General features: G+C 48.4%; 2 protein-coding genes across 2 annotated transcripts in view; one reads left to right on the top strand and one right to left on the bottom strand.

Moving 5' to 3' along the window:
• Nucleotides 1-18,750: 18,750 nt before the first annotated feature.
• Nucleotides 18,751-54,057, bottom strand: C11H1orf94 (chromosome 11 C1orf94 homolog). The gene is made up of 7 exons (XM_026406865.2): nt 53,729-54,057; nt 35,899-36,581; nt 32,481-32,729; nt 31,274-31,449; nt 26,962-27,039; nt 23,399-23,607; nt 18,751-18,826 (listed from the first exon to the last, which is right to left on the bottom strand). Exons 1-7 carry the CDS (start codon nt 54,055-54,057, stop codon nt 18,751-18,753), a joined length of 1,800 nt encoding a protein of 599 aa, XP_026262650.2.
• A 16,569-nt stretch (nt 54,058-70,626) lies between these two features.
• The window catches only part of Csmd2 (CUB and Sushi multiple domains 2), a 540,652-nt gene continuing 539,916 nt past the window's right edge, over nt 70,627-71,362 (top strand). The window contains exon 1 of the mRNA XM_026406835.2: nt 70,627-70,813. Within this exon, the coding sequence (XP_026262620.2) occupies nt 70,627-70,813 (187 nt within the window). The remainder of the gene's footprint in view (nt 70,814-71,362) is intronic.

The following is a 71,362-nucleotide window of genomic DNA, read 5'->3' as shown; positions in this document are numbered from 1 at the left end:
AAATGCATGGCTGCTATCAAGGGTTCGCATTCAGAGAGGTGTCTAGCAACATTTGTGATAGGCGGGAGGCGGAGGGTGATGATCTTAATTGAAGTCTTTTCTCTATGGCCATGAGGAAAATGAAACAGTTTTAAGAAGGATCAGGACATTATCATGTTTCTGTTTTGGAAAGGTCACATTGGCCACGAGGGAGCAAGATGGATTACAAAAGGGAAACCCCACCAGAGAAAGAGCTACCAGTCTGGGACTCCTGTGGTGACGGAAAGAGGTGGGTAGCCTGAGTTGGCAGGGGGCGGTGAAGACAGCAGAGAGAGGTATATACCCAGGAGGTAGAGTTGGTGGAACTTAGTGGACAGTTGCAGAGGTCGGTCATCCAGGCTTTCTGCATTACTTCCTGTTACCCTCACCCTGGGAGCTGCCCCATTCTAGAGATGGCCTGGACCTTGACACTGGGAAATGACTAAGCTCTGCATTGAAAACAAACAGGTTTGAAGCCTAAAGAGGCAAAAGAATGAAGTCACAAAGTGTAGCTACTGAAGAATTCTTCAGGGGAGCAGGGGCTGAGCGACAGGTGCCTCCATACTAGTGAGTCCTATTCATCTGGATCACTCGGAGCCTGGAAGTCACAAGCTTGCCTGTCAACGACTCTCATTTGCTCATGGAGTGATACACTGCTGGAGGGTGACAAGGAGGATAATTTTGAAGCTATGGCTTAATTAAATCAGTTGCACAAGGTTTAACAGCTGGTAAATGATAGGGGGGCAAAAATCAAATAATAATAAAACCTAGCATTTACAGAGCAAAAACATTCTCGGTTCATAACTCATATGAATTTATTTAATAAACCTCCTAGCTCCACACAGTAATAGAATTATCACTCCCATTTTACAGATGAGAAAACAGAGGCCCACAAAGATTAAATGATCTATTCAAGAGAGCACACATGGTACAGTGAAGACACTAGGAATTGGACCCCAGTAACTTGCCACCACTCAATACCCCAGGTCCATCTGCCTAACTCTAGAGACTGTGCTTACCTACTGAGCCACACTACCCTGACACAGGTGAGAAGCCAGGTATGAAGGGAGAGGGTGAAAACAGTTCCAGCCAAGGTAGTGGGGGATGGGGAGCTTCCTTTGTTCAGTGAGGTGGGTCTGGTGGGCCTCTGGGTCCCGGGGTCCTGGGCTGGGGAGCAGCAGGATTGAGGGTTCCAGCCTGCTCAGATCAGAGGCAGGTGAGGATCAGAAAGACTGCAATATTCCGCTGGGGCCGAAGTCAAGGCACAGCAGTGGGAGGGGCTAGGAGACTGGGGGCACGAAGCTTGTTGGGATTCTACGGGGGCCCTTTACAAGAAGAGCCAGGCTTTTCTGGGTCTTGTGAAATTGATTTTATTTTTATGTCTTAAGTTTGTGCCGGGATGTTATTTCTCAGTTGAATTCCTTTGACTACTTCTATCTTCAAATTACACTCTCATCTTCCTCCTGTAGCCGCGCATTCATTCCCACTTGCCAACAGGAACTGCAAGCAGACCAGCCTTGTTTCCTGTAGGCTGAACACGGTGCCTGCCTGTTGGCCATGACCCAGAAAAGGAGCAACGTTCTTCCGACTTCAGCAACCTGTGTTAAGTCAAACTTTCCCCTTAACTACTCACCGCTCTGACTTTTTTCTTTAATTTCCATTTGCCTCATTAACTCTTCACTCCAGAGTCCTGGCTTTTTTTTTTTTTTTAACCATAGAAATTCAGTGATACCAGAGCATAAAAAGTTCTGGGAGCTCTCCCCTCTGCTCCCGGCCTCCGCCCCCAGCTAGCAGGCCCTAGCTGAACTTCAGGGCCTGGGGCAAGGCTCCGTCCTACTTAAGCCTACTTTCCCTGAGGCTCTGAGAAGCTGCTTCAGAGGGCAGCAGCCTTGGAACCTGCCGAGGGGAAGGGGGAGGGCGATGCACATTTATTGAGGTCTAAGGATGTATCCCGCAAATACCGGGCATTCGCCAAGTTAAGACTCACATTTCCTAGGTGCCAAACTCCATGCAAACTGATTCATCTACCAAAATGACTTAAAAAAATACTAATCTGGGCATGTCCTAGTAGAAAAATTCAACTTGGCTCCTGCTCCTAGGATGGGGTTCCAACTGGAGTTCTTACCGTGGTCTACAAGGCCCTGGGTGGTCAGGCCCCTGAGGACATCGGAGCCTCGGGGTGACACCCCGGCCTCTTCCTTAATTCTCACATTCACCCTTCGGATCACAGTCCAAAGCCACAGTAGAAGGGAGGCTTGAGCGAGCGGGGTTTCCTGCGTGGCCTCCAAGCCGGAACTGGGTTCAAACCCCCGGCTCTGGACCTGATTGGCCCCCATTTGGATCAGGTGTCCATGCATCAGCCAATCACTGGCCAAAAATAATGGAACATGCTGATTGGTTGAGCCAGAGTCCCAGTGCTGCCCCCTAGAGCTCAGGAAGGAAGTCGACTTTGTGGCGGAGCGCGTTTGGGCAGAGAGAATTTCACGAAAGCAAATCAGAAAGTGTTTCTCCAAGAAGGGAGCTCACCTCCCGGGATCCTCTTCCCTGATACTCACCTCGTTCATGTACCAGGTGTCTGTTATTTAATCAGCATTTGTCAAGTCTCCCTTTTTGTACTTAGATCTTCATTTTTAAATACATTTATTTGTAATACAACCGCAAATGAGAAACCAATATTACTTGCCACAAATAGAAGGTAATCTTAATTGTTTTTTTTTTTTACCAGTGAAAACAAAACCCTGTTATTAAATTTCTGCTGGAGAGGGTGGCCTGCTAAAAACATCCTGAGACTGTGGCCTTGTTCTCTCTTTGTTAAAAAGAGACATTATCAAGTGTTCGAGAGGTGTAAAGACATACTAACACCAAACTGAGCCTTTCTCCCTGATGTAATCAGAAGGCCTAAGGAAGAATTGAAAAGGAAATTACTTTCTCACTGTGTGATTCAATGTGATGTGAGGCCATATCCATACAGCATCGAGAAGCCGTTTTTCCATGCCACTCCCATGCCTCTGGTGCTACCTGCTCAGAGCTCTAAAGAACACTATCTGACCAAGGCTTTGAACTTGGTCAAAATTATTGAATGAATGAACAAAGATGGGCGATGGAGGACCATTTTGGTTATTAGAGAGGATGGGGCAATACAGCCAGTACATTTTATTAATAGGAAATTCCCTCTTTGTCTAAATCACCCTTTAAGTGAAGGAAAGCGGCTGAACTTATCTGATTTCTCTCCCTGCCTGCCTTCAGAGCTGGCCACCCCTGGGTCAGATACTGTTCTCAGATGGCACCTTCACCGGCTTCCAGGAGAATGAGCCCTCCTTCTACCCATCGAGAAACCCGAACTCTACCCTTGATGCTTCCTTTTCATTCATCTTCTTCACCAGAGTGATTTTTTTCTGGCATATTCAGCCATTTCTACCTCCTAAATGCTTTCTCTAATCTGTCCATTTCTGTTCCTCTCCCCTGCAATCACCATTACCTCCCTCCAGGGCTACTACAACTGCCTCCTAACTGTCATTCTGCTTCCCCTTTGCCCTAATTTCCCAGTCCACTTTCCACCTATCATCCAAAGTAACCTTTTCAGAAAGTGAGTGGGAGCTCGCTCTCCTCTGCATTAAGACTTCAGTGGGTCGGTAAGATTAGAATAAAAGCTGTAGCCAGGCCTGCCAGCCTGGGTCCTCCAGACCTACCTGGGGCTCACAGCTAAGCCCGTGTCACTCACCTCCTTCATTCCCGAGTAGGAGAAGGAGAAGGTCCTCTCTTTGTCTCTGGGGTTCTCTCTGCACACTCTGATCCCCCGCCCCTCATCTGGCCCTTTCCTTCTCATTCTTATTCCAAATGTCACTCTTTCGATAATGTCTTCCCTGTCCCCCAATGCAAAGCATGTCCATTCCTCACGGGAACCCCCACTCTTTGCCTTTGTATATTTTAACTATATATTTGTATGTGTGGTTGTTTAATGCCATTCTTCCACATCAGACAAAAAGCTCCTTGGGAGGAGGAAAAATGTCTTTCTTATTCACTGATAGATCCCCAACCGTTAGCCCAGACCTGGCATTCATTTGTGTTTGTTAAAAGGCGTAAACAAATACTTTCCATAAAGCAAATAATGTCCTTAATGTCTAAGTTGGATAAAAGGAAATATGTTGCTTTAGAAGAGAATTTGTAGGCTAAACATTAAGTGTATTTTGTAAGAAGTTTGGTAGTGGATAAGGTTTAATCATGTGGCTTAAATATGTTTAGGGATGATTAGTATTTTATGCTTAGTCAGTGGAAATAAAAAATCTTTTAAGTTGGGAAATTCAAGAAAACAAAGAGTTCATTCAGACATTGGAAGGAACAGGTAAAGTAACTCAAGGATGCTTTGTGTTCATCTTTTTGAAACCATAGGATTAAGGTGAACAATGGCCATGGCTGGATTTCAGTACATAAAAGGAGGACGCCATAAAGGCCGAATCACATGACCACCACTCCACCTGCTTTGCTTCGCCTGATAATTACGCCGGAAATGGCAAACTCACCTACCAGTAAGGCTGATGCAAAGTGGACTAAAGCTAGCTCCAACCCAGACAGGGTTGGGTGGACAGAGGAGGAGTTTGGAAAGACATTACACTGTGACATCATATGCAGAGGACACCGAGAGTGACGAATAGAAGAATAAACTGAGCCTGTGTGCTCTCAAGCAAGTTACCTAACTGCACATCTCTCCTGCAGGCACGTGCAGCCAGTGTTCATCAATTAAGGGTTCATGGGCCAGGTGTGGTGGCACATGCCTGTAATCCCAGCAGCTCAGAGGCTGAGGCAGGAAGATTTCGAGTTCAAAGTCATCCTCAGCCACAGTGAGGCACTAAGCAAGTCAAGTGAGACCCTGTCTCTAAATAAAATACAAAAAAAAAAAATAGTGCTGGGGATGTGGCTCAGTGGTGAGTGCCATGGAGTTCAATCCCCAGCATCACCCTGCCAAAAAAAAAAAAAAAAAAGAGTTTATGAATCCTTATTTCGCTCCCTGTTCTGCTTACTATTATGGCTGCCCATGAAAAACCCCTCAGGGAATAGGATAAGGAAAAGCCCAGGTAGTCTCACCTGATTTTTATAACTCAGGTATCTTCTCTGCATTACGTTGATATAGCCAATAAGGCCTGGGGATGTGATGGAGGATGAGTGAGCTCCTTTGGGACCATTACATACACACGATTGTGTGTGGTGAGTAAACAGTCCTTCTAAGTAAGGTAACTCTTCAACAGTGGATCGGTTAAACGTGTCAGGTGGAGATAAGTTTGGGCCATCAGCACAAAGCCCCGACTAGATAAACCCTCAGTAGGCTGGAGCCAGCTTATCATGGCTTGCAAGAGTCCATTCTTAAATTTTCCAGAACTTTGTGAACTGTTTATTAAACACAGACATTGTTAGATGTTAAGTTTTCTAAACCCATAATTAAATAAATGTTATTAAAAACAAAGATAATAAGTACTCAGAACTCATCCTATTTATTTTACAGTTCGCTGCCGTCTAGGCTCTCGAGATTAGTTACACCTATTAGATTTGTGTGGTGAAATTCTGCATCGTGGCAGGCTGCTGCCCATCTCCTCCCAACTCAGTGTGCAGTGACATCACCTTGATGGCTTGAAATCAGCCACAGTGGGAGTGCACACACCACAGAAATCCAAAAAAATGCTACGAACCAGCATTTGCTTCATTATTTTGTGGATTGTTAAGAAAGTGATGGAGAAAATATTAATAATGCAGATTAAACTTAAAAGCCTGTCATGACTGTAAATGCTACATGGTTAATGACACAAAAATTGAGGGAACATTCTTGCATTATTTGGGAAGAATTATCCAGTTCAGTGGAGTAGACACTTGCATCAGTGATGAACCCAATAGAGTCCCAGCTTCGATATCATCTTATTCATTGATGTAACCAGAAGATCTCAGCTGCCAATCATGTCAAAACTGTACTTATTCCCCAAGTGTTCCATAGGTTGAATATAGATATAAGAGTTCAGCAAAAATCAATGGAAGTGTTCTTTGAGAACCAACACACTGTATAGAACTGACAATAAACAGTGATATTTTATGATTTGTGATTATTGTGCTACGGGTTCGATCAGTGACATTTTAACAAACTTGGATACATAGGTGCAGAATATACATATCTTTTTGAGAGCTGATATTTTTGAGAGTACACAACTGGGTACCTCCCAGAACAGAGCAGGGGATCTGAAGCATCGCTGGGTTCTAATCAAAGACATTGGTAGTTTTGCAGAAAAAAAAAAAATGTCAACAGGGAAACTGTACTTCATAAAGCCCTAGGAGGATCCAGGAAAGGGAAATTGCACTGTTTCTCCAAATGACAGACACAGTGAGACAAAGAGTAATAAGAATTTAAGGAGTTGCTGTTTATTGGGGAGAACGGAGTTTTCATTGAGTTTTGCTATTGTCTAGATCACGGTTTCTCAGTCTTAGCTCTATTTTGGACCAGACCATTCTTTGTTGAGAGAAGATGCCCTGTGCCTTTCAGGATGTTTAATAGCATCACTGGTCTTCACCCACCAGATGCTGGTAACACCAACGAGTTTTAGCAACCAAAAATGTCCAAAGATATGGCCCCAGATGAACAAAATTGCTGCTAGCCCAGATGCCACAGGACTTCACTTATCTCAACAGATGTTATCACCTATGTGTGGAGGCACCCTTTCAGGTGATCAGAATGTACCTCAGTAAGCAAAACTGACAGAGGCCTGTTCTCAAGAGCTTCCATCTTGGATTGACCACTGAGTTGATTTTTCTACCAGAATGTAAGCTTCTGTTTTTCTTTTTTTTTTTTTTTGGGGGGGGGGGTTGGGGGGCATGAAGAGAGAGGGTACTGGGCATTGAACTCAGGGGCATTCAACCACTGAGCCACACCCCCAGCCCTATTTTGTATTTTATTTAGAGACAGGGTCTCACTGAGTTGCTTAGCGCCTCGCATTTGCTGTAAGGCTGGCTTTGAACTCGCAATCCTCCTGCCTCAGCCTCCCCAGTTGCTAGGATTACAGGTGTGCGCCACCATGCCCAGCAGAATGTGAGCTTCTTGAGAGCAGAAACTGGGTCTTATTCATCTCTGGGACTCCAGCCTCTCAGGGCACCAAGCCTTACACCAAGGTCCTCAGTGAACCTGTAGCACAGAACAGATCCAAACTCCATGCCCAGGTGAGGACACTGCCCGCCTCTGGCTGCGTTTCCCTCTTTCTTCTGCTCCTCTCTTTCCCTGTGAGGCCTTTTTTACTGCCATTCTCTGGGTGTGTCTGCTTTCTTTTGATGCATATCAAAGTACTGTAAACCTAGCCCCTTAAAAACATAACTTGATCATCTCACGATTTCTCTAGGATCAGAAGTCCAGGCGCCTGCTGCCAGGGGTCTCTTCTCAGTGTTCACGATTCTGAAATCAAGGTGTCAGCTCGCCCCATTGACACCCAGAGCTCAGGGTCTTCTTCTGTACTCGCTCACATGGTTGGTAGGATTTGGTTTCTGGCTGGCTTTCCCAGGGAACCACTTCCCCTCCTAGAGACCACCCTCCTGTCCTTGTCACTTGGACACCAGAGGGCGGCCCATCCATCTCATCACCTTCATGCTTCATATCTCTCTGACTTAGAATCTCATTCTCTAGGAAAGACCTTGTCCATTTTATGGGCCCCTGGGATTAGGCTGTTTAAAATGCAGTGATGCTCTTCCTATCCATAGATTCCTCCCCACTCGAGGTAGAGGGAGTTACTCAAAGGGGTGGGTCCTTGGAGACCATCTTACAATTCGGTCTGCCACCCTTGGACTCCCCCATCCTTCTTCCGCCTCACTATCCTGGTTCTCCTGCCTTTTAAATCTCAGATGTTCCAACCTAATAAGTATTTAGTAATAGTTTACTTTTAGAGGACTGGGGTTGTGGCTCAGTGGAAGAGCGCTTGCCTGGCATGTGTGGGGCCCTGGGTTTGATCCTCAGTACCACAATAAATAAACAAATAAAGTAAAAAAGTATTGACAACTAAAAAAAATATTTAAAAAAATAATGATAATAGTTTACTTTTATTATTTCCAAAAGCCAAGCACCATGCTTTATATATAATAGTGCATTTATTTTTCTTAATAACCATATAAAGTAGATATAATTTTTAGTCTTTGCACTTAGAGTTCCTCTGCCTAGAACTCCTCCCCCCGTTAATCTCACGTGACCTCCCTCACTCTCTTTTGGTCTCCACTCAAACGTCACCTTCTCAGAAAAGCCTTCCCAGATGACCCTACCTAAAAAAAAAAAAAAAAAAAAAAAAGACTCATAGTAGAATGCCCACCAATAAATTCAGAAGGGATAAGCATGAAATTTAGAAATCACTATTGGGCAACTATTGTATTAGTAATTGATTCACAGACAAAAAAAAAAGTCATCAATGGATTCTAGAATGAGTGGGTAAAAGTTTGATGAAAGGGAAAAAAAATAGTGCCTCTGTGCTTAAGAGCTGATGAACACCACCTTAACCAAAAGCTTCAGAGTTAATGTCACCCATAAGGGGAGAAAACCATCTCATGTGCATCCTGATACGATGTGTTGAGTGAGAAGAACATAATTACTTCTGTGGTTTTCCTGTCACATAAGATATAACCAAATGGAGAGGTCACTCTGAAAAACAGGTAGACTGTACTTTTCAAAAATTTCAAAGTTATGAAAGGTAAAGAAAAGCTAAGCAACTGTTTCAGATTAAAGAGAGATGACAGCAAGTGGAACTTGGGTAGTTCCTGGACTAGGAGGGAGAGGGACATTTTTTTTTTAAGGATTTTATTGGTACAATTGTTAAAATTTTAATGAGGTTTGTAGATTAGGTAATAGCATCAAGGTTAACTTTCTGGTTTTTATGATTATACTCTGACTATGTAAAGAAAATGTCTTTGCTCTTAGGAAACACATATTAAAGTACTTAGGGGTTAAGGAGCATGAAATCAGCAACTTACTGTCAAACAGTTCAGAAACTAATAATATTTTTAAAAGAAGGATAAAGCATATACAGCAAAATGATAAATTAGAAAACTTTGATTGAAAGCTACACAGGAGCTCCTTCTTGCAACTTTTCTATGTATTTGAAATTATTTCAGAATGAAATTTACCCCAAGAAAAGAAACTCTCATAAGGAGAGCTCTCCATTCTGTCCTTTCTCCCTCTCTCTGCTCTACTTTTCTGCAAGGTCCTTATCACCCCTGGTTATAGGATTTATTTTATTTAACTGTCATAACCACCAGGGGAAGTAGGTACTGTTATTATTCCTTGCATTTATAATTCCTGCCTGGAACATGCTTCTCCTCCAGGTACCTGCGTGTTAATCCATCACATCTTTCTGCTCTTCAGAAAGATACCACTGATAAGAGCAGCAGTGTTAATTTCTTCCTTACTAGATGGCAAACTCCATGAGGGCAGGAACTTTGTTCATTGCTGATTCCTCAGCACTTTCCATGGCACCTACCAAATCAATAGTAGGTACTCAACAAATGTGTGTTGGATGAAGCACCTCCACTGCAGAGGACAGAAAAACTGTAGGTTGTAGAACCAGGCTTTGAATACAGCCAAAATGATTCCGGAACCACTAATTACTGTGCTCTGTTTTCCCAGGAAGCCTCCGGGCTTGCCATCATTCATAACAAGACAACTATAGCAGACGACTTTGACCCCAGTAATCTCCACCTCCTGGAAATTATGTGTTTGGATACTCCCCTCCCCCGAGGGTGGGCTAGACCTTGTAACTCACATCTAACAAATAGAATGTGGCAAAAGCGATGAACACCACTTCATGGTTAGGTTCGTTCTGAAATGCTGTGACTTCCCCCTTCTAGAAGATGTTAGCTTTATCTTGCCTTCTTGTTTGATTGCTGCCAGGTTGTGAGTTGTTCTGTGGAGAGTCCCACATGGCAAAGAACCAAAGGAGGCTACCAGCCAGTGGCATGCAAGGAATCGAATCGTGCTAACAAACATTCCAGTACTCACCTTGGAAGCCCATCTTACCCAGTCAAGCCTTCTGATAAGACCATGGCCTTAGCAGACATGGGATTGCAGCCTGCAAGAGAGCCTAATGCAAGAAGGCATACCCAAGTTTCTGATCCACAGAAACTGTGAGATAATAAACATGGCTGATTTAAGCCTCTGCATCTTGAAATCATTTGCTATGCAACACTGGACACCTGATACTAAAACCCTCTGCACCCCTGCAGCCCCTGCACTTCCCTCCATTAGTAGAAACCCTTTATATATATATATATATTTACCTGTGTTTCTCACCCTCCCTGTCACCCTGTGGGCATAGACTGTGATTTTCTTACCATTTTATCAGAGCACATTTGCAGTCTCATGCTTGAAATTCAATAAATGCTTGTTGAAACCAATTGAGGAGTCCCTCATTAAAAATAAATTTGCAGTTGGATTTATACATTAACCTATGAATTTAAGGACCTGGTAAAGTTCTTGAGTCTTCAGGGCTTAGAAGCAAAACATGAACTGTGGGCACTTCACCATGGCTCTGCTCAACGTGAAGCCCCATCTGGGTGGCCAGCTGGTCCCCTAGACAATATCTCTATCTCTGCATCTTCAACATCATAATTCTTGGAAATAGTGTTTGTAATGCCCAACCACATGAGAGGACAAAGTGACCTGCCCATCCGCCGGTTCTAATTAATATACTTTTAAACCTTTCAAGGAAAACCATTTCTCCTCCTTCCTTTACACCACACAAAGATTTAGCTGTAAAATTTCAGCTTAGAGTAATCACATCCTGAATCAATGGCTTCTTTTTTGGAGTTTTTTTTTAAATCCCTCTAACATGTTCATTTTAATTTAAAAAATGCTATTTTAAATGGTAGGGAGCCTTTTAATTCTCCACTCTGGGTTATAAAAAAAATAATAGATAGGCAGAAATGTGTTATTAAAGCTATTTTTCTTGGCGTTCTGGTAATTTAATAAACTGCTGAAGCTAAGCCTTAAGACTTTATGATGCAGCAAGAAGAAGACTTGTCTGTTGATTAATAGTTTCTGATCGTCCCTCACCCAACAGCCCCCTCCATTTCCTGGGGTGATTCCTGAAGGACAACAGGCAATTTCTGAAGAGGGAAGATTTGGGGAAACGGTGTATAATAATATCACATCGGAGGGAGTTTTGTCTCCTTCTCTAAGACCTGAGGTCTACAGAGCTGGCTGAGGTGAGTTCCAGAAGATCACATGGAGTGGTCACTCCCCCACTGGACCACTCCAGAGCACTTCACCAGCCTTAAGAGGTCTCTGTGTCCAGGTCACTGAAGGCCTTCTTTCTCTGCTCAGGCGGCCATAATAAAATACCATGGACTCGATCTTAAACAACAGAACTTTATTCCTCACTGTTCTGAAGGCTGAGAAGACCAAGGTCAAGGTGCCAGCAAGCAGGTTTCATCCCTAGCTGATAGGTGTCCACCATCTCATCCCATACCCACGTGAGCTCTATGGGAAAGAGGGCCAAGCCCTCCAGTGTCTATTCTTATAAAGACATTGATCCCAGAACAGGAGCCACACTTCTAAGACCTCATTCGACCTAAATATTCCCACTGGTAATTAGGCCCCACCTCCAAATACCATCATACTTCACCCTGTTAATTTGGGCAGAATACAAACATCCAATCCATAACAGGGGTTGTTCCAGTGACTAGACCAGTTACTTGGCTCCAAATGATCCCGAAACTCTACAAACCATCTCTGCTTTGCCTGCTGGGTCTCTGTTAGTCTCCACCAATAAGGAGCACTAGAGGGGGAGACCCAGGGCTGGAGGATGAAGAGGAATTCTTTATTCCTGTTCTGTTCTGACTATTCAGGTCAATTTTTCCCCAATTGTTACCCTCATTTGGCCATTTTCCAAACACTTGCAACACCAGCCTTCCTGCCTCCTTTGAACACCATCACCCCTAAGCAGGCATCTCCTACTCACAGGGATGGGCCCCTACCCCATGGAGCCCTCTGAGATAGGACACTAAGACCCACCCCCCAAACCGCCCATTCCAAGATCCGGGTATCTCATTTCCAGCTCTAATGGCTCCTCCTCCAGCCCTCTAGGTTTGCATAGTTCTACCCCTTTCCCTTTGAGTGACAGCTGCTTCCAGCCATTGTTCCTTCTGAGTCACCTTTGGGATTCTTTTTCTAACTTTTCAGTTTTTCAATACTGACTTCACGATTATTTATATTATCTTCTGTTAAAATAGCTGAAGTCACTTCTGTCCCCTGCCTGGGCTCTGACTGATTGTGAAAACCTGGCTGCATTCATTTGAAAGGAAGCCATAATCCCAGGAAATAAAGATAGGCCACCCTCACATTCTCTAAGGCTGCTTTTCTTTTGGTAAAGTGAAGCAAACAGTAAATACATTTCATTTATGAGACTGACCCCACAAAGCCATTTTTTCTCCTTCTCATTTTGGTAATGTCTGGGCAGTAGAGTTGTAGTAAATAAAGTATTCCTTGTTGAAAAGTCTTCTTTCAGCTAGTTAGCTCTGGAAGAGCAGAATATATGATTGTCCGTTGTGCAACTGAGCACCTAGCACAATGTTGGGTATAAGGGAGGAATTCAATAAATATCTACTAAGTAATTGATTGAGTATATGAAAAGATGGAATGATGGATGGATGGATGGAAGGACGGATGAATGGATGGATAGATGGAAAGATGTATGTATGTATGGATGGATGGATGGTTATAACCCGATCTCAAGAATATCAGATAGTGGAAAGAAGAAACCTTTCTTGAAAATTTACATTACTTCATTTTAAATACATCAATTAGGATTGGGATTGGTGACGTGTGAAAAAAAACCCAAATAACAGTGGTTTTAAAAGAGTTCACTGGCTTTTCTGTAAACAAAGCCCAGGGATGAGCACCCAAGGGTTGTCTGGCAACTCCAGAATCATAAAGGTTCTAAGAGGGTCAGCTACTTCCACCTCATTGCTCTGCCCATCTCCTAATGTATCTTCTACCTCCACAACTCACATGCCACACTCTTCCTACATCCTATTTGGCTATAATTAAGTCCTATATTCTGGATGGTCATGTGTCAGTTTGAAAACAGGATTGCATTACTAAGGAGAAATTACGAAATGCATAGTTGGTACCAACCGGCAAACCCTATCATTCTGAGGCACAAAAAATACAACAGAGTTTGCCCTCCCAAAGAGGAGAATCTGAGAGGAGAATTTGAAGTTCTGGAGGAAGAGTTCAAAGGTTGAATTGGCTTCCTTCCTCTGGGAAGTGTTCCCTCCAGTCTTCAGCCCTGCCCTCCACACTTAGGGCTTAAAAGTAGGGAATGATTTAGAAGTATTAGTTGTCTGAAAACTTAATAGCCATTAACCAGATGATGTATGTTCCAACAAAGATCTGTGCTATGTTACTGGAAAGAGGGAGGCAGGAGGAAAAGCCAGTGAGAATATTGATTTTGAGTCACCAGGTGATCTTAAATAGGATAACTTAATCACCCTGAACCTTAGTTTCTGCATACTCAATGTATATTTCACAGTTTATTACAAACATTAGATAATAAAGGTGATGTATGCAGTACTGGGCCTGCACCACTGTAAGTGCTCCATGATTAGTAGCTGTTCCTATTTAATGAAGAGTTTCTGAGAGTCACAAAAACACACCATTTCTCAGCTTTCTTGCTTGAACCACATAGGGTTAGCATTCATTTTAAGATTTGCAAATAGAATTGTGTTAAGGAAGGAGACTGTAGAACTATGACTCGAAAACAGACCATAGGAGAGAGAATTAGATGCAGGGTTCAGGAATGTTAAAAGAGTAGATGTCACTTGTCTGACTCTCTGAACAGGGTTGCTGGCCCTCATAGGTGTTCTCAGAGCTCCTAGGTATGTTCCCTTGAAAACCTCATCACCTTGCACAGTAACTATAATTGAATGGCCATACGTAGGAAGTCATGGGGACACCGTATCTGTCTTGCCCTTATGTATCCCAGAAAATAAGTATTCAGGAATATATGCTGAATGGATGAGATAGGGAACAGGGATAGGTTGGTAGGAACACAGAGGAGATTGGAGTTTGCAACCTCACCCAAATCTCATGATCCTGAATCAGGAAAAGTGCTCAGGGTGCCTCTTCCCGCTACTTCCCAGCTCTTTCTGAGATTCCTTGAGAGGTGAACAGAGTTGGAGAGTACAGTGTGTTGGAAAGGTGTTGGGCATTGACACTAGGCCCCCCCTCTTAATGATTCCCTTCTAGAATTTCTTAAGAAAAGAAAAATACCATAGCAGTTTTAGAGAATCCAGTTCTTAGCCAGTCTGGGAGAAGGGCTGGCTGGGCCCTGGGCTCTGGCTGTGTCGGGGAAGCTCAATCCAATCCAACAAGCATTTTTGACACCCACCATGTGCCAAGCATTATGCTAGATATGTTCCACAGGCAATTTTTCTTTTTAAAATAAATGCTTATTTTTATTAAAGTAATACAGGCACATGGTTTAAAAGCCAAATAGTGGCAGAAGACTCAAAAAGGAGGCAGCAAGCCCTGGACCATCATCCCCCCACAAACCCATCCTGCTTCTCATAGGCAAACCCTTCAGCCCTCTTAGCTCTCTATTCTGGGGTTCACCTCCAGATTTCTAGATGATTATGCAAATTCCATTGTCTCTTGAATCATTCATTTCAGATTATTGCCTCCTGGCCTCCGGTGATAAATGAGGACTTCGGCTCCATTCTCACCCTTCTTTCCACCTCCCTCTTCCCACCACGGTTATATCACCAATCTTGTTTAAGTCCACATTTGAGCTTTTCGTTATTATGGCTTGTAAATATTGTTCACTGCCGAGTTAATAACAATTGTTTCGTTTTTTATTTGAATGTATAGCTAAATCTTTCCACTCCCACCAACCGCTAGCTAAATGGACTCGCAATACAATTTTCCAGAATCAACTCTGAAAAATCTACCATTTTCCTTTTCTCCAGCCCCACACCAACATGCCTCCTTTCTAGAGGTGGTTAACTCCCTATTTCAATAAGTACTGGTGGTGGTGCTTGTCCCAAAAAGCTCTGCTTCATGTCCCTTAAGCTAAGACCTTCCTTTTTCCTCCTTCTTACTCAGGAGTCTCCTGGTTTTCTCTTGCTTTGGATACCTTTGTCTTTTTTCTTGGTTTACCCCCTAGTCTTCGTAGAGCACACACTTCCTTAGCTTTCTGACAAAGGCACAAGAAGATACTTGTTTTGAGACTTTACATATCTGAAAACATTTTCATTTTGCCTTTATCATTAAGAGTTTGGGTTTAGTGGCTGATAATCAATGTGATCCTGCAATCTGTACACGTGGGAATAATAAGAATTCATACCCCATTTGAAACAAATGTATGATATATGATATGTCAAGATCAATGAAATGTTTTGAGCAACTAATAAATTTCTGATGTTTAAAAAATAAATATTAAAATTAAAAAAAGAAGCTCTTCACTTTTCTTACAAGTCTCAATGCTGGTTTCCTGATTTAACACTCTAGATCCTCTAAGAATTTTTTTTTAAAAAAACACCATCATCAGGCCTTAAACTTGAAGAATTATCTTGTGGTTATTATTCACTAGAAAAAAAGTTGGGGTTTAGAATTCTAGGTTGATGCCAAGCGTAGTGGCACCCTCCTGTAATTCCAGTGACTCTGGAGGTTGAGGATTGCAAGTTGTGGCCACCCTTAACAACTTAGTGAGCCCCTGTCTGAAAATAAAAAGGGCTGGAAATGAGGCTCAGTGGTAGAGCACTCTCAGGTTCAATTCCCAGTATTAAAAAAAAATGAAATCATTTCCACTCAAATTTTTAAAGTTCTGACATGTTCATCCCAAGATCTTCTAGGTTCCAAAGTTACTGTTGATAGATCTGATACCATTCTAACTCTTGGGCATTTGCATGTTCAAGGTCTTTATGAAAATTGTAGAATCATGTCTTTGTCTCTGATATTCTGGAAGTTCTTATGATCTTCTTCATTAATTTTGTTGAGCACTAGATTGGACCATTCAACTTGGGAACTTTCCTAGAAATTTTAATCAATATCCCCTTCTCTGTTTTCACTCTGGAGCCTAGAACTCCTATTAGATGTTGGATCTTCTTGATTTATTCTCCCTTTTTTGCTATCTTTTAGCTCCTATGATGCATCCTGTGTCATTTTTTATTCTTTTTTTTTTCACAAGTTTCTCCAATGTCAACTTTCAGCCCATTCCTGAAAAAATTAAATCAATTATCACTGTTTTGATTTCCAAAAACTCTTCCAAAAACTATTTTTAAACAATACACATGTAGAACATGGTACTTCTATTTTAAACACTCTGTCTTCTATTATGCTTTCCTTAGTTCCTTTCGAGTTTTGCTTTGATCTCTTTCTTTCTTGTTGGAGACTGACCATTCTTGTTAAGCATCAGGTCCTATAAAAGGTTGTTAGTTGTAGGTTAACTTCTGTTGGTCCCTTCAATGGCCTTTGGGGCAACTCAGTTTCTCCAGAGGATTCTCCAAACTCCTGCTCTTGATTAGAACATAGATGTTGCCATTGGAGTGTTTATATGCATGTTTCACTTAAACCCCATTTTTCACCTGGGCACTAATCTCCACAATCTTTATGCATAGTCTAAAAGTTTCTGTAGAAAAACTTCCTTCTGCTCTCTATGGAGCTTTCTGTGGCCCTTGACTTTGTGGGGTCAGGAGCTACTTATTACATCAACCCTTCCCTTTCATTGTCTCCAGCCCCACCTCCCAGGTCCAGCACCTGGCACCTCCAGATCCTGAGACCTTCAGAGCTCTGCCGGGAACCTTGGCTTGCTTCTTGTTGATATTTCCTTTGGCAGACATTTTCACTTTCACTTGACCTTCCTCTGTTCTGCTCAGGCACTTACCATCCCTCCATCCCATTTCTGCCTTTGTATATGGGACAGGATTGCTGGCTTCTTCCAGGTTGAAGATGGAGTTTATACAGGTTGTCTTGTTCTCCTTGTTATTTGGGAGTGAGTTTCAAGAGAAGAAGGACAGAGCCATCTTTCCTTTCTTAAACACAAATCTGAATGAAGTAGACATCCGGTCGACACAGAGTCTGCAGTATCTTTTCATCCTTGCAACTCTTGCATTGCCATGAACAGAAGTGAGGTTCAGAGGGGTTAAGTTCTCTCCAAGGTCAAAATTGGAAAGTGAAACCAGATCTTGCCAAGGGCAAACCCGTGTTCTCACACTCTCCTGCCTCCTGACATGCTGAGATCAAGGGAGGGTAGCAAACTAGAGCCAGCCTGGATCAATACCTGGACATAGAATTTGAGGACACCCTAAGGGGCAGACTGTTAATCAAGGATATATAGAAAGGATTTCTAGAAGTAGTGACTGGAGGGCTCATGAAGAATCCCAAACCTAGACCATGGAGAAAGGGAGAAGAATGTAGTCCTCGGGGACTTGGGAGAGAAATTTGTTCTCAGGGATCCAGAAAGAAAGGCCAGTGAAGACAATGGTACCACACCATGAGGTCAAGAGAAACACTGTGTGGACACTGGCTGAGCTCATCTCAAGAGACTGGTGTCTTCAGTTCCCCAGGCTCTCACTGGTATCAGGACAAGAGCTCAGAACTGTCTCTCATTGTGGGGCTCATTATCAGGGTTGTGCATCCTTACATCAACCCCTGTATCATTTCCTCTTATTAGAGTTTGTGGAAGCACAACACATAGGCTTTATTTCAAGTCTGGTGAGTGATGGCTGCCTGGAGCACCATGAGGGGAACGGATCTGTGGCTCTGTCCAGGCTCAGGGGAACAGAATGCCACCATTGATTAGTGATGCCTGCCACGGGTGTAGACTCAGAGAGTTAAAGAACATGTGCTATCATCGATTCATTTTGTCTCCTCTTCCTGGATTGGTGTCCTCTGCCAACATGATCAGGATGCCCTCAATATCATTTTTGAAGTCACGGATAAGAGCTGGATAAGGTAAACCCAAGTAGAGTGCCGTTAGATGTGGTGTTGAGATTAACCTGGAGGTTGGCACGGAAGTCCAATCATTGGATACAGTTTGTCATTTAGGACTTATTTCAACATTATTTTCCAGGACACATTTTCCCATCTTGTGTCCAAGAGAGACCATGAAGAAAGGGAGAGGCATTAGTTCTAAGGGAACTTGGAAGAGAAATTGGACATATTCCTTTTATGATGTCTATTCTTAAGATGCATAAACTGGGCTCTTGGGAAATGAATGAGTCACAGAGGAAAAGAGAGAAACCCTCAAACTTGCCATCCCTGAGAGAGCAGCACTGGGAAGACTCCAGCCCCTGGTCTCTTTTCAGGTCCTGAAGAAATGTTGAGTCTTATGAGGAAAATGAGGGGTGAAGATTATGCAAATTGTAACAAAAATAAAGAGACACACACATGCCAATTCATGCAGCTCATAGTTTTATCATAAAATACAAACTTTCTAAAATTAAGTATCTTACTTCTATTTTTTTACCAACAACAACAAAAACAAACAAAAAAAATCACTCATGTTACCTAAATACGGGTGCATGTGTGGTTGAACAGGTATGAACAAGAGGGTGTGTGCTATGTGTGAGTGCCGGTCAACAGATGCATCTGGTCTTGCTGTTTTCTGCCTGTGACCTGGTCGGAACCTTGGCTTTCCAAACTTCATACCAAGTGGTTGCAGAATCCAGAATTCCAGAGCCCTTAGCCCTGATCCAAGGGCTAAGCAGGGAAGAAGGAAAAGAGAAGGAAGTCTAAAAATTTATGCCATTCCCACTGGAGGAAAAATAGGGGCTGTTCATCAGGGGCCCACCAGACGTCGAGCCGAACCTGGAAGAGAGGAAGGATGGATTCCATGATGAGATTCCGGATGTGATTGGAGAGATTAGAAAAAAGAAAAGAACATATTAATTTTTTGGCTGTCAAAGACTGTGAAGACCGTGACAGACTTGCAGGCTGAAAGCTTTAGCATAATAATAATAAAAAAAGTATTGACTCTGGGGAAATAAAATATTAAAATGACATAATTAGAGGACAACGAAGAGCTTCTCCTGCCACTAACTTGGACCAGGAAGACCCTGGGAGCCTCTGAGGATTACTTCTATGGAGCCTCCACTCGTCCCATGCCAGGACCACAGAGCTGGGATCCCTCTCTGAGCACCTTACCTGTATGTCTGTGACCACTCCACTGCCTTACGGGGCTAGCTCTGCTTTCAGGAAGATCCGAGAACACAGGGCAGGTGCCTAGCATTAGATCGCAGAGTCCAGACAATCCCAGCACAACATCCCTGCTCACCTTCGCTGAGTTAGGCTGCTCCATTTCAAGACCAGTCTGAGAAGCAAGGCTTGCCAGTGCCTGGGTCTTTACTAAGCCCTCAAGGAAGAGCACAGAAGCTGTGAGCCTCACCTGGTAAGAGCTGCGACGCACACGCCTCTGCTTTCTCTCCAGACACACTCCTATTCGTACTTCAAAATAGGGCTCTAAAGCCCCCTCCTCTGGGAAGCTTGCTGGCCTCTCCAGATGGGAATGATGTACTCATGCTTCTGGGATCTGATGGCAATTTCTTTACCCATCTGCTAGGACACTTTGAATGATGGGAATAATGGGAACAGAGCTCACTGCAAATTGCAGCAGAGCAAATGGCTAGATTTAATCTAATCCAGGGATTCTCAACCACTTTCCAGTTGGGCAGATGCATATTTCAGACGAGATTCACGTTCAAGGCACCCCTCCCATGAATTGATGAAACAATCAAAGGGGAGGTGGGGAGGGGAGGGAAGAAGCGATGGTGACAGACCACTGCATTAATTTATAATGCCTCTGCGGTAAGGGTATCTGTTGCTCACTGTGAGCATCTGTGAACCAGCTAAGCTTTGTTTCATACAAACATAAGCTTTGTTTCTCACTCAAACAAGTTCCATGGAAGAGGAATCTGGGCTGATCACCTTGTATCCAGCCCCTGGCACAAGGTAGGTGCCTAATGCATAATTAATACCAGTGGTAATCATACCTCTTTTCCTTTCTTTCAAAAATCATATTGGAGCATAATTAATTAAAAATGATATTATTTTAAGAATACCTTGGATTCCACTCTGATTGATACAATGAAGGTTGTGACCCATAACGATGATCAGTAACTACGATTCCTGACACATGTATGTGGTCTCTGATTGCCACACCCCATGCATCTCACTTCTCCAGGTTCAGAACTTACAATCAGACAAACTGCCAAGGGCTTGGGCTGGACAGGATGGATGCATGCTAGAGGGTCAGGAGGAGGAGCAATGGTGTGGACTAGAACTATCAAGGAATGCTTCCTGGAGGAGGAGGAGGAGGAGGAGGAGGAGGAGGAGGAGGAGGAGGAGGAGAAGGAGGAGGAAGAGCAGCAGCAACAGCTGGCCTGGCTTCTCAAGTGTGGTTGATCCTGTGCCCTGGTTCGCCTGAGACAGCCTCTACAATGCTGTCCCCAGTGTGATTATTACTAATGCCCCTTTAACTCTTAAGTTCATTACTGCTTGGGAGACCAATTGTGCAGCTGTCCTGTCCTGATAAAAGTATGCAAACTCCTCCTCCCACACTCTCCTCCAGGAAATGCTTCCTGCTTTCTGGGACTCTTCCTGAGCCTCCTACTCTTTCTCCCACCTCACTAGAGGATCCTTCTTAAATCCTCTGCTGGTTCTTCCAATCTCCAGCCTTTCCTCCACCTGCTGGGTCCTCAGTCCTTGGACCTGAAGGGCTTCTCTACACACATACATTCCCTGGCCCTCTCATCCCACTCCCTTTCATTCCATTCCATCCCATTCTTGAAATATCATCAACATGCTAATGACTCCCACATTTATTCCCAGCCCCAACCTGTCCCCTGAGCTCTAGACTCCTATATCCACCTGTTCATCAATTATCTAACAAGCATCTCCAAGTTCACATGTCCAAGACCAAGCTCTGCAGTACTGGGATTGAACCTAGAATCTCACTCATGGCAGGCAAGTGACCTACCAATGAGCTCCATTCCTAATACCCCACCACCTACTACCTCACGCTTTTCTCTTTCTCTTTATAAAAATTTCAAGACAGGATCTTGCTAAGCTGACCCAGGCTGGCCTCAGACTTGAGATCCTCCTGCCTCAGCCTCCCCAGTAGCTGGGATCACAGGTGTGTGTCACAGCTCCCCGCTAAAGACCAAACAGATCCTTGCTTTAGTCATGTTGGCCTCCGCATCTTGCAGTGGCCACTCATCCATGCACACAAGTCCAGAACCTAGAGATCATGCCGGATTCCTCCCTTTCCATAGTCCACATCCAACCATCAAATCCCATCAACTTTGCCAAGAAGATGAACATCCCAGATCTTTTCAATCATCCTCTTTCCTGTGGTCATCCGCACAGCAGAAAAAGGCTCCTAACCTGATCCCCTGCACCACTTCTCACCCTCAGAGTCCGTACGTTGGCTAATGTGTTCTGTTGTATACAGAAATTTAGAACATGTCCTCACCTGTTTAAAAGTCTCCCTGGCTTCCCACTGTTGTTAGAACGGCCCATGCCCACCACATCCTGTCGGTCTGGCCCTGGCCTGCAGATTCCAATTCTACCCGCCCCCTTCCAGCTCTCACTGGGACCCAGCCACACGTTCCTTCTGGGAGCCTTTGCACTCTATTCTTTCTGCTCCCCATATTTATGCATGGCTCATTCTCTCATTTAGATCTCAGCTCAAGAGACCTCCCTTGATTCTCCGGCCCCTCCTCCCCGGCACCTGACTTCACAGGTGTGTTTATCTCCTTGTTGTCTCTCTCCTCCCCTAGAATGTGAGCTCCTTGAGAGAAGAACACCTTGCGTCTTGTTCACTGCGGTGCCAATTCACTCGGATGTGCACACATCTTCCATGGATCCTCAGGCCAAGCAGCCAAAAGCCTTTAATAATCCAACCCCAATCTCCCTTTTCTAATCCTGTTTTCCACCCTTTTCAGGAACAAATCTAATACTTCCACCAGCAGCAGCCTTTATCCTCAGGCCTTGGGCTTGCCCTGTTCCTTCCTGCCTGGGGGGGGCGGGGGGTCTCTCTCTTCCAGCCTGGAATGCACCGGAACCTCCCATCCTGCAGGGCTCCTGCCTCTGGCCTCAGGCCACCTTGATGGTCTTCCCAAGTTGCCCGGGCACTGACATCCTTGTGCTCAGGACTCTGTTCTCAACTCTCTCAAGTCTCTCCTATTCTTGTGCAGGTCCCCTGCAGGCTAAATTCAAATTAACTCCAGGAATTAACACAGCACAGGGGAGGTGTGTTGGGTGCAACCCACCAGGAGGTGCTCTACCAGAAGAAGGAAGGGAAGAGGGGAGGAAGGGAGGGAGGAAGAGAGAAAGAAAGAGATAAAAGGGGCTGTGGATATCACGTTCAAACCACACTATCGACCACCTTCTTGAACATTTCCCATGCACCCTAGGAAATTAAATGATCTGAGAATTCCAACAGTTAAGAAATCTGTTTATCTTTGTTTCTCACAGCTTTTCCCAAACAGATCTGACTGCAGAAACCTCTTTCTAACATTTATCCCTTTTAAGGAGACATTCAGGGGAAATGCAGATTGAAAGAGGGTGGGGGGGGGGGTTGGGGAATGTGGGAGGGACGCTACAGGGAAGGGTCTGCGAGGATGGGAATCAATGTCAGGTCACAGAGTCGGATTCTAATCCTATTAAGTGAATTTCTCAAACTGGGGCACAGATGCCCCATCGTGTGCCTGGGAGACCACGGGGATGACATGCGCCGCCTGTCTCTTGGAGCGTCAATATCAGTTGAAGATTTGGAGGCTTCGACGAGGGGCTAGTCATTATTATATTAAAACAAACACAAATGTGTTACTCAGCAGCATGTTAAGTTTGAATGGAATTGTCAGCTCAAACATGGAGTTAGTTAGTGTTGGCTGTTTTCTGCTAAGCCCTCAGATTATCCCAGGAAATGAGAGTCTCTCTGCTGTTGGGGGCTGTGGTGGAAAAGCGTGAGCAGCTCTGATAAGTAGGTGAAGGCCCTTCAGCAGGGCTGCCTGGAAGTCAATGGGATGTTCTGGGGGGATTAGGCTGGTGGGGGCTTAGGGTGTAGCCCGTGGAGGGACAGCCAGAGAATCACCTGGCCACATCCTGTTTTAAAACTCAGCAAGTGGGTAGGGAATGTGGTCCAGCTCTCCACCTGCCTTCTGTGGGGCAGGATGCCCATTGGCTTCTGCCTGGACAATTGCCACTGGACTGTAGGGCCACACTCCCAAAGAGAGGGGCCTCCCAGGATCTAGACTCTGCTCACCTCCCCACACCAGGTCCTCACATACCAAGAAAGGCTCTGTGGGGCCCTCCCCACTCGCCCGCATCCCAGCAGCTCCCTGGAAACAAGTCTGACCCCCAGGTGGGCTGAGGACTCACCCATATCCTTGGGGGAAGAGGTACTGCGGCCCATCTCCTGCCATGGGGGAAGGGTCTCGGGGGTTGGCGGACAGCTTTTGAGGTGTCCTCTGCGGGTATGGATAGTTGGGCTGGACGAAGGGGATGTAGCTTAACAGGGGGGTGTAGGACGAGCGGAAGATCTGCTGTCCCATCTGCTGTCCCATCTGTGGGGGGTTGTATGGTGTCACCTGCAGGTCAGAGAGGAGAGAGGGGCAGGGTCACCATTTCTCAGCCCTAACCCAAACTCCAGCGGACACCACTCCACGCCCCAGTTAAGTCACTGCGGGGTCCACAAATGACAGTATGGTGGGGTGGGACAAGCCCCAGCTCGACTTCTGCCGTGAGCTTGGCAAGTTTCCGAAGGTATCTGAGTCTTGGGTCCCGCTTCTGTCAGATGGGCAGACACTCTCTACCTTGTGTGGAAATGGAGTCAGTTGATGTAAGTGGAGACGGGCACAAAATAAATAGCCATTAAATAGCATTTCCATTCTTTTCCCTGCCTTCCTATCTCAGTAACTATTCCCAAAGGTTCTTGTTCATTTTTTAAGTTTTTATTCAAATCTTGGAATGTACACCATGCTGGCTTCTATCTTAGGATCTCAATAGACACCAAGTCCAAGAGAGCCCACCCACTGGATACACTGGTGATGGCAGGCATGCTCCCTCTCTGCGCTGACCACTGTGGCAATCACCAGCCACACACGGTTACTGAGCACTTGAAATCTGCCCGGTGTGAACAAGGAGGTGAATTCTGAATTTTTTTTCTTTTAATTCATTTAAGTTAGATTTTTTATTTAAATGTATTTAAGCTTAAATAGCTACACAAAGCTAGTGGCTACCATATTGGTCAGTGTGGGTAGAGGAGATAAGGCAAAAAATGGGCAATGGGCTCAGGTCAAATCCAAGGGAAAGACAGGAACCCAGTGGGGTTTCTGAGACTACATGGAACAAGCTCCCTCCATCCACCAGGGCTCCAGCTTTCCTGCTCCCAATAAGGGATCATCCGTCTTACTTGCTGATATTGCTAGGACTCCAAGACAGTGCCTGCCACTGTCCCATTTGGGGTGGGTTAGACGGTGGCTTCTCAGTAAATACACGCTAAACGAGCCAGGTGCAATGGCTCACGCCTGTAATCCCAGCTCCTCAGGAGACTGAGGCAGGAGAATCACAAGTTGGAGGCCAGCTTGGCAACTTAGTAAGACCCCGTCTCAAAATAAAAAATAAAAAGAGCTGGGATATAGCTCAGAAGCCGAGACCCTGGGCTCAGTTGATGTATCCTCCCCACAACAAAAATGTTAAATGAATGCAACAAACAGGGGACTGGGGAGGTGAGCATCTGCTCACCTAAAGTGGTGGGAACTCACCGCATCCTGAGCCCTCTGTTCTCTACTCACAGCTTCAAATGGGAGAGAACCTTTTTCTCCTCTGAAGCTGTGTGCTCATCTGACCCCTGTGTCAGGAAGGCCTGAGTCCCAGTGCCCCGGGACAGCCCTCTCTTGCCCTGCATGCCTTTGTCTGATAAACACCCACTAGGCTAATGCTCACGGAGTTCCTAGGATGTGTGGGCCCTGCATACAGCCCTGGGAGGCAGCCATGATCATTCCCATTTTGGAGATGAGGAAACTGCTGAGGTTCAGAGAAGTGAAGTGACTTGCTCAGTGAACGTCTCCAGTTCTGAGCTGGGGTCAGAAGCCCAGCAGGGAGAGCCCAGAGCCTGTGCCCTCCTCCAACATTGTTCTGCTATGTTCTCTCCAGAGGCAGAGCTCCTGCCCTGGTCCTTGCCATCATCCTCAGAGAAGAGATTCAGGGTCTGGTACAGACACAGGCACCAGAACCCCAAAGGACCAGCATGCCAGGAGCTTCCAGAAAGAGCTCAGGAGAGCACCTCCCAGGCAGACCCTGTGGGGCACACGGAAGGAGATACCTCTGGGTCTTCATGGCAGGGGAAGGCCCTGAGCCTGGAAGAGATGAAGGGATGAAGCTGGTCCCAGGGCACACGCATGCTGTGTGCAGAAATGTACCCAGGATCCCACAGAACCAATCAAAGCCATCAAACAGGGATTTGTATGTTTCTCTGGAACCATCTCTAAATATACCCCTCACTGACAAAAGCAACAGATCAGTGTGCCCTGAATGCCACATTTGTATAAAAATGTTTATATAAATAGATGCCACTGGAAAGACACATAAGCAAGGATTGCCTCTAGGTGTTTAAATTCTTTTTTACCATGTTTTATATTACTTTTCTCAAATATACACAGGCATATACACACATGCGTACAATTGTCCACAAGGACTGGAACCCCGTGGGAGATGTCACTGTTGCTAGGGTGGAGGTGATGGACCGGGAATTCCCCAAGGGGGTCTCTCTCATCCCCGCTTCATCTCAGGATGCAAAGGACTCCTACTGCTGACCAAGCAGTCCTGACCCAAGGAATAAAATGCCCTACACCCATGAATACTTCTCTACCTTCCGGAACATTCAAGCATATTCCAGGTCAGAGGTGCAGTTTGCAGAGAAAGTAGAGGGATCTTTGAGGAGGAAGGAGAGGCAGAAGAATCTGGAGTTGGGTGTGGAGTGCCCATCTGAGTGTGAGGTGCCAGGCCCTGTAGCAGGCTGGACTCTGGTGCCCTCTACACCCTCATCCTCAGCACCTTTCCTCACACTCCCACCCCTGCCCCAAGACCATCTGTGTGTGCACCTGCATGCACGTTCACTCAGGCAGCCTGGGGGCATATGTACACCTGTATCTGTAAGTATATGTGCTCTGCGTGTGTGTTTGCATTGCTGTCTCTGTCTCTGTGTATGTGTATACAAGAGGCGCTAAGGCAGGTGACTGGGTGCCTGGGACTGCAGAGGTCGAGCCCTAATTCTGCCACTCTGTGATTGTCCGACGGGTATTCATCCCAACCTACCTGTGGAAGTAACCTTGCCAGCTTTAGCCAATAAGACTGCAGGACACCCAGGGAAATCTGAATTTCAGGTAAACAATAAATAAGTTTTTAGCATAAGTATAGGACATGCCTAAACGTTTTCATTGCTTATCTGAAATTCAGATTTCACTGGGTGTCCTGTATCTTAACGGTCAAGCCTATACGGCAGGGATGGGACTCCCCCACCACTGATGCAGGGCAGACTGTGAGATTGGCTTTGGCCAGTGGAAGGTGGGTGGCAGTCACCACGCACCAGCTCTGCACCTCCTGTGCTCCTGCCACCTAACACAGGTTGAGCAACAAGTCCCGCAGCTTCCGTCCAGACCCAAAGGAGGAACGCAAGGAACAGGACGGAACCTGATCCACAGCCCAGTTCAGCCAACCCGTCAACTCCAGAATGAGAAATCAACATTCAGTATTGATGTCTAACTCCAGTGACTCTGGAGGCTGAGGCAGGAAGGTCGCAAGTTCAAGACCAGCTTGAGCACCTTAGCATGGCCCTAAGCAACTTAGTGAGAAGCTGTCTCAAAATTAAAAAAAAAAAAGAGGGCTGGGATGTGGCTTAGTGGTTAAGTGCCCCTGGGCTCAATCCCCGTACTCATACTCACCTGTCGGGAGTAACACCCCAGCTGGGGGTGCACAGGCTGCTGATAGGGCGTCCTGGCTGAGCGCTGGGGGTGCAGGCCCTGGGGAGACAGGAAGAGAGGGGCTTGGTGTTTCTGGGCAAGGGCTGCAGCCATGCCTGGCTCCCACACCTGCATCTGCAGACACAGGTGAGCTCATCCCATCACACTGCACCTGTCGCTGCCTGAGGCCACCTAGATTTAGGCCAAGATGAGCCCAAGTCATGCTGCCGGGAAGCCCCACTTAGACAGTTTAAATGTTTAAACTGCCTCATAATGTTTAAACTGCCTCCTGAATCCCAGATCTGCCCTGCAGTGGCTCTGTGACTGGGGGCAAGCTGCTTGGCCTCTCTGAGCCTTTTTTCCTTGTCTACAGAATTATGCATGTTCCGGCCTGCAAAGCCCAGGAAGAAAGCCATGTTCTCTGTTGCTGTCTGCACACCTTTGCTAAGTGCTTTCCCCAGGCCCCATTCTTGCCCTAACACATGAGATATCCAGGTACATCCATGTGAGTGTGAGTGTGTGTGTGTGTGGGGATTAGTATGGGGATAAATGAATTAATGCATCTAAAGAGCTGAGAACTAAGTGCCCAGCACTTAGTAAGGACTTGGTAAATGTTAGGTCTGTCTATCATCTCCTGCTGACCCCTCCCTTGAAAAGGCTCTCTGGCAGCTTATGAAAATTTTATTCACAATTCTGTCAGGGTGTGGGTGCTTTGGGGTGTGCATTTGTTCCCACACAGACACAAGATACACACACACACACACCGAGCATGCAGCCCATAGCCCTCCAGTCTCAGGTTCTGTCTACGCCCACCTTACCTGCCCCACCCCCCCCACAAGGCTCAAAGCCCAAAGACCCTCCCAGCCAGGACCTCCCCCCCTAGCCTCTGCACTCTGAGGTGCTGCCTCCATTCTGGGCTCGGTTTGTGCCAGTTACCAAAGGGGTGGGGGTGGGGGCAAAACTCTGCCCTTGACTTTCCCAAGCTCCTCATGAAAAGCTGCGGAACCCCTGACCTGGTTCAGGGGGGAGTCCCTCAGCTCCCGCTGCTCCACCTTCTAGGTCCCCAGGAGAACAGCTGCTCCCAGAGCCCCGCCCCACTCTCTGCTCCCCAAGAACAAGACGCATTCCTGCCGTGATGTCTTCCACGTCCACCAGCCAGCCCTTCACCACAAACCAGCTCCCTCCCTCTCCCCTGCACTCCAAGCCCTGAAGCCAGCAGCCTGACCTTTATGACCCAATGGGGTCCCCGTGACACCCACCTTGTCCTGAGCCTGGACAAAGAAGTCACGCAGAGCCAGTGGCCTCGCCCATTCCCAGCCCTCAGTCTGCTGCTGCAAGGCCACTGAGCAGGTGGCTGAGTGTCCCTCCCCTGTCTCACCCCTCCCCCATGGACCCCTTTAGCACTTAACCCTGCCTTCCACAGCCACCTTGCCCAGCAGAGGACACGTGGCCACCTCCACCCCACCCACCTCGGCCCCAGGACCTGCAGAGGAGAGCAGCTGCCCCCACCCGATCCTTGACTTCAGGACACAAGGGCCACAGTCAACAGGATAAGCAACACCATCTGACTTCCAGAACAGCACGTCTACAATTGCAATTTTGTAAACTCGGGCTGGGGTAAACAGACATTCACTCTTGTCTGCTTGGGGCTGTGGCCTTCTGCTACCCAGCCTCCCTCTTCATCATCGGGAGCAGAGTTCTTTTATGCTAAGTCCCCGGGGGAGCCGCTGGGCCTCCTCTGTGCACGAGTCTTCCTCCTCCTCACCTCTGGTCCCTCTACCAAGGAGCTCTGAGTAAACTGGATTTATTCCTGATGCCACGTGGGGAAGAAGCCGGAAGAGAGTAGACCCCATTTGTCATCTTCTGCCACTTCAAGGATTGTGGAGACCCCCGACCCCATTTTCTTGGAAGATCAGGGCTAAGTAATGACGACATCAAAATCCACTCCATCTCACACTTCGGCTTTTACAGCCTGTTCCCATCCCTGGGCTCAGTCCTTACCCCAGATCAATCTGTGCTGCTTCTGCTGCTGTTGCTATGATGACGATGAACCCATCTCACAAAGGAAGAACCTGGGACTCAGAGCAGCTAATTAACCTGCCCACGGCCACCACACAGTTTGGAAGCAGCAGGATCGTTCCATCCAAATCTACCGATTTTGAAATCTGCCTTCTATCATCTCGGGCCCCTTGATCAGCTGTTTTGAAGCTAACACAGCATTATGAGATCTTGAGAAGCTGCCAGAAGGTAAATTATGCTGTCTGTTGTTACTTCCTGGGAGGGTCAACTCTTTGCATGGCCCCCTTCAGCTGTGCCCATTCAGTGTGTGAACTGCCTGACGGAACCCAGCGGGTCCTCCGAGCCAGAGGACCCCTTCCACTGCTCCTGCCCAGAAGCTGGGGAACCTTGTCAGAGTAAACCCTGCCATGCAAACCTCTGCCTCTTCTCTGAAGACAGGGGAACGTCATGCTCAGACGGTATGTCCATTTCTCGCTCACTCCGAAAGAGTCAAAGCGGAAGAAATCAACACCGCAGAGTGATGCCACCCAGACTTAGCACAGCCAACCATTGCAAATTAGCTTTCCACGGTGCGCTCCCCGGGCGCGTCTGAGAGTGGATGTGTGCGCGCCACCTACATCCCTGCGACTGTTCCTCCCTCGGAGGTGGAGGGGCGTCGGCTGGTCTGTGATGTACTTCTTGGTCATCTTTGAGTCCTCTCACCTAGCCCAACACTCTGCTTATAAAAGCGTGGAGCAAAGGTTTTTTTAAAGTTCCTGAAGTGCATGAGTAAATAGCAATGGGTAAATCACTAAATAGTGAAATAAATAAACCATGAATAAGCAAGCCTCAAATGCAAGGGTAGAAGAACACTGGTGAAGGAGTCAGTGAATCAAGGAGCGACACGTTTCTCTCAGGACCTGTGTAAAGACAGCGTGGCTGATGGGAGATGGGCAGGCTTTCATCTCCCCTTAGATCACCCTGCGCTGCAAGCCCTGGCCTCTCCGTGGCCACTTGTTCTCTTTAGCAAACAGACAAGCTTAAAAACAAAACAGAGGGTCAGAGAAACAGAACCCTTTGGGATCCAGGAGCTAAGCCTGGTGGGCCAGCTCGGCGGGTCTTACCTAGAGTGGAAGAGACCTGCTTCTGCCCTGGACATCTAAGCCTCAAGGTTGGAGCTCTCTTGCAAAGAAAGAAATGGCTCAGGTGCCAAGGGGGTGGTGAGAGGGGAAGGGACGTGGAGGAAAATAAACTGAATACGAGTGTATTTCCTTTTGCTTTTCCTCTTTTCCCTTTCCAGGCTTTGCTGGGCCAGGAGGGTACAGCCGATGGCCAAACTCCTGGACATCGAACCCCAAGGACCTGCACCTCCCCACACAACTACATGCCACTCTGGAGAGGAACGAGGAAGGGGAACTGAAGACAGAAATCTTAAATGCTGAGCATCTTTCCTAGGGGGAAAAACAAAAAAAAACAAAAAAACACCTGAGCACTACCTAGAGGGACTGTTTCAGTGATTGGATTGGACAAAGTCTTAAACTAGAGTGGACATTTATTTGATTCTTCCCTCCTTCTACTGAGTGGGCTGTAGCTCTTAAGGGATATTAAGTTAAATGGACAAAATAAAGAAACTACATTTTCCCTGCATAAATAAGTTCTGTGAGTGAAATTTCAAACCCTGCTACAAGTGCTTCACCTTTCCTTTCTGTCTGGTCACTAATTCCTTCTTAACGAGGAGCCTAAGACCAAGAATGCATGTCCAGGCACCTCGGCTGGTACAAGCAAAGGCTACTCAGATACGGTTTAGATAAGATGGTCACCATCTGACCTCCAAACCACAACACTGGGGAGTGAACGGGGATGTCATTAGTAATCATTCTGGGACCAAATGCCTAAGCTGAGATGGTCCCAAGTCCTCCAAGATGAAGGCCATCTGAGTCGCAGGAGGTGGGTGGGAAATAAGGACTATGCCATCCTCCTGTTCCGGGGGACCAAGCACTTAACCAGCCAAGACTGGCAAAGGGCTCTGGAATAATCAGCGTGGTGTGAAGTGTGTGTGTGTGGTATGTGTGTGTGGGTGGGTGTGTGTGTGTAGCAAGTGATCTGGTCACAACAAAAATAGCCACAGAGGAGGTAACAAGTTGAGAGTGTCCTGGTGTCATTCCCTGGGAGCCTCTGGGGTAAGGAAATGGCGCCCAAGGGTTCTTTGTGAAATAGGCTCCCTGCAAGTCACACCCCGTCCTGGTGTGGAGCGCAGGTGGGATGACTGCAGGCAGAGCCCAGCCCCCGCACTCACCTGATACTGCGGGAAGGTGGAGTGATTGGTGAACACCGGTGGAGGCGGGCAGTTCAGGTTGAGCCAGAAAGGCTGGTTCACTGTCGTGGAGGTCAAGGCTGTGGCAAAGCGTGGGGTGAAAACGTTCCCTGTGTACTTCAGGTTGTTCTTGTCGGCCACTGTTACCGGAGGGTTAACTGCAAGTCACAGGAGAGGTCAAGCCCTTCAGTGTGTTTGAGGCAGGGAGAGGCCAGGAGGCCTCTTCCCCTCCCCAGAGATTCTCAGAGGTCAGGGGCTTTAAAGCTCCAAGAGGGTCCTTCAAAGTCCTGGTGAATTTCCAACCACAGGAAAAACATCATCCGTTCACACTTTGCCCATCTGAAGGGGACCCCATCGGGGTCTGGCTTGGAGCTTCTCTGTCCATCATTGGCTAGTCAGGGGGGCGGTTTAGGTTTAGCAAGGGATACAGCAATCCGCATTGCTATATGTCCCCAACTTAAAAAGCAAATTCTTCCAAGTGCTTTAGAAAAATCTAGCTAATGTCATGCAAACAAGTGCTATGTCACTGGACTTCATTCGGATCAAACCCTTCAAACAGCCCCCCACCAGGTCCATGCGCTCAGCAGGGACTGTATCTCGGGTAGGTATTGTGTCTATCTGGGAATGACTTTTAAAATAATTTAAAACAGGATAATTCGATGTGAGTGGCTCTAAATTAGTCTAGAAGAATGAGTTTTCTGGATATGAATTGCTTCCTGAGAAACATCTGTGTCCCGGGGGGCTTATGGGATCAGAAATGGGCCCTTGGTTTCCCCTCCATCTGGCATCATTTTTAGAAAGGAGTTTTTGACTGAAACGACTGGAGAGGAGCAAGAAGAGAGAGCAGGGACTTGAAATATATCCACATGAAAGTGATTGAAAGCAGGGATTTTTTTTTTCCCCTTGGCTTGGGCATTTTGAGAAGCTAGGGTATAATTCTGGGTTAGGGCTGTATTCAAAATCAACCACTGAAAATGTCCACGTGACCCCTGGAAGCCAACTACCTATCTCTTTAATTTTATTTCCCACAAGGAACATATGGAAAAAGCCATTTCCCGGGTTCTACAATTTAAAACTCCTGACATCAAGGAAAGGCAGTGACTGGCCCTGGTTAAGACAGAGCCACGGCTGGGTCTGAGAGGTCTCTGGGGTCCCTCCCTTGGGGTCCTTGCTGGCTAGGTCAGCTTACGTTTCAGCTCCAGCCCATCCACCTCCACTTTGCTGCGAAGCCTCAGCTGCCCGCTCGGGTTCTTGGTGGCACCGAGGAACTCATAAAGCAGGTTCTTCTCGGCCGGCCATGCAGGCTTCTTGGTGGACATGGTGCCCACTGGGTCAATGCAACCCTCCTCACTGCAGCTGTCCTTTCGACTCTGGGGCCACTGGCTGAGGAAGAGGCTCTCTCGACCCTTGGCCAGCTCCTTGCTGCCAGGATTCCGTTCTGGAGCTGGAGAGAAACGGAGTCAATGCTCCCGGGGTTCCAAGTGCTAGATGCAGGGAGCATCTTCTTATGAACCAGGTGACAGCTCTTCCATAGTACTCACCCGAGCCTGCAGACTCTCCCTCAGCCTAATGGAACCCTAGTCTCTCTCTCAGGCCTTCCCTGACCACTGCCCCTTCTGGCCTTCCTGCCTCATGATCCAGATGTCTGTCCATCCATCCATCCATCCATCCATCCATCCGTCCATCCTCACCTTCCCTCCTTCCTTCCTTCCACAGTGCCAGTGGGGGGATATAAGGATGACTTGGACTCAGTTTCGCCATCGGGGGGTGCACAGCTTGGGGGGGAAGATACTCGTCCCTGCAGGACACGCGGTCTGAGTCCCACGGTTTGCTCCCTCACCATGGACTCCACCTCGGCTGTGTTGCTCACAGGCAGCTCGGCTCTCCTGTCAGTGCCAGGCCCTGCCCTGAGTACTGGGGACACAGGGATGAGTCAGAGCCAGACTCTGCCCTGCAGGAGCTCACAACAAGGAAGAAGAGAGAGACATGCCCAGAATAGCTCCAGGACAAGGCAGATGGGCACCACGAGGTGACAGAAGTACACCACGGGAGAAGACAGTGGCTGACATCACTTCTATCTGAGAGGGTCCTTTTTATTCCCAGAAGGAAGTGGGGTGCAGCTAGGCTTTGCATGCAGGGGTACCTGAGAGGAGGGTGCCACAGTCCCTGGTGACTATGGACAGAGACTGGGAAGCATCAAAGAGATGCAGGAAGGACACAATCAGAGCCAGACTCAGGACTCACTCCAAATAGACCAAGCATCCATCCCCCAGTGCAAGGACTGTCTGCACCACAGTGGGGGGGCCCCCCACCGCGCTCTCACCCCCCATGTCCTTTTAGCCTTGCAACTCTTTCTTCAAATGAAATTAAATGCATGTGTGTGGAACAGTGATGGAAAATGCTCTAAAAAAAAATTGTATCTGGGGCTGGGGTTGCAGCTCAGTGGCAGAGCGCTTTCCTCACATACGTGAGGCACTGGGTTCGATCCTCAGCACCACATAAAAATAAATAGATGAAACAAAGATTGTGTCCATCTATAACTAAAAAAAAAAATGTTTAAAAAATTGTATCTGTACTGAACATGGGCAGACTTTTTTTTTTTTTGTCAATAATTCCTAAACAGCACAGTAGAGCAACAGAATAGCTAACATTTACATCCTATTAGGTATCGTAGATCCTCTAAAGATGGTGTGGAGTAGGTAGGAGGGTGTGCATGAGTTAGATGCCATTTTAAATGAGGAACTTGAGCATCTGTGGATTTGGGCATCTAAAGAGAGCCCTGAAACCAACATTTGGAGGGACAACTGTATATACATACATATGCATATATATATGATGATGATCATATGTTTTTTAAAGCACTGCTCTGGTTGAAGCAGGGAAGAGGGTCTTTTCCTGCCAGCCCCTTCATTCCTTCCACCATCTGATGGTATCTGAAGCTCCCCAGAGATTGGCATTGAAACTTCCACCTGCCGACTAGATGGCAATGATCCGTGCTGGACACACTGCAGGCACCTGGGGACTCTGGTCACAGGGGGATCAGAAGAAGTGGACCTGATCCCACCAGTTTTAGGACCTCCAACCCAGTGGCCTTGAGGGCTGAGCATGCGCCCAACTGGGTCTGCCTTCCCAGAACTGTCCCAGCAGAGGAGAGCTGCTCCAGCCGGGGCCAGTTTGGAAGCCAGTGGTGTTTTTAGTAAAATGCATGCCCAGAGTCTCTTCTAAGAGTTTCTCTTCTTGCTGTTCTGCCGCCAGCTAGTTTGCTGAAATAACACACCCACTAATAATAGCCCTTTCCTCAGAGAAAACACACACCTGCAGACCCACACACACCTACGAGGGCCCCTCCTCCGAGACCTGGGTACACACAATGCTCACGTTCCTGCCTGTTTCTCCTCTGCCTCTCCCGCATGGACACGACCATACACAGGACAGACACATATGTCGACACGTACACACAGACACAAACAGATTCACCCCCTCTGCATTTTTCTCTAACAAACACACCTACACTGGCAAAGCTCTCTTTGTCACAGTTTTGCCCATATATTTGTACACGCAGGCACAAATGGTCAGGAGGGTGGGTGGGCAGGACCACTTCCAATCCCACAGCCCCATCTGGTAAGAATGCATCCATGGGTGATTCCAGAAGGAGGGGGAGGAAGGCCCTTCCCCCTGCCAAGAGCCCAACCCTTCCCTGCCCCACAACCCCCAAAGCCCATCATCTCAAAGCTCTCTGGCTCTCCCAGGCCTTCCCAACACTGAATCCAGCTGGTGATCCCTGGCTCCATTGTTCTGGACTTCAGACAGTGCTCAGAATACAGAATGTTCTCAGGGGTGATTGTGTTCTTATTCTCTCAGGGAGATGAATGTGGGCCCTCGTGATACGGGCATCTCTGTTATCTCCCCATGCTGACAGACTGGGGGTGATTCTTCTTTGGTTGGCATGAATATGATATATTCCCCTAGTAACTGCTCAATGTGGGCAAATGCCTCTGCCATCAGTCTGTCTTCTTGGAACCAACTACTCTGAATGGCTAGATCAGGACAAAAGACAGAATCTAAGGGGAGAGGGAAATGTGAGAAGTGTCTGGGTAGCAGATCCCAGGACCAACAGGCTGAGCCACGAGAACTTATGCATCCAATTTCTGCCCCAGAGAGAGTGAGAACTAGACCTAAGGGCCAGAACAGGTGCCTCCATCCCAAGCTAAATGACTCCAGCTGACAATCAAACTCCTCTCCAGCCATCTCCATGAGGCAGCCTCAGCCTCACCGTGGACCCAGCTAGGGTAAATACTTTCTTCCTGGTGGAGTCAAAACATGGAGCCCGTTACTACATACATGATACTGATCCCTCTTCCCAAAGTGGTCTGGATCAGGGGCTCTGCATTTGCTCACACAAGCTGTGCTCTGCCCACGGGCATCCAGCAGAGCAGGCCTGCAGGGACTGAGAGCAGCCTGCACCTGGGAGCCTGTGCCCACCAGAGAGGCTGCTTTGTCCTGCTTCACCCAATGATGCTTTATGTGTGTGCTGTGGCCCCGACAGCTTCCTAGGAGGCCGCCTCCAAGCAGGCCCACTCTGTGCCCCTGATCCCAGCCCCACTCACCCATCGAGTGGTGCCCCTCCAGGGTGGAGTCAGACTCGGCCTTGGAGCAGATCTTAGCAAACACGGGGAGCTGCCTCTTCTGAGCAGGGAGCTCCAAGAGTTTGTCGGGGGGTGCAGGAGGAGGTGGGGGTGGCAGCAGCAGGAATGGGCCCAGCCCTGCAGGCTCCCTGAAGCTCCCAGAGCCACTGAACATGCTGTTCTGCAGGAAGTCCTTGATGACCCTTGCCTCCTCCAGCACCATCTTGTTGTCGGGGGTCTTGGACATCTCCGTGGACTTCAGTGGAAACTGGGCCAGGAGCTTGCTGATCTCCGAGTTGGAGGCACCCAGGCTGTGGCCCCCATCCTCGGTCCCTTTGATCTTGGCAGCACGCAAGATGCCTGTCACCGTCGACAGGGCAGAATCGCAGTCCTGCCGGCTGCCAATCACAGACACGGCCACCTTCTGCTCCCGCAGGTTGTCACCAGCAATGATGGAGGCTCCAGGGCGCTCACTGCTACCAGCCACCAAAGGAGGTGCGAGAATACAAGAAACTGGTTCTCTGGTCCCTTGGGGAATGCCTCCAGGTGCTGCCAGGTCCCCTGAGCTCTCTTTGAGCAGGATGAGGTGCTCTTTGGTGAGACTCAAGAACTCCTGCTCCACCAACAGGGAGATCTCATCCTTGCCGCTGCCGAGTTCCAGAGCTCTGCAAACAGGTCAGAGAGAGAGAGGCGGTGAGAGTGTCTGCTCACCAAGGGGCGGCTCTACGGCAGGACACGGGCCCCAGGAAAAGGGGACTGATGCGGCACTTGATGGAAACGTGTTTCCTGTTGAGGGAAACCTATTGCTTTCTCAAGCAAAAAAAAAAAAAAGACTGACAGTCTGGCTTGGCCCCTAGACCCCGATCTACACTGTAGCCCCAAGGCTACCTGAGTCCCTCCTTGCTGGCACTGTTCTGGCAAGATCATGGACCCTGGACTGGCCTCACCTCAGTCATGGCTGGTCCAGCAGTTGATTGGTCCCTGCGCTGATTCCTAAGGATCTCCCGATGCCCAACCACTGGCCTCCACCTGTAACTCAGACCTGGACACCTGCATAGACATTGCTGGCCAGCAGAAGCCCAATGGCCTCTGGTGGTCCCAGGGACACTAGGTTCCTGATTGCTGCCAGTCCTCAGCCCCACCTTCCTGCCATCATCCCTGGCAAGGGGCACCTTCTTGCCTGGCACTCTCAGGGGCGCCAGAGGCACTGAGCTTACCACCATCTATTCTCCTACTCCGTGGGCTCCTGTGAGGCCGGGTGAGGTGCCCTACACCTCCAACACCTGAAAAACTGCTCAGCACGCTAGCCCTGGGGATATTGAGGAAGAAGATGATGAAAGGCAGACCCCATGAGTGGAGAGGGCACTGGTGTCCCCAAAACAGTGCCCATGGAGTGCCCCAGCAGGGGTCTTGCCTTCCTGGCAATGCTGTTTGGGTAGGGGTCTGCATTCGAGTGCACGTGCAGGCACACGCACACGCGCACATACACACAATGGACATACACATGTGTGTGTTTGACGCACGCACACCTGGACAGGAGCAGAGAGGCCCATGATTCATGTGTCGGCACACACAGCATCAGAGCAGTGGCCCCCACATTGACCACCCACCAGAATGGGCGTTTGGTGTAGTCTAGAGGCTCCCTTTACCTCAAACCCTTTACCCTTTATAGTTACTGGGTCCTGCAGAGGCACATGGGTCCTGAGGTAGGGAGTGGGGAGTCAGGGTGCTTGTGCCAAAAAATATGTAGGGAGTGTGTATGAATCTTCTGAGCCCCGAGGCTCCCATCCTTTCAGCACCTCAGTGAGGCTAGGAGCAAGCCCCCTCCAGGAAAATCGGACCTGGGTTTAAACCTGGTCACCATTCTTATTTCCTGCCAGACCCGGGAATCTCAGCATCCTCTCCAGTAAAATGACAGTGGCGCTCGCCTCCTGGGATGGAGGGGAAGATGTGGAGGGGGAATCCACACTTGAGCTCACTCGGCACCTGCTGGTATGAGCTGGACCAGCCACGCCCCCCAGAGGGCCATCAGGCTGCATGATGGTGATGTGGGGCCAGTCCCTGCTCTGGATTTTCTCCTTCCTCTCCCTCTCCACTACCCCCTCACTTCTCCCCTTCCTTTTGCCTCCTTCTCATGTCTAGACTTAGGGCTATAAATAGGTCCCACTCTCACTGCTGTGCCCCTGGGAACAATCAGAATAAAGAGGTTGCCAATCTGTGGCCCCAAGTTTCAGATCTCCTTCCTCCTCCTCCTCCTCCTCCTCCTCCTCCTCCTCCTCCTCCTCCTCCTCCTCCTCCTCCTCCTCCTCCTCCTCCTCCCAAAGCAAACAAGTGAATCTCCATCCCCAGGAACGGGGCATTTGAAGGAATAGCATCTGCCTTCCCTCCCTGCCCCCACCCCCAGTACCTTGCAAAGCCAGCCATATGCCAATAGCTTTTCTGGATTTGAAAGACTCATTTCAATTATGTTAATTTTTAAAAACTGTGATAATGGCATTGTGCTTCTACTTAAACAACAATAACAAAAAAAAATGAGTACTTATCTCTCAGAGATACACAGGAAAGTATTTACAGATAAAATCATGTCTGGCATCGCCTTTAGATTAATCCAGCAGAGAAGGAGGGCCTGACAGATCAAACAAGATTGGTCTCACTTTGCATATGCTGATCACCACTAAAGCTGGGGAAGACACATGGGATCGCCACACGCCAGCCACTCTACTTTTGTCTACATTTAGTTTCTGTTGTTTTTATTTTTAATGAAAGTACACACACACACACACACACACACACACACACACACACCTCACTACTGAATCACAGAGCAGAAAAGCAGCTCCTAAAAGACCCTTGGGGTCCTGAGGTCTTTGTACCAAAAAATTCCGGGCATGGTCCCTTTTTAACACTTAAGTGGACACTCCCAGCCCACCCAACCCAGAAGCCAGGCAGCTAGAGAGGAACCAGGAAGCCTTGGGTGCGAATCCTGGTACTGCCCCTAGATAGCTGCCAGCTAAGCCTTTTATTTCTCCTCTGTCAAGTGCCGATGACACCTACCTCTCAAGGTCAGACCATGCGACTGCTTAGAGATGAGTTATGCAAAATACTCAGCATGAGCCTGGTGCATAGCAAGCCCTGGAGAAATGTCTGAGGCATCATTGCTATAATGCCATTACTCTCAGTGGTCAGCTCTCAGTTACAGTGCATCCGGTGCACTGCTGGGGTACCTGGAGCAACGGAGGAGAAGGCACCTTCTCCATTTCTACTCTGCATCCTGGTGGCATCTGAGAAGATACTCACATCCCTCCCAGCTTCCAGACCCCACCCCTCCAGGTCATTCTCCTCTGGACACACCACAGGGACTCTTAGAATCTAAGTGGCATTCCTAGAAGGAGCAGCTGTGTGCCAAGAACAGGTGTCCACCCGGGTTGTACCCTGAAAGGCCACCCAAGGGCATCATTTGTCATGAGTTCCCCAAAGGCCAGATGGGAAGCCAGGTGCCCACAGGTGGCTCACAAAGAATGTCTGAAAGGCCACAGATCTTGTCACTGGGAGAGGGAGGAGGTGGTGTGGGGCGCTGTCTGGTCCAGCTGCCCTGGATCCCTCCTCCCGCCCCAGCCGGGGCTTCCTTTCCAGGGGTTGTTCTCCAGCGAGGTCTCCCCGGCTGGGTTTTTCTCCCGATCTGAATGCAATCAGGGATGTGGCTGCTCTCATCCCATCACTCCAGCCGCGGGAGGATCATCACGCCGAATCTTGAGCCTGTCATCCGTGGCATTAGCTGTCCCTGACAGCTCCGTGTCAGCTGCATGTCTGATGAGCACATCTTCCGAGTCTTCCGCCAATTTACAGATAGAAATGTTGAATGGCAGAGAGTCTGGGGCAAGGCCGTGGGGACACTGCTGGAGACCCTCCTCCCAGCCTGACGGTAATCCTGGATCAACACTTCGGGGGAATAAATCAATCCAATACTATCATCCCTGCTCCACTCCTCCATGAGAAGAGCCTTTATCAAGAAGCCCGCTGCAATCAAGATTTGCCAGAGAGTTAGAAGTCCCTGGTCCCAGTGCCTCCCCAACCTTGCGCTCTCCACACCCAAGAAAATAAGATTTGCTTGTTCTTATTTGTTCTGGAAAACTGCATGCCCCACAGAGTGAGGACATTCTCAGAACACAGATCAAGCCATTCCCCTGCTTAAAACCCTCTTGTGGGTTCTCATTACACACAGGATAAAATTCACCCTCCTTTCTGATCTCTAGGACACTACTCAGACTGGCCCCATCTCCCGCTTCTTCCAGCCACAGGGGTCTTTTATCTCTTCCTTGAAATGCCAGGTTCAATCTAGCCCCAGGGACTTTGCACTTCTTTTGGTATGCCCCACCCCCAGTTCTCCCTGAACTGGCTCCTCCTCTTCCTTATTCAGGCCTGGGTTCGAGCATCCTGTTCTCAAAGTGGCCTTTCCTACCCATTTTTTAAAAAGCCCTTCCACCACTTACTAGGCACTCGCTAGGCATCAACTTGCTTATTTTCTCCACAGAGTCTATCACTGTCATATAGTATTATTTTTACATCTTCACTCTCCATAATTAAATGCATTCCTCAAAGGCAGGGCCTCTATCTTGTTCAAGATGGGGGCCTCTGAGCCTAGAACAGAGCCTGACACAAAACTCCAGCTCCATAAGTACTTTTGAGTGATTGAATGAATGAACAGGCTCACTTACATTTACCCTTGCTGGCCCCTCAGAGCTCTTTAATTCCCTGGTGCACATACCTGTTCCTTTCTCAGGCCAGAGGGCCCCAGCTTTCTCTACTGGTTTAGTTTTGGATCCTTTTTCTGCCCTTCTATCCCCTGTTCTACCTCTGGCCTGGCATCCCATGAGCTGATCAGATGACCCTGCTTGGCCCTCCCAACCTTTGCAAAAGCAGTCCCCTGTGCAACTGGCAGAGACTCAGAGCGATCACTTGGGGGCTCACGGGACCATTTTGCACACCGTGCATGACTTTGCTGAGTTTGATTTTAAACCTTCATTTTCTGAAATCTATCTTTAAAAAGATTTTATTTTTTTTTTCCTGAGAAGTTTTGCTGGTCCTGGCACCTCTCCTGTGCTGTTTGCTTTCTCCTTCAGATTGGTTAAAAAAAAAAAAAATCTATCAGACTCTATCCAGTGAATCATTCAGGGAGGGCAATCCAGCTCCTGGGCTCTTGACAAAGGAAGCTAGTTAGAATCTGTGCCGGGGCTCCAGGGCTTCAGCTCCACGCTGCCACCTCTGCTTCGCCCACCTCCAGAAATGATAGGTGTCTGATCGTGGCTCTGTACTCAAATGCTGTGCATTATTCCTGCATCTGCAGTGTGCAGAGTTGTATAAAAATAAAGGCTATTGACTGGCTGGCACCCCTTCCCAGAATAATGACTAAGCAAGCGTGCTGTTAGCTCCCTCAGCAACAGTTCTGTGTACATGATAACACAGAGCAAAGACGAAAACTGCTATTCATCCGAGCCAAACAACAGAAAATGCAAGCAGAAAATTGTCAGTGCTGGAGGAGACACCAAAACAAATATTTTCTTCCAGCTATGGCATTTTAGACCCACGACACATACAGTCCCCAGGCCGGATGCCCTGGCCACATGACTGATTAAAGAGTGAAGCAGGTAGAAAGCTCTGGAGTCCCCCGCAGACTTGGGCTTGGATTGTAATCTGACGGCAGACTGACCTCACAGCTGGGGGGGAAGACTCCCACTTCTGTGTGTCTGCGTGAGAAGAAGAACATTGCCGGGTGGCGAAGAGGTCAGTCTCCAGAGAGAGGCTGAAGCAGATCCTCTCTGTTTAAAGGAGGCCTGCCTTGAACAGGTCCGACCTAGCGTCAGGTCCTACTCTCATGTCACAAGATAATAGAGTTAGCGATCATCATGTACTAACAAGCCACCATGTGTGTCTAAGCACTTCACGTGCAAAACGCTCTTCATCTTAATCTCCACCGGAGCCCTTCCTGTATCTAACCTCCCTTGGATAGTTGCCTCTGTTCTTGATTCAGTAAGAAGCAGAAGCTTGAAGTGTGCCTGGGCACCTTGGCTTCGCCTCATTTCTCTTGGGACTAGGAACCTCTATGCAGACAGGCCCAAGCTTCCTGCTGCAAGATGACTCGTCCCAGTCGGATGGAAGAAAATTCCAGGGTGCCTTGTCCAGCTGTGGGCCAGAGCTAGCTGACTGCAGATGCATGAATGAGCATGTGCCAGCTTCAGCTGAACTCAGCCCACAGAGACGCTCCCAGCTGAGCCCAGCCCAGTTACTTAACTATATAAATGGGGGCCAAGGGTCTAGTTGTAGTTTTGAGCCACTACATTTCTGAGTGGTTTGTTATATCTCAGAAGTTAACTGAGCTGGGTGTTCTGGAGAATGCCTGTAATCCCAGCGACTCAGGAGGCCGAGGCAGGAGGATCACAAGTTCAAAACCAGACTCAGCAACTCAGCGAGGCCCTAAACAAATTAGTGAGAACGTGTCTCTAAATAAAAAATTAAAAAAGGGCTGGTGATGAACTCAGTGGTAAAGTACCTCTGGGTTCAATTCCCAGTACCAAAAAAAAAAAAAAAAGTCAACTGATTCAAATAGATAACAATCATCCCAGTTTTTTAAATGAAAAAAACTAAAGAAATTAGGTAATTTTTCCAAGGTCACAGAATAAGGAAGGGACAATGCAGATGAACGGAGGCCTTCTGGCTCAGTAGCCACTCTCCTAACCACTAGGCTATCCTGTTCTGAAAACCAAGCGAGAAATGCTGTGTGTGAGATTACCAGTCACACACCTACGTTAGGAGGGCAAGGAAGGCCTCTGTGAGAAGTGTCATTCAAACTGGGCCTAAAGGTTCCTGAGTACTTAGTTAAAGGAGGTGAGGAAGAGGGTTCCAGATGCAGGGAGCAGCTGGGAAGGAGCTTGGCTTGAGTGGTAGGGCACACTGTTGGGGCAGAGGGGAGTGGCAGGAGGGGGGTCAGGGTATAAGGCAGGAGTCAGAGTCTGCCAGGCCCTGAGACGGTGCCAGGGAGCTTTATTCTAAAGGGAAGCCACAGCTGAGATGTAAGCAGGAAGATGCAGGCTGCCGTTTCAATGAGGGCAGGCATCTCTCCCAGAGAGCCATTCAGAGGTGTGGTGGCAGCCGAGGACAGAGGCCTGGGCCGCTCTCTGTGATGACTCAACTCAGTGCCTGGTATTCTGTTTGTCGCAGGTCCCCACCACAACCTGAAGGACAGGAAGCATCTTCAATCCCAATTTGGAAGGAGGTAACTGAGGCTCAGGAAGGTGAAAGACTTGCTCGGTTGGCCCAAGAGGATCAGGGTAGAGTAGGATGGGATCCCAGGCCCAGGTGGCCCCCAACCTCCCCGCGTGGCCACTTCCCTACAGTCCCTGAAGCAGCGCAAGACGGATACTCTGTGGGCAGCAGACCTAGGTTAACACCCTCTCTGTGCTTCCTGACAGAGTGACCTTCTGGAAGTCACTTCCCTACCCTGAGCCTCAGTTGTAGGGAGGGCAGAGGCCTCCGGGGATCAGGAGGACAAGGCACCAGAAGACAGAACTCAGAGGACAGGCAGGTGTCCAGTGTAGAGACCTGCCGGAGCCGCGGCAGTGAGTGACAGGAAGAGGACCAAGGGTCCCAGAAAAGAGGAGGCCCTCCTTGTGTTGGCAGAGGCTCTAGCGTCCAGTCTGCATCTTCCCCGGGGGAGTCCCACCAGGCTGCGGCCCAGGCTGATGGCTACTTCCAGGTCTTCCTGTCTGCGTGGTATCAGAGGCCCACCTTCCCGTCCCCTGGTGTATATGCCACAGCATTCAGGGTGACCCCTGCCCGATACGGAGGGAAGGGAGACAGCCACCTCTGCCAACGCTCCTTGTGTCCTTCTCCCTCTTCCCTCTGCTCCAAATCCAGGACTCGCTGAACTGCCGGGGTCCCCTCTCCCCATAGACACACACACACACACACACACACACACACACACACACATGCACACACACACATGCACACACACACATGCACACATATGCACATTCACACACACGGACACACCACAGCCATGCATACACACACGTACGCATGTCCACTGCACCCACGTGCATGCTCACACATGCACACACATACCACCATGGCATCCTGCTTGGAAAACCAGCAGGAGGGAAAGAAAGCAGGGGAGGAGGGTGGATTCCACCTCTCCAGCCACCTGAGAGGTCTGGACCACTCTCAGTTTGGGGGTGAAGGGGCCATGGCGAGAAGCTGCAGGTGCACCCGCTATCCGAGGTCTGTAGCCCGCATCCCAAAGCCACCTCGGATCTCTGGCCGGGGGCAAGGGGTACACAGATCCCCAGAGGTCTCTGCCCTCCCTACAACGGAAAGCTTCAGACACCCCACCCCCAGCCCTCTCCACCCTCGCAGACTCTGAGGATTAAGGGGAATGATGAACGGGAAAGCACTTGGTAAATTGTAAGGGCGCTATGCAAATGTTAGCGGCTGGGACTGAGGCTGTGGCGCGGGAGAGCAGAGCCTGGCTGCCGGCCTTGGCCTTGGCACTCCGCTGGCCAAGAGTCCCACTTCCTAAAGGTGCAAAGTCGGGCAAGGCACTGAGACCTCAGTCTCTTCATCTGCTAAGCGGGAATGGGATGGTGACACTCACCCCAGGTTATAGGAGACAACACTATGAAATCCCTCGGCTCCCTTGAGGCCAAGCCCGGACTTTGTGTTCATCTAATTTCTTAGCAAAGCTCTTCACACGTACTAGATTCAATTTTTTTAAAAAAATGGCATACACTTAGAACTCACAAAAGGTCAGTCTCCTTCCTTCTTTCCAGGCTTGTCTTTTGTGCCTCACTATTGATTTTTAAGCCTGGGGCTCTTCCTCTTTGGCCCCTAAAGTATCAGAGAAACTTCCCTCCATGTGCCTAAGAGAGGCCTGTGTGCTTGTTTCAAATGCAGGGTCCTGGGCACCCCTGGAGGAAGGGCCATTCGGTGCTCTGGAAAGGGGTCCAGACATCTGCATTTTTTTTTTTTTTTTTTAGTTCTCGGCGGACACAACATCTTTGTTGGTATGTGGTGCTGAGGATCAAACCCAGGCTGCATGCATGCCAGGCGAGCGCGCTACCGCTTGAGCAGACATCTGCATTTTGAGCAGTGTCCTTTCTCCACCTGTCCCCCTCCCTCACCTTCCATGGCCCCTCTGAGACTTTGCGGGTGTGACTTTCCCTCTACGCTGCAGCCATTTCTCTGCATGTGGGTCAGGGCGGGTGGGACAGCCTTGGAAGGCACATTGGCACATGGAGGTGAGATACCCCTTCCTGATTCTTCTCCCTGGGGGACAGACATTGATTTGGACCAAAGACTGAGAGTGTTGGGGGTGGTCGACGAGGGACTCAGTGAGCTGGGGAATGAGACAGGAAATACTGGGGAATAAATACAGCAATAAAGGAGCCTGGGCTGGGAGCTACAGAGTGATTCTTATTGTTCAAATTATCTTTAAAACTTTTCATTTGAATCTGTTTAATAAGGGAAGGCTTACCCCAAGGAAGAGGTATTTTTTTAATGTGACTTGGGAGCTGAATTGGAAAGAATGTTGCAACAAAGATATTAAAAAGGGGATTAAACCAAACCACTGGTGGCCCATCTCTGCAGGCTCCCACAACCTGCGACACAGCTCCCGAAACCATAAAATTAAATTACAAAGGGGGACATGGGAAGTGGGACGTTAATCATGATTCATCTCCCTTCACTGCTCATGGCTCCTGGTGCTAAGCAGACGGGGAAGGAGATTCTAAAGGGCTCCTGGTGTTCCTTGGAGCGCAGGTCTCCCACAGGACTCTTCGCTGGGCTCCCTCCCGGCTGGGTGACCTTGGTCAAGTTGCCGAACCTCTCTGAGCCTCACCTTCCTTCTCTGTAAGATGGGAGTGATAGTGACTGTCTGCTGGGAAGGTTGCTAAGACAGTTGAGAAGACAGAAAATTCAAATGTAGAGCCTGTCACCTCCAAGCTGCTACTTCCCTTCTTTGTAGCTTATGGCACAAGGAGAAAAAAAAGACTGCCGTGTCTGGGCTTATTGATATTCTGTCCCTATGTTCCTGAGTGCTTTCTCTGATGGCCACGACCCTTTGCTTGGATCCTGGCCACCTCTGGGCCTCACCCTCCTTGGGGTGGCATTTTAATGGCTCATCCATCATTCACTTCCTCATTCATTGGTATACACTGCAGAGTCACCGAGTGCCAGGAACTTGGCCGGACACTGGGGAGACAAAGATGAGTAAGACTCAGCCCTTGCCCTTAAGGAGCCCCTGGTCAAGTGGAGGAGGAGGGATTTGTGGCCACAAGGCAGGGTACACCATGTGCCAGATGACCACCACCTCATTAGAAGTGCCACTCCAGAACCACACCGAGTGGTGTGCCAGGGTGCTGGGTTCCCTCCTCCAGCCAATGGGCCACTCGGAGCTGGTTTCAGGCCAACTCTTCTGTTCCCTCGCCCTCATATAAAGACCCACACCATATGGTCCTCAGAGCCAGGGCAGTGTTTGTCTCCAATGATGATCTCTTCAGCTTTCTCTCATTAGATAATGAGTTATGAAAAGCAACTCTTATGTTCTCCCTTTTCGCCCTGGCTTGCCAAGAATCTCAGAACAAAATGCTGTCCTCACCGAGTAGTTTCCTTTAGCCTAAGTCTTGTGATATGTAAAGTCTCTCCCCATATCATTTTTGTCTTGTCATTTTATCCTTGATAATAATAATGAAGACAGTGACAACGGTGATCGTGGTGGTGGTGATGATGATGATGATGGTAGTGGTGGTGGTGATGATGATGGTGGTGATGGTGATGGTGGTGATGGTGATCATGGTGGTGGTGATGATGGTGATGGTGATGATGATGGTGGTGATGGTGGTGGTGATGGTGGTGGTGGTGATGATGATGGTGATGGTAGTGATGGTGGTGATGATGGTGGTGATGGTGGTGGTGGTGATGATGATGGTGATGGTAGTGATGGTGGTGATGATGGTGGTGATGGTGGTGGTGGTGATGATGATGGTGATGGTAGTGATGGTGGTGATGATGGTGGTGATGGTGGTGGTGGTGATGATGATGGTGATGGTAGTGATGGTGGTGATGATGATGGTGGTGATGGTGATCATGGTGGTGGTGATGGTGATGGTGATGGTGATGGTGATGGTGGTGATGGTGGTGATGATGATGGTGGTGGTGATGGTGATAGTGATGGTGATGGTGATGATAATGGTGTTGGCAGTGGTGATTGTCCTGATGGTGGTGGTGATGACAATGGTGATGAACATGGGATCCTTATCTTAATCCAGGTGCTGTGTAGGGTTTACATGGGTCTCACTATGTGCTTCAGTTTCGCCCTATCACTTTCTATTTTTCAGATGAGCAAAGCAGGGCACAGACAGTTTGAAGAACTTGGTTACAGCTAGGAAGTGTGCTGGGATTCTAACCCACCTGTCTCCTTATTTTTTGTTATGAGATACCTTTAAGACCCTTAGGGAAGAGGTAGAATATTATTTTTTATCTAAATTAAAAAGAGAAACAAGAAAGAAGAAGAAAAAAATGTTGAATGGGATAAACAGCAAAAAATTCCCAGGTGGACACACTTACTCTAGGTCTTTAAAGATGGACAATAACTTGGAAGACAGACAGAGAGCAAGGCACTCCTGACAGTGGAGGCACTGAGCAAAGAAAGGCAGGGCCACGTGTGCCCACTGGGAGCTCATCTTGGTTGACAGAGCATGTGAAGGAGAACAACAGGACTTGAACTTGGAGAAAAAAGCAGGCCCACTACAGAGACCCTAGCAGACCAGACTGAGGGACTGAAGGACAGTGGGGAGCCATGGAAGGAGTGTGGGCAGTGCTGTTGGTGTGCTTCAGGAGGATGAAGCTGGAGAGGTGAGGGACAGGGAGGCAACGGAACCCAGGGCAGCAAGATGAGATGAGGTGACAGAAGAGGGATAAGCAAGGAAGGAAAGGGTCAAAGACCTCGTTTAAGATAGACTAATGGGATGTGGAGAGAGCTGGCCGAGAGAAGGGCCAAGGGCCTCGAGCCTCTGTCCCCCAGCCAGCACTATGTCACTTGACAATCAAGGATGGGGGTGCCTAGACAGCAACAAGGCAGAGTGCTGAGTCCCAGTGCTGGGGGGGGTCAAAAGAGGGGGACACTTGCCTAAGTGCTGGGTCTCAGGGCAATGTGTTCCCCCTGTAACCCAGGGGACCCCCCGCAATCCTTCTCAAAATACCGGGAGCCTTGGAGATGTGTCTCAGGCAGAAGGGCGTCCAGCAACCTTTCGCAGACTCTCAGAGAAGCACTGGACTCCTCAAAGGGAAGAAAGCACTGTCCTGGGGTTTTACACTCTGGAGACTTTCAGTGCTGGCTTCTGCTATGGGACATCAGCCCAAGTGTGAGTCTTGTTCTTTCCATTCCCATCACCAGGTCTCAAGTTTAAAAATAATCATAGTGATGATGATGATGATGATGATGATAGAGGATATATAATCCCACAAAACAGGGTCTATCCATTAGTTGAAATAATAATAGCACCAAGAAACTGATTTGTTGGGAGAGCAATTTGAATAAGGCTGAGACATGGGTTCCCGAGACTCACTGACTGCACCAGCATGGCGGCCTGGCTGGCGGGAGCTGACACTGATCTAATAAGAAAGTGCCAAACAGCCTCTTCCTTCTTGTGACTATCCAGAAAGCTGTGAGTCAGGAATCATTTATGTTTTTTTTTTTTTTTAATGGTTAAACAAATTTCTTCTTTCTGCAAATTTGTCTTCTTCCTTGGATCTGGCTCGAAATGATGCTCATCAAAACCTTTTGATTCTGCAAACTAAGTTCTGCCTGATTTGCATAGATGAGAAAGTCTTGGGTATTTGTGCCAAAGACCTGGGAGCAACCAGGAAGGCTGACCACACCCGGCCAGGTGCAGCCCATCTTTCCTCTCTCATGGCCCCTCGCACATGCTACATCCTGTCCTGCACCTGTATAAGTTGTCCCTTCTTTCTTATGAAGACCTAGCTCAGGGGAGGCCTTGGATGAGGGAGACCTTCACAGTTACCAGGATCATGACCTCTTCTGCTCCCAGGAACATCTTTCATCACATTCACAGTTCAGAGATCATGTCTGTGGACCCTTCAGCTTGCTCCCCTCACCTTGTCCAGGCAGACTTCCCCAAGTCTCAAGCCTAAGTCAGTTCAAGTCCCCTTGGTGTGCTGCAGGGCTCTAGGATGTCTTTATCACAACACTTATTGTAAAGTGTTGCAAGATGCAGGCAGGAGGTCAGAGGTGACTCCATATTTTCCTTTCTTGCATGTTTTTTCAACATGGGCAAATAGTAGGTGTACAATAAATGTTTACTGGATATCACTGGGAGTTCTTTGACAGAGGACTTCTGTCCTACTTATCCCTCTATCCCTGGGATCCAGCCACAGGGCTCTGGCTGGGAAGAATTAACAAATTCTTTTCCACAGTCAGAGCATGGAGTCCACAGAAAATCCAAAGGCCTCATTTGGAGGCTGTGAAATTTTGGTGATGAGAGGAATGAAAGAACAGGTAATCCTTGAATGTGAGTCAGGAAGCGGCTTGACACAATTCTCCAAGCTCAAACTTATGACTAATTAAAAAAATAACTGAAAAAGATTCTGAAGTTTCACTGATACCAGGCAAAACCATTCATTTCTTGCCAGAACTAATTTCTCGCCCTTTCTTCCCCTACCTCCACAAGTGGCACCATGGTCAACCTAGGCCTTGAGACAAAAACCCAGGACCAGCCTCAATGCCCGCAGGTCAGCAGCGGGTCCACTGGCTCCTCTGCTATGGGACTGTGAACCCCCACCTCCCAGCCATGTTTCTGCTGTCCTCACTCTGCTCCAGCCACCACCACTGACACCGGCCTCAACACACCCACAAGCTATCTCCACACATAGGCTGGATACATCTTAAAAAATATAATAATAATAATAATAATAATAATAATAATAATAATAATGAACCTATGTTGCTCCCACATCCTGAAAGCCTCCAAACGTGACCCACCATATGCAGAATAAAACCTGAACTCCCTCCAGTGATGCTCAGGCCTCTAGAACCTTGTCTGTTAGGCTCTGAGATTGCCTACACCATGTCCCCATCCATCACTGCACTCCAGCCAGGCTGTGTCTCTCAGGGTCTTTCCGCTTGCCCTTCCTTCTGCCAGAATGTTCTGACCAGGATTGCCACCCGACCGGTTCCTTCTCAGCATCCTGGATTCAGCTCAAGAGACCTGATCCTCCATCTAAAGGGTCTCTGACTATTACTTTATTCTATTTTATTTCTATCATTGCACTCATTGCTCTCTGAAATTATCTCATTTATTTTTATGTGCTGATCATTGGTCTCCTCCAAAGGAGAATACTCGTTCTTCGCACGCTCCAACGTGATCACAGTTTTTATTTACTTCCTTTTTGGTTGCAGTATCCATCGCCCTAGCTCTATCCCCCAAGCTCTTAGCCCAGTGCCAGGCACGTGATTAATAAATATCTGTTGAAAGAATGAATGAAGTCAAAATGTGTCCACAGAACAGTCACTGTGGAGGGACAAGAGCATGTGGTATTAATCACCATCACAGGGATACACACAGTAGGCCGGGACCCCTTCTGCATGCATTGGACATCACCTGGAAGACTGCTGTACAACCACACCGGCAGGTTAAGGGAACTTAGAAAACTAGAAGCATTAGCTTGTAGAGACCAGAGAGTCTAGGAGGAATATCGCTGCCATCTTTTATCATCTAAAGAGCTATTGAGGGAAGGGAGGATAGATTCGCCTTGGAGCCCTGAGGGCAGAATCCAGATCACTGGATATTCGTTTGATGGAGACAGATTTCAATTACCGGAAGAAAATGACCTTTCGAGAGAGTTCATAGCAAAGGAAGGGGCTGCCCTAGGAAAGGGCAGCTCCCCACCTAAGAAAGCATCTGAGTGGATAGCCACCTGGCAGGGATGTAGGGGAGGGGATTCAAACAGCACAGGGTCACCTTCAAGATCTTTATCAAACTTGAGACACCTGGGTTTCTATGACTTACAGGACCAGGGTCAAGAAAAAAATTCTGGCTAACAAGAGTTCTAGAATTCACTTACTTAGCTATCCCCAGTGGAAGAAAGTGTCACCCAAACCCAATCAACAAGTTAAGCAATGCAGAGCTGAGAGGTGTCTTGTGGGCCTGAAAGCATCCCAGACCTGCCATAGACAGCACCCTGGGTTCCAAATCTATGTGGAATCAACTCAGAATATGCCTCCAAATATGACGCATCTATGGATAACCATCTAGGGGAAGACAGCCACCATTATCACAACATGACTAAGAGGTCCCGGGGTTTCATTTCAGAGACTACCACTTCCTAAGTGTGTAGGATCCCCAGCAAAGAAATCAACCCATCCAAAGTTGGTTTGCCTCATCTGTAACAGAGTTTCACCTAAAAATGGGGCTAAGGGACCAATGAAGCCCAAATGGCACAATTTGACAATCACTGAAACTCAGCATTAGACATGTTACTTATTCACTATACTACTTGATGTTTTGTTTTAAAATTACTACAATAAAAGTAAAAACGATAGGGAGTTTCAAATAATACCTACTTCGTGTAATAGTAATAGAAACATTGCTCATCATCGTTATGGGGACTTTCAGGAATCCTAATTATTATCAGGACAGTGGAAATTATCCTATTTAACCACCCCATCAGCCCTGCAAAATGCACAGTAATCATCTCCCACCTGGCAGATGAGGAGACCAAAGCTCAGATTAATTAAACAGCCTCAAATCCTGCCGCTGGCGTGGGGATGAAATGTGATCTGAAATCAGAGTTGTCCGACTCCAGCGGCACAGCTGCCTTTTATTTCAAGAATAGCTCATTGTGTTCTCCTTGGTTGATATCTACACGATTATGATATCGTTTATTCATCTAAGTCAGTGGCTCCGCGGCTTTTTTCTCAGTCAAACTCTTTTCAAATGTAACCTTCCTCAGAACTCCAGGAAGTAAAACCCATGAAAGCCGAACAGCTCCAGCTGAAGTGGGAATTAGGGCCCAGAAACAGGCCACTTGATTCTGGGTGGCTGCAGAAGCAGCCTGGGGTCTATGGAGCAGAGTGTGAAAACCCCAGATGGAAGCCGACCACGACAGCAGAAAGGCCCAGACTCTATGAATTACGTATCAAGGGCAGCCTCATTTGTCTAATGCATCTTTCATTTCCTTGTCTCCCATCACATTTGATCCTCATTATCAACTCTAAGGTGGACAAGGCAGGCCATATCATCCTCAATTTGCAGATGAGCAAATCAAGGCCAAATGGAGTTAAGCAACTGGCCGAAGGTGCGCCAGTTCAATTTTTCGGCCAAGTGCAGACTGGAAGTCGAGTCTGTCTGCATTAATTCATTGTGACCTGGCAGAGAGGATGCCATCTACTGGAAATTGCTACTGACCCTGGGTCCACAAAGTGGCCATTCAGCTCCTTGGCCATTGAGAGCTGAGCACAGCCCCAAGGCACCCCCTGCCAAGGCCCTGTCCCAGAGCAGATGGCCATGGGCAAGGGAAAAGAGCTCAGTGCCACTGAAAGGCCTGATAGCAGGATTTTGGCTGTGGACAGGCCATTCCTGTCTGAGCCATGTCATGCTGAGCACAGGGCAGGGGAGGAAGGAACAGCCCAAGTGCCTTCCACCTTCATCTGCAGCAAGTAAATAAGCCTGCAAAGAGACGGCAGGTAGTGCAGACCTGGGTTTCAGTTATACATCACTTTTGCTCTGAGCTCTTGCTTAGACATCCCTGAAACCAGGAGCAGCTGACAAATGCCTGACCTCCCCCACCCCCCACCCCCTGCCACTCCAGAGCATCATCTCTGAACTGTGCTGAAGCATGTGTTGAAGCAGACAACACTTAATTATCACTTAGTCTTTAATTAGCACTTAATTATTAACACTTAATCCATCTGTAAAATGGGGACACTAATACCTGCTTCATAGGGACTCTGGGAAGATTAATTAATGCTTGTGGCCCACTTTAAAGATGCAGAGCATTGAAGAAGTGCTCCACGACGGCATTAATAACTGCGGCAGATTTACTTCCTTTTCCCCATGAGGTTCCCCTTTTCCTCTTTGCCCCTTTCTCCCTTTGCAAATACTCTTCTCCCCCACAATATCCATCCAACTTTGCCCTGGGGGGGAAACATTTAGCTCTGTGTTTCCCAGACATAGGATTTCCCATCTAGGAAACAGGCTATTTACAGCCATCTTCCCGCACTTTAATTTTCTATTATGTCCTCTGAATATGTCAATGCCTTCCCAGTAAATATTTTGATGCACGCTCTTGCAGTAGCGTATGTGGAGGCTGAATGGGACAGCTGCTCCCCATATTAGGGAATTCCAGATGTGGTTTAAATCCACCAGTCTTATCTGCACGAATGCCCAGACTTAGCATGGGAGAAGGGAGGGATCTTTTAGTTGCCTCTGGGGATGATCAAGAACTGTCCAAAGTGCTTTTCAAGGACTCCAGATCCACCTCTAGGTTGCCTATTTAGAATGAGCAATATCCCCTAAGCTGGCTGGTGACAAGACGGTCTGGAATACAACCTAGGTCAGGCTGTCTGCACAAGTAACTTCAGAACCTAGAACCATAGACATAGGACTATGGGAATGGAGGAAAAATATAGAGTGTTTAGGGTTCAACCAAACTGAACAGTAAGCCAGAACATTCTCCCAGGTCTCACTTCATCTCTTCCCTCCACCTTTGCTGCCAACCAAATAGAGGGATGGGTACTCACTCTTCTTGGAAGCTGAACCCACGGTCTCTTGGAGTTTCAGCCATGGGGGTAGAGAGCTGCTCCATCGAGGTCCTGGGCTGCAGGGCCTCAGGTAAGCCCTGAACTCTCTTCCAGATTTCATGGCAAGTCTTGTCTAGGCTGTCTTGGGGTGTGTCCTGGTGGATCCAGACATATCTGGGGAATGGGCCCAGGGCAGAGGGGCGCTTGGCCACAAGGGCCGAGGATGAAGAGAGTCCATTCCCACTGGCCATCCTCCTCCTCTCTTTCTGGAAGCCCCTTTGTCCTCCCAGGGATGGAAGACAGAGAGACCATCCACCACCGCCCCTCATTCACCAAGAAGGGCGCTGAGGGGGGAGCCTGGGAAGCAGGTCAGTCCTGTCGGGCTGTTGCTCCAGCCAGATGGTTATATTGGAAGGCCTTGGGTTTGTGTAGGGATGGTGGGTGCTGGACAGCTTTCTTTGGGGGAGAGGGGGCTTATTTTGACTTGTTTTTACTTGCTCCTTGCTGACTTTTGCCCCCCTCCCCTTCTCCCTTAGAAGAAAATATTTAAAAGTCAACAAAAACCAGTAGCTTAGTAACTGTGGAATCCCCGGGAGCTCAGGAACCAGGGGCCTGGGCGGGCAGAATGACATCTGGGAGCAGCTGGACGGGGAGGACTGGCTCTCCCCACAGTCCCTGTCACTCCCCCGTTGCGACACCCCTGTGACTCCTGGCGGCACCTGGGGCTCAGCCCATTCTTGCCCGCTGAGCCACAGTGGATGGCTGGGCAAGGTCCTGGCACTGTGCTAGGTTCCTTGGGGGCAGGAGCTTGCCATGAGGTTCTCAGCGCCGGCCTTCCCAGGAACCCCGCGCACACCCAGCGCCAACGGCCGTGGCCCCCCTGGGAGTCGTGGCTGCCGCTGTCCCTGATCCCCGCTTCTGACCCCCTTTCCTGAGGCTGCTCTGCTGCCTGGGAAATAAATCCCCAACGTGCCAATGGGCCGGCAGCCCGCCCGGCCGCGGCCCCCCAGCAGACACCTGCCACGCCCCCTGCGCAGGGCTGCGATCAGCACCCGGAAGGTTCCCAACCCTTTAAAAAGGCGCAGTGTCCGCAGGGCCGGCCGGGCCGGGCGGCTGTGGCCAATTTTCTCGCCAGTGGCTCCCACACCCTTGCCGTCGAGCGCTGGAATTCTTTCTGTGGGTTTCAAACGCAACGGCTTGGTGCGCGGGCACCTGCAGGTGGGGTGGGGGTGGGGTGGGGTGGGGTGGGGTTCGCCGGACGCCAGGACGCTTTTCCCATTAGACGTCATGGCCAAACCCCCGCCGCGCCACCCCACCGCCCCCAGGGAACCTCAGAGCCTGTCTGGGTGTCCCTTTCTCCACCTGATTTGAACCCTAACTGCCCTTCTGTGGGCCTGACTGAGGTGCCAGGCTCTGGAGTCATATTAATCGTATTCAGGCTTATGAAATGAGTACCATTTTTCACGATCGTTCTACACGGTGTGAGGAAACTGAGTCTCAAAAGTTATAAAGGGTGTGTCCAAGGCCCACGAAGAAATGGGGAGGTGAGATTCAACCTCAGGATTCTGGGTCCAATCCTGTACCCTTAGCCGTCAGAAAGACTCCCAGCCTGGGCTTCAGTCGGTCCTGGGGTTGGGGGACAGCGGGGTGGAGAAGCAGCGAGAAGGGCTCTTTGCTAATCGGTACCCTCCTAATCTCAGTGAGGAGGCTTCCTTAACCAGAACCGGCTCGGCACCTCTCCCCCCAGGCTCTCTGGCCCCCAAAGGCAGTGGTAGTTCCTCCAGCGGTCCCCCTGGGAAGGACCTGCAAGAGGCAGAGAAAGAAGGGAGAAGAGATGGCAGCCTGTAGCCGTAGGGCTGCCTTGGTCCTGTCACTGCCTCTCCCAGCCCTGCCACCCTGACAGTCTTCTTCCTGGGTTCCCCAATATCAACGGAGCCCTGGCTCTGTGCCAGGTGAGCTGCTGGGCGTTGGAGAAGCAAGAGGGTGAACAAAACTGGCCAGTCCCTGCGCTCCTGGAGTCCATATTCCAATGGGGGGGTGATAGATCACTAAAGGGCAAGCAAGTGAAGGAGCAGTAAGTAATAGAGGGTGAAATCAAGGCTCTGATGGAAAGTAACCGACAAGATGAGGCAATGGGGAAGGCAGGTGGTCCAGCAGGGTCTTTGAGGAGGCAACATTTGAGATGAAATGGAAGGAAGAAGGAAATCCTTTCCTGAAATAGTGCTAAATAATAAAACCACTTTGAAGATCCCATTTCTGCCACATGGTAGGCCTTCAATAAATACATATTGGATAAATTAAAGATGTTTATTACTATAAAACGTCTGGCATACTGTAGGTACCCCCAAATACAACCTTGCTCCTTACAGAGGGGCTGAGTTCCTAGAAATGTTGACTCTTGAATTTTGAAATCCAAGCTTCGTTCCCTTTTTGATTTTCATTATAAAATTGAAGATGTTCTCCTTTGGGGGATATTCCGAGGACCTAGACTGAATAAAATTATAGTTAAGAATGTAGAAAACCTTTTAAGATAGTATATTTAAAGGGAAAGTGATCATTTCTGATGAAATATTAATAGTTCTGAAAATGTCACTCAGTGTTTGTGCTGCTTGCCATTTGATTGGCTAACACCCATGCTTAGCAAAGAGCACCAACCACCCTGCGCTGCCCAGGCCACAGGATTCTGAAAGCCAGCCAGCTGACCCCTTGCTCCCTTTAGCAGGAAACTAGGCAACAGGGGCTGAGATGGAAAGGGTTGCGAGAAACAAATACAGCAGGCAGAGGGAACAAGGATAGAAGCACGGTTCTCAGAGCACACACAGAAGGCTTCTAGAAGATTCTGCAGACACCTTAAGTTTTATATGCGGTGAAACTGTATAAGGCTGCATCTATTATGGTAGCCACATGGTTTTTGTTTTACATTTTAATTGTATTTTAATGTAAGTTAAAATTTTTTTTTCAGGTTTTTTTTTTTTTTTTTAATGCTAACCACATTTCAAATGTTCAGTAGCCACATGTGCCTATTGGCTCCCGTGATAAACTGTAGAGAGGACATTTCTATTATTGCAAAACACGTGGACTCTAGAATCAAAGTACTTGGGTTCAGATTCAGAGTTCATTAAATTCTGAGTTCCCTGGCAGTGTATATAGATCGAGGCAAGTTACTATGTACCTTGGTGTATTCGTTTGCTAGGGCTGCATTAACACACACACACACACACACACACACACACACACACACTATATGGGTTTAAATAATAGAACTTTATTTCTTCACATTTCTTCCAGATACAAGTTCAAGATCGAAGTGTCAGCAGAGGTCCCTTTCCTTGGTAGGTAGAGGGCCTTTTTCTCCCTGTCGCTTCCCGTGACCTCTGTGCACGACACTTGTCTTTAAAAAGCACCAGGACTAGGGCTATAGCCCAGTGGTGGGACAGCACTTGCTAGCAAGCATGAGGCCCTGGGTATGATCCTCAGCATTGCATAGTTGATTAAGGCTGGCCCTAATGGCTTCATTTTATCTTAACATCCTCTTTAAAGGCCTTAGGTCCAAATACTGGCATATTCTGAGAGATCAGAGGTTAGGACTTTAACATATGAATTTCGGAAGGAACAATCCTACCCATAACACTTGCTCTCCTCCTCTGTAAAATAGGACGATAATAAAGAACACTTGCTTTGTAGAATCATGGTAGATGTCCTATTACTAAGCAATTGCTTAACACATAGTAATTGCTAGAACAACACCTGGCACATAAGAGCCACATAAAAGTGCTATACATTGGTTTGCTTGTTGATTACATTGAAATGTATGCCTTTAGAGCTTCTGAACAACAGCTTTTGTGCTGTGCGGAGGGAGGGAGAATTTTAGCTGTGCTGGGGAAATTGTTCGATGGATTCAAATCATCAGGTGAGCCTCTCCAGGTTGTTTGATTTTGAGCAACTATCACAGGCCATGATTGTGCAAGGCAGAGATGAGCGATGAATAAGTCCTCTTCTGTTTTAATCAGCTGTTTCACGACAGTGACTGAAGGATCCAACCACTGTAGGGGAGGGAAAATTTATTTGGAGGCTTACAGTTTCAGAGGTCTCAGTCCATACAGAGCCAGGTCCATTCCTTGGGGTTCAAGGTGAGGTTGAGCATCATGGTGGAAGAGTGTGGTGGAGGGAAGCAGCTCACATGGTGATCAAAAAGCAGAAAGAGAGACTCCATTCTCTAGATACAAATATATACCCCATAGCAACCCCCCTGCCCTCTGCCAATGAACCACTTCCTCCAGCCATACCCCACCTGCCTCCAGCCACCACCCAGTTAATCCCATCAGGGATTGAATCACTGATTAGGTTAAAGCTGTGACCCAATCATTTCTCCTACAAACCTTCTTGCATTGTCTCACACAGGAGCTTTTGGGGGCCACCACATCTAAACCATAATATCTACTCCAGCCAGAGTCACAGCCTAGCGAAGGGGAAAAATTTTTCCATGAGTTCCTGGTATAGGGCAGCCATGGCATAAACAGAGTTTATTCCAGTCTCTAGACAACAGGTAGTTATGTCCCCCAGCACAAATGTTGAGGTGCCTGGCACTGTTGCAGGAGCTAAAGAAAGAGCGGTGAAGAAGACAGGCTTTGTCCTGCCTTGTTTTCGAGCGCAAAGTAAGTCATTTAATGGTCACAGCTACCATTTCATCTATGCATTATTTTTAGCTTGGAAAAGTTCTTAAATTCCTCTTTATTACTCTGATAACCCTGGGCAAATTGTCCAGCCTCTTTGTGCTTCTGTTAGCTCCTCTACAAAATAGACATAATAAAATACTGATCTCAGAGGGTTGTTTTGTGACAATTGAGATAATACGCATAAAGAGCTCAGAAGTTAGTCTGGCACCTATATAGAATTTCCACATTGAACAATTTCCCCAGCACAAGTAAATTTCATTAGGTAGAACTCTGAGATCCTTGCTTTCCTCTCTGGAAGCAGGAAAGCCTCAGGGGGAGGTGATGCTCCCTACCGCTCCTCTAGCCGCAGCCTCTACTCATCTCTGTTACATCTCTGACACAAACTTAGCCACACTGGAAAACTCAGCAAGAGGAGCATGAGCTGAGCTCATTTATCTTCATAGGCCTGCACCACTTACTCTGCAGGCCCTATTCTTCACCTAGCATATTTTATTAAACACACCTTCCTCTCAGAATAAATACAACTTTTCAGCTATAAAAGAAAATTGCAAAGGGTTTTGCCATTTTGCTTTTGAAAGTCTTTGGCCGTGAGTAATTTATTTAATTTACGATTGGCTCTGATTTCTCACCAATCTTGGTGACTACTGGGGAAACCGTGCACAGTGAGAAAACTCCAACCTACAAATCGTTATCAGATGTAATGAAATTTTTATGACTCCTAAATTCAACAGTTAATGAAGTTGACACAATGTTACACTTTGCATTTAATTAAATATTTACTGATTTCAGTGTTGCAGCTTTCTTCTTTGTATGGTGGGGCTAATAAGAGAATTTCCAGGCCTGAAACATTTTTGTAGTCCCCTAAAGATCCCAAAGACTCCCGTTCCCATGCTGGTAATGCCCAATAGGTCAAAATGCTCAGGGACAGGGCCCCTGCATGGGGAGATCCCAGGAGAGTTTCTTGAGGAACACATCATCAGAGATAGAGGAAGGGAAAGCCATAGCCACATTGCATGGAAATAGGCCCCTCTAGGTGTTGTCTCAGCAGCAGAACCGGGCTGCAGAGCAGCCCACCGTTTCCAGGACTTACTTTGAAAAGAAACCTGCAGTGTTCCGGAAGCAAAGCGCTGTGACTCAGTGGCCTCTCTCTGGGCACCAGCATTGGCAATCTCTACGATTTCCTAGGAGGAGCGTGGTTGTCCCTCGTTTCCCATATGTGAGGAGGTAGTTACGAGTGTGGACGGTGACAGCTGGCCCACTCGAATTAGAACTCTTGCTTGTTAGCTGGTGGCTTAATTTCTCTGGCATTTCTTCATCTGAAAAGTGGTAAAAATGACAGACAGGTTGGGGTAGGGAGAAGGTTGAAATAGGGAAATGCAAAGTTCTCAGCACTGTGCCTGGCTCATGGTGTATCCTCAAGGAAAGCAACCGATTATTATGGTCGGCTATTAGTATTCACAACCTAGTAATGCAAAAATGATAGCCTATGAGATCTCCACTTAAAGTCGGGGGAAAGGGAAGGCCATAGTTGTCAGAGGAAAAGAAAATGGCGTGGCAAAGTTGGCCCTGTAAGGCAGTCACAGAGTTAGAACTCAGCGGCCCCATCACTTCTTGCTTGAGTCCTTCTGCCAGACCCCCTTCATGGTGGGCATCCCGAGGTTCCTGCAGAGGCCTTGATGGGATCCCTCTCAACTAGATGCTCTGTGCTTTGCCCTTCCTTCCCCAACTTCCATTCTGGGTCTTTTGTCACCTGTACATGTTTGTTTAAGGCTTCTTTCTACTGCTGAGTTGATTTGAGGCAGCTTTCAGATTAAAAAGTACAAAATAGGGCATCAAAGAATAAAGCGAGAATTGATTCCACCTAAAGAAGGCAGAAAGAGTTGCTACCTTTCGGCCCTTGCATGGGTCAGACGGCATGGAGGTAATCAGGTAACAAAACCGGGTATTCCTGTTTGTCAGCTACAGCAAAAATGGAAACACGTCGGATGGCACGGTTTTTTATTTTCTGACAGCAGAAAATACACATCTTCATCTGCAGAGACAAAATGTTTCCTGGAAATAACCCCAAGCATGAATTTATCATGAGTCCTTGTATAAAGGACACTGAGTGACACAGTGGGCAATATATTCAATTCTGTTTTCATAAAAGACAGAAATGCTGTTAAGTTGGTCAGTTTCTCACATCAGGGTTCTCTGAAGACAAGAGAGTATAACATTAAATCATAACCCAATGAAGGCGTTTCTTTAAGGAACTCAGATAATGAAGTCCAGGAGAGATACCTTTGGGTCCATTCCAACTCAAGCCTCCATCAGTTCACCCACCTGTCCACCTACCTATCCACCCGTGCTCTGTCTGTGTACCCAGGTATCCATGCATCCATCCATCCAGGATTCACAGAATGTGCACCATGTGTCAGGCACTCTGAATGGCTCTAGTGAGGACTGTTGATAAGAGCTGATATCTGGGCTGAGTTTAAAGGACAGAGAAGAAAGCCAGACAAAGGAGGAGGAGAGCATTTCAGGCACAGGAAGCAGCCTGCAAAAGCTTCCCCCACCCCTATGACTCCAGGATATGGGGAGAAGGCATGGGTCCTGGCAGGAGTGTGAGGACCTCAGGATGGCCAGAGCATGGGGGTTCAGGAGTAGGGAAGCTGAACTTGGAGAGTCAGGCAGGGGCAGATAATAGAGGCTCTTGAAGACAGGGTCCAGTGGGAATCCGAATTTTGCTCTGTAAGCCATGGACAAAATCCAGGAAGGCAAGGGAGCTGTGAAATCAAGTTAGTGTTTTAAAAAGGTAACTGGTGGCAACAGGGAGACCTGCGACATGGGGCAAGAGCAGAGGTGAGCTGTTACTGTGCTGTTTGAGATGATGGGGGCTATGTTAGTTAGATTTTCATCACGGTGACCAAAATACCTGAAAGGAACAACTTCGTGGAAGAAACATCTATTCTGGGCTCACAGTTTCAGAGGCCCAGTCCATGGTGAGCTGACGACATCGTTCTGGGCCTGAGGTGGGGCAGAACATCACAGCGGAAGGGCACGGAGGAGGACAGCTGCTCAGTTCATGGTAGCCAGAGAGAGTGAGCTCAAGCAGTCAGGGAAAAAAAGATACGATCCCCAAGGCATGCCCCCAGTGACCTAACTTCCTCCAGTCAACATCCAGTTAGTTCATTCAAATTCATCAAGTTGATTAACCCACTGATTCAGTTATAGTTCTCATAATTGAATAATTTCACCTCTTGCATTAATTAACACAGGAGATTTTGAGGGACACTTCATATCCGAACAGTAACACGTAGCCCCTGGTGCCCAAAATCTCCTGCCCATTTCACAATGCAAGACACATTTAAGTCCATTTCCAAGAGTCCCCACAGTCTCAACACTTCCAGCATTGCCCAAGAATCTAAGTCCAAAATCTCATCTCAGATTCAAGGCCATATCTTGGCTATGAGTGCCTGTAAAAATCAGAATTGCAGATATTCAATGTCGAAAGGCATAGCATAAACATTTTTTTTTTTTTTTATTCCAAAGGGGAGAAATAGACACAGAGAAAGAAGGGCTGGCACCAAAACAAGATCAAAATCCACTTGGGAAAACAAGTCTTATAGCTCCATGTGTAGCAACTAGGGCACATGGTGATGTGATCTCCAAAAGGCTTGGGCAGCCCCACCCCATGGCTTTGCTGACTGCAGTCCCCTGGCCTCTCTCATAGGCTGGCTCTCTCTGTACCCAGCCGCTTTCCCTGGCAGACTTTTCATATTACTGGCATCTCTTAATCCTGGGTTCTCCACTGCAGCTGTGGCTTCTGTCCCACAGCTTTACACATCACCCTCTCACGGGCTAACTGCAGGGATTCTTACCCTGCTACCCTTGGCCTGGCCACACAGGCCTTCCTTTGAAATCTCAGGGAAGCCTTCATGACACTTTAATTATAGTATCTTGCATTCTTGCAGAACCATTACCATGTGGACAATGTCAAGGTCTGCCCCCAGCTCAGGCAGCAGTCAGGTCCCCTAGGACCACAGCTGCATTGGCCTCTGAGTACCTGGGTGGCTGAGCATGGTGATTCTGGAGAAACAACTTCCTAGGTACCCCTGTACAAGCAAAGTGCCCCCAAGGTATTTTGTTTTAAAACCTTTATTTTATTTTTACCTGGTGCTGAGGATCAAACACAGTACCTCACACATGCCAGGTGAGTGCTATACCTCTGAGCCACAACCCCAGCACACTCAAGGTCTCCTATTGTAGATTTCACTTTCATAACCTAGAGCCTGCAGTGGGTGTGGTCTTGCTGATTCCTGAAATGCCCTGAAGGCATCTTTCCAATTATCTCTGTGCAAAGTACTTAGCTTCTCTTTAGTGGCACTAATCTCCTCAGCAACCCCAACTTCTTGGCTCCAATATTTCTTGTGCTTCCTCTCTGGTCACACTGCATTTTTCAAATATTTCATCTCTAGTTTTTGCCCCAGATTCTCACAGTAAACATGGCTAAAAGCTGCCAGCAACACTTAGGCTACTGCCTCAATTCTGTGCTGCCTTGAAGTTTCCTCTGCAAGATCAATTAATTAATCACCTTTAAATTCAGCCTCACAGAAAAAAAATGACATGAAAAAAATGTAGACAAGTTATTTGCCAGAATATAATATGAATGGCCTCTAGTCCAGTTTTCAACAGAGTCCTCATTTCCCTCTGAAACCTCATGAGCACAGTTTTGACTATCAGCATTCTGGTCTGAGCTCCCACAAGAATTGGCCATTAAGCTCTGATTACAACATTCTATGGTCTTTCTAGTCTGCATCTCTGAAGTTTTTCCAAACTTCTCCCACAAACAAGTTCCAAAGATTTCTGAATCATATGGTCAGGTTAGTCACAGCAATGACCCCTTCTCAGTCCCAATTTCTGCATTTGTTAGGTTTTCATCACTGTGACCAAAATACCTAACAAGTATAACTTAGAGGAGGAAAAGTTTATTCTGTCTCATGGTTTTAGAGATTCAGTCGATGCTTGTCCAACTCCATTGCTCTAGGCCCAAGATGAGGTAGAACATCATGGCAAAAAGACATGGGGTGGGGGCTGGGGCTGGGGCTCAGTGGTAGATCGCTTGCCTAGCATGTGTGAGGCACTGGGTTCGATTCTTAGCACCACATATAAGCAAAGATATAAATACAGGTCCATCAATAACTAATAAAAATGTTTAAAGGCATGGGGGAGGAGTGCAGCTCATGGCAATCAGAAAGGACAGAGTTGGGGGAGAGAAAGAGAGAGAGGGAGCATGCTCAGGGAATCAGAAACACAATATATAATCCCCAAAGCACATCCCCAGTGATCTAACTTCCTCTAGCCATGCCCAACCTGCCCACAGTCACCACCCAGTTAATCGATTCAAATTATTAATCCATCAAGTGGATTAGTTTACAGCTCTCATAATCTAATAATTCTACCTCCTGCATTAACACAGGAGTTTTGGGTGACTACATCATATCCACACCCTAGCAGGGCCTGAGATCTGAGAGTTGTTAAGGATGCAGAATTCAGAGGACCCAGTGATAGTCTGGATGTGGGGTCCAAGCAAGAGGGGAGTCTAGGATGACTCAACAGTTTTCTGGCTCAGGAACATGGGTGGATGTGGAAACCATTTTCGGAGCTAGGGAACTGAGCAGAGCCTAGAAACGAGTGAGTTCAGTTCTGAGCAGGCTGGGGGCTGGGAATTTCCTCATCTGAGGGAAGAGAGCACCATGCACAATGTAGGCATTGGGGACTTGGGAGGTAAGAGCAGGTTTTTTTTCCATAAGGAGCTGCCGGTGTCCACTGGAGTGGGGTCAAATGAGAAAGTGGACAGTTACTGATACTAGAAGTCACAGAACAGAGGTCTGATTTCTCCTTGGGCCCTTCCTGGGTCCCTAGACTGCTGGGTGGCTGTGGATCATTCACATTAGGTCCAGCTTCCTCACATTAGCCTGTGTTTTCTTTCTGGAAAGTGCTTCTTTTCACCCACCTCTCTCTCTTGGCTGAACTGGAAACTCTTGTGTTGCTTTCTTTGAACCCTTTATCTCTCCAGGCATAATTAATCATGGTTTGCTATTCAACTCCTCTCAACAAGCTATCCAACCCCTGAAGGATTTCTCTTATTGTTCATACTTGTTTCCTTAGCACCTAGCACAGAGCCGATATGTAGATCAATGGTTGTGGCATGAACCAATGAATGGAAGAGTGAGGAACAAGCAAATGACTGCCTAGGATACCACAGCAAAAAGGAGGAAGGATGCATAAAAGGGCATTGTTAGCTGCTGCAACAAGCCCCAATATTTCAATGGCTTAGCACTATCAAAGGAAATTTCCTTTTGATCACGGCCATCTCTATATTGGTCCTTTGCAGGTATTTCTGTTCAGTAGGTAACTTTCCTCCCATAGTGACTTCTTTCATCTTATGGTGCTGCCATCCCTAAGGTTCCAAATGGTATATTCCCACTCAGTAGATAGGGGAGTAGCCCTGGGAGGACTTTATGGTCTAAGGCTTGGAGTGACATACACCTTATTTCATAACTACATACCTTATTTCATAACTGCACCCAACTATAATGATGACTGGGAGACGTAGTCCTGGCTGGGCATAATTCTTACTGACAGCTCAGCAGTATTGACATTTTGGGCCAAATAATTCTTTGTGGGTAGATGCAGCCTCCCTATGTATTGTAGGATGCTTAGAAGCAACCCTGGTCTATATCTCCTAGGTGTTGGTAGCATCTGCCAGTTGTGACAACTAAAAAATGTCTGCAGATACTGCTAAGTGTCCCCTGGAGGGAAAAATGGTCTTCAGATGATAACTGCTGCTCTATACTACAGAAGGGGAAGCAAGAATCTGTGATGTCCAGCTAGCTGTCCATGCTGAAAGGGCCATCAAACCCAGCAGGGATGCAAGTGGGAAGGCTTTAGGAAAGGGCACCTTGAGCTGAGTGGTGATTAGGAGTTAAGGAGAGAGAGAATGGCATTGCGGGCAGAGGAAACAGGTGGATGGAGCAGGGAGGAGGTAGTGTAGCTGGCTGGAGGACCTTCAAGGAGGGATGATAGCTGGAAAGCCCCTTGCCTGTGGACTATGGTCTTTGACGCACAGAGTAAAGCACTGATCTGTGTGTTGTCACGGGTGTGAGCTCTGTCCCTTCCCTTTCCTCAATTCACAAAAGTATTTTCTAGAAGAATATCAGAACTTGGCCTCAACGTTTGGTGGTTTTGGAGGAACAGACCCTACTGTCGCTCACGGCTTGCTTCTCCCTCCTGGTTGTGGCGGTCCAATGGCTCGACCTGATTTGTCCTGGGTTACTCTTTCAGGAGCGCTTTCTGTTACCTTTCCTGGGGAAGCAGATTGCGGCCATCTCTACAGTGACAGCCTCAATCTTGGGAAATAAGTGCTTGTGTCTGACCACATGAGCATTTGGAGGAGGACACCTCACAGGATTTAGAAATCCTCACCCCAACTCAGATCCCAGGCTTTCCCTCACTTTACCTGGACACACACTCAGTACTTCTCTGCAGTCCTGCTTGGCCCCCTGACCTCCATTCTCAGATTGTTGGAGCATCCATTTTCATTCTCTCTCTCTCTCTCTCTCTCTCTCTCTCTCTCTCTCTCTCTCTCTCTCTCTCGGCTTCAGAAGGTTCTTTGATTTTCTTCTTGGGTCAGAATGAAAATTTCAGGGCATTGAGTCTACAGTCCTTCCTTGAATCAGGCTGAGTTCTCCAGAGCATTGGGCTTTGTTTTCTTTCTAAAACAAACTCTGATCTTATCTGAATATGAGGCTTATCTTAGCAAGTCACTACATTGCATTTGGCTTTTTTGCAAGGTGATATCGTGACTAGACCTTGACCCATGGCTGCTCTTGCTCATCTGGAGAAGGGAAGCGGCAGGCAGAGATCCAGTTCCAGGAGGCTGAGACTCACACTTTCTTTGGTCTCTATTGCTCCTAGGGGGTTACCAGGGCCCCCATTCCCGCCTTTGCCCATATCACTCTGATTATTGCAGTCGCCTCCCAAGTGGTCATCTTTTTTTTCTGTCCCTTCCCTTTCTCTCATTCCCCAGAGAGAAGCCAGAGCACATGCCAGGTTGTCAGAGTTGAGTCCATATTTCCAAAGTATCTTCTGCCAAATCTGCCGTGGTATCCACAGTCTTCACACACAACTCTTGGCCTATGTATTCTGTTTGCTTTCCTTCCTCCAACTCTCTTCCTGTTATGGGCCAAATTATGCCCTCCTCCACTTATATTTCCTAGTCCTAACCCCCAGTCCTTCAGAATGTGACCCTATTTGGAGATGGAGGTCTTTAAAGAGGTAATTAAATTAAAATGAGATCATTAGGGGAATCCTAATCCAAAATGACTGGTGTTCTCATAAAAGGAAATTAGGGCCCAGACATGTACAGAGGGGAGATCCCGAGGGAGAAGATGGGCCATCTATAAGCCAAGGAGAGAGGCCCCAGAAGGAACCAACCTTTGGTCACCTTGATCTTAAACCTCTAACCTCCAGCCATGTATTCTGTGGTGCTTTGCTATGTTAGCCCTAGCAAACGAATACAGGTCCTATTTCCCACTGCCTAGGAGTAAAAGCAAAACTCCTCACCCTCCTGTGTTTTCGTCAGCTTTTCTGCTGCTGTGACTAAAGGATCTGACCAGAACAACCATAGAAAAGGAAAAGGTTATTTGAGGGCTCATGATTTCAGAGGTCTTAGTCCATGGAAGGCCAGCTCCATTTCTCCAGGCTCCAGATAAGGCTGAATATCAATGGTGGGGGGTGTGGCAGAGGGAAGCAGCTCTCGTCATGGTGATCAAGAAGTGTGTGGGGGGGGGATTGGAGAGAGAGACACTCCATTTTACAGATACAGATATATACACCAAAGCCACACCCTATTACTTCAGTTACATCAGTTAATCCCTACAGGGGATTAAATCACTGGTTGGGTTAAGACTCTTCCAACCCAATCATTTTTCCTCTGAACCTTCTAGCAAAGTCTCCCACATGAGCATTTGGAGGACACCTCACATCCAAATCGTAACACCTTGTGAGACCCTGCCCCACACTCCTTCCCTGGTCCCTTCCCTTGTTTAAGGTCTTGCCTGTGCTCTCTTGCATACCTCAAACCCTTTTCCAACATTGCATGACTGCCTTGCTTAATTTTAGATCCCACTGGTAAGAGGGCCATTCCCATCCGTCCTTTTATGGTACATCCCTACATTCTTCCTCCTTGCACTATGAACTTTTCCTTCAGAGAATCCTTAATTAGGAACTCTATGCATATTTGTTTATTGCCTGCCTTCCTCAAGCCAAGGACTGTTCACCGTGGTGTGTGTTTCTTATCTAACACAGCACCAGGGCACATAATGATGCTTAGTAAATATTTGTTGAGTAAATGAATCTTCACCTGGTTAAAATCTTTATCCAGGCATCAGGGTCCAGCTAGAATCCTACTTCTCTCCTTAAATTAACCTCTGATCTATCAAGTCCAAGAAAAACCTACTGTCACGATACGCCTCTTCTTTAGCCATGGTGAGTATCGCTGTCGGGCTGTGTCAGTTACATGGCGTTTCCACCTCTGCCCTGCTTCCTCCCAGGACCGCACACTGTGCATCTCCACAAGGCTCACAGCACAGCGGCGCTCCAGGCCCGAGCAGGGAGGCGCTGGGTAAAGGTATGCGGACCCAAATAGATCAGAGGGAGCACCCATGGTGGGGAATGTGAGTAACTGAGTCGTCCACAAGGATTAAAAGGGTGCCCCTGCTCTCCACAGCCCCCAGGGAGAAGGAAGACAAATGCTCCTGTTGCCTGGGAGGGTTTAGGGTAAACCTCATCTGCCAGTTGCCACCACGGAGCAAAGTTCTGGGGTGGGGGGAAAGTCCAGTTGGCTTGGTGCCCCAGAATTAGAGAACAGCCCAGGCTCTTCTGCCCAGCTGTGGGGCTGCCTAGGAAGCCTGGACATCACTGCCAGCTCCTTTCTCTGCAGGAGAACTGTGTTCGAAAGAGAGCAGGGAGATCCTAGATGAGGAGCCAGAAGCCCACCCCAGGCAAGACCCAGCCAACAGCTCCCAAGACCGCTACCCACTCACGACTGGGCCAGCCCCCGCCCCCCTTTCTAGGGCTGGTGGGAAGGCCTGGCAGACCTCCTCTGGCTGAGCGCTCTTTGGGGGGCGAGGGCTGCGAGCTGCGTATGCACAATGGGAAGCGAAAAGCCCCCTCCCTGCTGCCCTGGGGACATAAAGCAGGCCTTTCACTGAGGAGTTCTGGCTGCTTTGGTTGGTTCTTGGCACCCAGCGAGGCGGCGTCGGGAGGGGCTGGAAAGCAGGAGTGTTGGGGGTGGGGATGGGGATGGGGCCGGCGATTCTGAGGAGGCTCGCCGGCCCAGGGCCACCGGGCTGGTTCCCCAGCTGTGAGATGAGCTCATGCAGGGAAACCGGAACAACTTGGGGGTAAGGGGGGTTGGGAGGAAGACCGGCATCTAGCAGGCTGAGGAAGTATGGCTCTGGGGAGCAAGTGTTTGGTAGGGAATAAAGACAAGCCTCCACTCCTCCGGTCCTGCCCCCTCCCCTCCAACTTGGGTTCCTTACCAGGGTCGGTGGGTAACCCTCTGCATTCCCTTCCCTCAAAATTCCCAGTCCCATCGACTGCCTGCCTGCCTACCCGAGTCGCTACTCCCCACTCCCCCACCTGGGTCGCTAACTCCAAAGTCCCTCTCTTTTTGGGGAAATCCGCGCCCCTCCCCCCCCCCCTAGTCCCCAGCCACTGTCCCCGGGGCCTCGAGAGATGCCAGATCTCCAGACTGGCCAAATCACGCAGCTCCCTGGCTCCCTAAACAGAGTACAGGTGCTTTTGGCAAATCGGTAGGAGCGCCCATCCGCAGGTGCCTTTCGGCTGCGCGCACCAACCCAGGGCCTCCTTCCCCATCTTTGCCCCTCTAGCCTTCCCCCACCTCCCTAAGCATCTCTTGCCTCTCGCCGAAGAGTTTGGCGTAGACAGCTAAAAAGCCATCGTGACTGGCGGAGGAGCCCAGGGTAGACCAGACAGGCAGCCCTGTCGGGGTGGGGGATGGGGTGGGGACCTAAACTGAGCCCTTGGGGCTTGGAGGCAGTGGCTACTGAGGAGAGGTGGGGAATGGCTCAGGGCTTTGGGAGAAACTCGCCTGCTTTGGGGCCATGGCTGGGAAGGGGAGGAGGAGAGAAAGAAGGGTCCGGTTATTTGAGAATAAATTGTACAAGTAACTTGCACCGTCCTTCCACCAACCTCAGTCCCCACCCCCATCCCCGCGCACACAGGCATCCTTCTTCCATCCTCAGATTTTGTTTTAAACCCAGGGTAGGACCGCGCTGAGTCAAATGAACTGGTAACCCACCCCAACCCCCCCCCCCCGCCCCCAAACACACACACCCTATTCTATCAGTTTTCCAATTATCAACCCTTCCTCTGCCTATGGACGCACGCCCTTCTCCTGGGATGGGGTAGGACGCTATTGTGAATGGGGCTCCTAAGCATCATCCCGGCCCAAGATTGCAAGTTGCAAAGCCACCACCCAAGATTAGCTCCAAAGAGCCATGACTTGGGAACCGCGTCCTTCTTTGGTTACCTATTCCCAGACAGTATTCCAATTCCTAAACGTGGAAGAGGCGTGTGTGTATGTGCCTGTGTGTGTGAGTGCGTGTATGCCTGTGTCACTGTGTGTATGTGTGTGTCACTGTGTGTATGTGTGTGTGTACGTGTATGTGTATGTGGGGGTACATTAACGGTGATCTTATAAATGCAAACCGGAGGACTGAACTTAAAAGAATCTGGTCAATTGTAAAACAAACAGAAATAAACAACCCTTTAGATGTAATTTGTGGTTTATCTGGAGGTGGAGGTGGCGCTGAAGAGGAACCCCCACCCCCCAATATTTTTTCCTTGGCTGCGCCTCCACCCCCAGCATTTGGAGCGGCGGAGAAGCGGCTCCGGAGTGATTAATCCGGGGATAATTCACCCCCCCCCGCCCCCCGGCGCGAACCCTGCGAAGCGGGATTGGAGCGAGTCATTTCCGAGAGCGCAGCGCGCCTCTCCCCGGCCGGGCGGACACTTGGTTCATTCCAGCCGCAGAAGCTCAGGGCTCCCGCGTACCGGGATTTTTTCCGAGCAGAAAAAAGCTCCAGAGCTCTCCTGACCTCCTTTCTCCTCGGCGGCGAGCGGAGCCTCTCCCTCGGCGCTGCCGGCCGCGCCATGCCGCGCTCGCGGGGACGGGAGCAGGGGCGCTGCGGCTGCCCCGCGGGGAGAGCACGCGGCGAAGCCGGGATTTCGGCTCTGGTGCCGGGCGCCGGGAGCCGCTGGGGCCGCCCTCCGCCACCAACGCCGCCGCCGCTGCTGCTGCTGCTGGGCTGGGGGCTGCTCAGCGCCTCGGCCGCCGCTGGTAAGTCTGGCTGCGCCGGGGAGCCGGCGGCCACTGAACGCCCCACCCGAACCCGAGCCCACCCAGCCTCGACCCGGTCCCAGTGCCTTCCCCCGCCCCCACCCTGGTCTCAACCTCCCCCTCCCAATTGCCCACCTCCTTCTCATCTACGCCTCTGCCATCCCCTGATCCTCCACCCAACCCTCCACCACATCCTCACCTCCACCCTCACCCTCATTGCTTTCCCCAACCTCAGCCGCAACTTGGCTGGATTCGGCCGGTGTGGGGGCCTGGGAGACAGACATCCCCGCCCGGGGGTTGCGGGGCACCTGGACCGTGGCTTCAGTTTCTCTAGCCTCCCAGCCCCCGAGGTGCCAGGCTTTTCGCGGATAAACTTTCCCGGAGCCCTACTCCCCCTGCTCCGGATTCTGCTTGGCACGCCTGTCCTGGGGGCTGGAGAGGAACGGCGCGCCCCTTCAGCGTATCCGCGTCTGCAGGGTCTGTCCTTCCCTGCCCCCGCCCATTTTTTTTTTCCGACTCAAACCCTTGCCCCCGCCGGAGCCGCCCGGA

This window comes from Urocitellus parryii, chromosome 11 (assembly GCF_045843805.1).
Source record: "Urocitellus parryii isolate mUroPar1 chromosome 11, mUroPar1.hap1, whole genome shotgun sequence".
In the NCBI taxonomy this organism is placed as follows: domain Eukaryota; kingdom Metazoa; phylum Chordata; class Mammalia; order Rodentia; family Sciuridae; genus Urocitellus; species Urocitellus parryii.
This window is presented reverse-complemented; position numbering and strand designations above follow the sequence as displayed.

Bases quoted from the DNA above. Each gene is read 5' to 3' on its own strand.
- C11H1orf94 (XM_026406865.2), bottom strand. From the start codon at position 54,057: ATGAGGGGCGGTGGTGGATGGTCTCTCTGTCTTCCATCCCTGGGAGGA. The intron at 23,608-26,961 runs GTGAGTATGAGT...TCTGACCTGCAG, and splicing joins TGGGGTGTTACTCCCGACAG to GTGACACCATACAACCCCCC. The intron at 18,827-23,398 runs GTGAGTCCTCAG...CCTCTCTTCCAG, and splicing joins CTCTTCCCCCAAGGATATGG to GTTCGGCTCGACGTCTGGTG.